Source organism: Elgaria multicarinata, chromosome 21 (assembly GCF_023053635.1).
Source record: "Elgaria multicarinata webbii isolate HBS135686 ecotype San Diego chromosome 21, rElgMul1.1.pri, whole genome shotgun sequence".
Taxonomy (NCBI): Eukaryota; Metazoa; Chordata; class Lepidosauria; order Squamata; family Anguidae; genus Elgaria; species Elgaria multicarinata.
Window position 1 is genome coordinate 5,103,957 of NC_086191.1, and position 65,543 is coordinate 5,169,499.

General features: G+C 48.0%; 3 protein-coding genes across 5 annotated transcripts in view; 1 reads left to right on the forward strand and 2 right to left on the reverse strand.

Moving 5' to 3' along the window:
• BNIPL (BCL2 interacting protein like) overlaps nucleotides 1-27,298 on the reverse strand; it is a 276,141-nt gene extending 248,843 nt beyond the window's left edge. Inside the window, exons 1-10 of one of the 2 annotated variants that reach the window (XM_063145737.1) lie at nucleotides 27,173-27,298; nucleotides 21,465-21,572; nucleotides 20,275-20,336; nucleotides 19,380-19,589; nucleotides 17,920-18,099; nucleotides 15,393-15,495; nucleotides 12,589-12,720; nucleotides 11,838-11,924; nucleotides 10,719-10,817; nucleotides 8,505-8,588 (exon numbers count right to left, since the gene is read on the reverse strand). In XM_063145737.1, coding sequence (XP_063001807.1) covers nucleotides 8,555-8,588; nucleotides 10,719-10,817; nucleotides 11,838-11,924; nucleotides 12,589-12,720; nucleotides 15,393-15,495; nucleotides 17,920-18,099; nucleotides 19,380-19,589; nucleotides 20,275-20,336; nucleotides 21,465-21,572; nucleotides 27,173-27,216 — 1,059 coding nt within the window. In that variant the 5' untranslated portion in view covers nucleotides 27,217-27,298 and the 3' untranslated portion in view covers nucleotides 8,505-8,554. Of the gene's footprint in view, nucleotides 1-8,504; nucleotides 8,589-10,714; nucleotides 10,818-11,837; nucleotides 11,925-12,588; nucleotides 12,721-15,392; nucleotides 15,496-17,919; nucleotides 18,100-19,379; nucleotides 19,590-20,274; nucleotides 20,337-21,464; nucleotides 21,573-27,172 lie in introns of those variants that run through there. The other variant, XM_063145738.1, reaches the window with a different exon arrangement.
• A 6,265-nt stretch (nucleotides 27,299-33,563) lies between these two features.
• PRUNE1 (prune exopolyphosphatase 1) lies at nucleotides 33,564-60,051 on the reverse strand. 2 transcript variants are annotated; one of them, XM_063145727.1, is made up of 9 exons: nucleotides 59,975-60,005; nucleotides 50,139-50,246; nucleotides 49,163-49,267; nucleotides 48,594-48,799; nucleotides 46,773-46,957; nucleotides 45,542-45,700; nucleotides 45,025-45,119; nucleotides 43,205-43,363; nucleotides 33,564-34,209 (listed from the first exon to the last, which is right to left on the reverse strand). In XM_063145727.1, the coding sequence occupies exons 2-9, from the start codon at nucleotides 50,160-50,162 to the stop codon at nucleotides 33,733-33,735; spliced, it is 1,410 nt and encodes a 469-aa protein (XP_063001797.1). In that variant the 5' UTR covers nucleotides 50,163-50,246; nucleotides 59,975-60,005; the 3' UTR covers nucleotides 33,564-33,732. The 2 variants fall into 2 exon arrangements, with proteins under 2 accessions (XP_063001797.1, XP_063001796.1); XM_063145726.1 differs by lacking the exon at nucleotides 50,139-50,246 and having other exon boundaries at nucleotides 59,975-60,051.
• A 5,430-nt stretch (nucleotides 60,052-65,481) lies between these two features.
• MINDY1 (MINDY lysine 48 deubiquitinase 1) overlaps nucleotides 65,482-65,543 on the forward strand; it is a 14,634-nt gene continuing 14,572 nt past the window's right edge. The window contains exon 1 of the mRNA XM_063145693.1: nucleotides 65,482-65,543. This exon is cut by the window's right edge and continues 190 nt beyond it. The gene's annotated coding sequence lies outside the window, so the exon portion shown is untranslated.

Genomic DNA, 65,543 nt, shown 5'->3' on the forward strand with positions numbered 1-65,543 from the left:
AGCTTATTTGTTTATTTACTCATTTTTAAGCCACCTTTCCAGCCAGGAGCCCTCCCTGGGTGGCTTAAAACAATTAAACAAATCGAAACAGTAATAAAACAGCGTGAATTTTATATATATATAAAAAAACCATGGCAATAATGAAAACGTTTTTAGGTAGTACTAAAATCTCACAGCAAAACATAATCAAGGAAGGCCAGAGTAAAACAAGCCAGTTACACAGTGGACTAAAATACTGTAAAAGTGTGTGTGTGTGTTTGTGTGTTAATTACTTGAAGGTGCAATCCTATGTATGTTTAGGGTGACCCTATGAAAAGGAGGACCGGGCTCCTGTATCTTTAACAGTCGCATAGAAAAGGGAATTTCAGCAGGTGTCATTTGTGAATATATGCAGAATCTGGCGAATTTCCTTCATCACAACAGTTAAAGCTGCAGGAGCCCTGCTCTCTTTTGTATCTGGTCAAGAGGGCAGGGCTCCTGCAGCTTTCACTGTTGTGATGAAGAGGGGAATTCACCTGGTGCTGCATGCCTACAAATACTGCTGAAATTCCCTTTTTTATTCAACTGTTAAAGATACAGGAGCCCTGTCTGCCTTTTCATATGGTCACCCAATGTGGGGGGAAAGTCTCACAACTCCCAGCATTCCCAGCTAGTGGAGGTGGGGATGCTGGGAGTTGTAGGACTTTTGTCTGTCTAAACATGCATAGAATTGCAGCTTTAAAAAGATAAAATGCAGAAGGGGGGGTTCAATATGAAAACACTGCAAAGGAAATTGATTTGAAACCCACCCCCCACCCCCGGCCTCTCTCAAGCTGAAGGCTCAACCTTCTTCAAGAATTTCTCAAAAGCGTTTTCCCTGGGACAGAAGAATGGAATTTAGGGGCTTTTTTTGTAGCCTACGAGAGGGAGGCGGATACTTGCTTAGACAAGTTGAAAGGGGGGATTTTGTGGAGGGGTGGCGGAGAAATCAGACACCTCCCACAGTGAGTCTACCTTCTCACCCCCATCCTCACCTGAGGTTGTACATCCTTGCCTAAGGTGAGCCTATGAAAAGGAGGACCGGGCTCCTGTATCTTTAACAGTTGTATTGAAAAGGGAATTTCAGCAGGTGTCCTTTGTATTTATGGAGAACCTGATGAAATTCCCTCTTCATCACAGCAGTTAAAGGTGCAGGAGCTATACCAGAGTGACCAGATTTAAAAGAGGGCAGGGCACCTGCATCTTTAACTGGTGTGATGAAGAGGGAATGTCACCAGGTTCCCCATATATACAAATGACACCTGCTGAAATTTCCTTTTTCAGTACAACTGTTAAAGATACAGGAGCCCTGTCCTTTTTATATGGTCACCCTACCCTTGCCCTAAAAGCTAACCCAACTGTGTTGGATGCATGAAGCAATACCCTAAATCTGTGGAGGTGAATTCTTCAACCTGTCTGTGTAGAAACACAGATACACACACGGGCATAAACTTTATCAAGGCATCTGACAATAAAATCCAGATTAAAACAAAATCTGGATCAAAATATAGGGTTATTTTTTCCCCAAAAAAATCATTTTTTAAAGGATGTCCAGCTTTTCAGGGAGGCCAGAAGTGTGTTTGCACAACTGAGTAGGGTGACCCTATGGAAAGGAGGACAGGGCTCCTGTATCTTTAGCAGTTGCAGAGAAAAGGGCATTTCAGCAGGTGTCCTTTGTATGCATGCAACACCGGGTGAAATCCCCTCTTCATCACAGCAGTTAAAGCTGCAGGAGCCCTGCCCTCTTTTGTATCTGATCACTCTAGTATAGCTCCTGCAGCTTTAACTGTTGTGATGAAGAGGGCATTTCACCTGGTGTTGCATGCACACAAATGACACCTGCTGAAATTCCCTTTTCAATGCAACTGTTAAAGATACAGGAGCCCGGTCCTCCTTCCCATAGGGTCACCCTACAGCTGAGGCTCATGCGCCCCCGTGCCTGTTCCTAGAGGTGTCTCATTGGGCCACGGTCATGCATGCCTTTGCTGTGCTTTATCTGGGCTGCCTTTGAAAACTGTTTAGGAATTTCAGCTGGTCCAGAATGCTGCATCTGGAATGCAACAACCAGAGCCGTTTACAGGGAGCACTGGACACGCATGTTACAATAGTGTCACTGTTTCCAAGTACAATTCAAAATGTCAGCTGTGACCCATAAAGCCCTATACATCTTGGGACCAGACTTATGGAAAGGCCACCTTCTTCCATATGCCTCCGCCTGGGTTCTAAGATTTTGTGGGGAGACACTTTTAGCTATACTACTTCCACCAGGAGCTCATTTCGTCAGGACGTGGGAGAGGGCCTTCACGGGGGCCACTCCCAGGTTCTGGATTTTCCTGCTAAGGGAGGCTACCTTGACCCCCTCTCTGTGGCCTTTTCACCAGCAAGCAAAGACCATTTTTATTCAAGCAACCTTTGGCATGTAAACTGGTCTGTTACTATAGGAGTTTTTATAATTGAGTCTTTTTATTTCTTTTACTGTGTTTGTAACTCTCTATGGATCTGTTTTGATGTTGTGTTTTAACTCAGAATTTTTGAGCTATATTTTGTCATCATTTGCTGCCTTGAATGCCGGTTTGTTTGTTTTGGGGTGGAAAAACAGGATAGAAATTAAATATAACAGCCGCCACAACAAGTCCAAATGGCTGTGAAACACAGAAGACAGCGTTCAGTTACCCACTGGGATGCATCGCGCAAATGTATACAAGATAGAGTACATCAAACTTAAAAGAGAAGGCGTTAATCATGCACTGGATTTGGACTTGATTGTGACTGGGGGTAGTTTTCTCACCCCAGAGTAAGACAGCACAGTTGAGTCCCAATCCTATATGATCGAATTTGCTAAAGAACGTGAGATCAGGACAATTCTTCAACCGCTCCCTTGCCACACAGGGGCAATTCTAATCCAGCCAAGATGAGGTCGTGACAAAGGCTGTGTTGATGAATATCAGGTAGAGTTGCAAGTTGTGATGGAGACCACCAGCTCAGGTGGTTTTAAAATGGGATCAAATAAATGCACAGCTTCCAACAGTAATGGCCAGATGTATCTCCATGTTCAGGGGCAAGTGTATCTCTGACAGTAAAAAGGATGCTACTGAGCTGTGGGCTTTTTATTGGGGTGTCGAGCTGACCACTGTTGGAAACAGAATGTGAGGAAGACGGATCTTTGGTTGGAAGGCAGAAGGAGAGAGAGAAAGAAAGTGGGTCTCTTTCCATCTCTCCTGCTGAGGGTGCGGGCGGGTTTGCAGCGGATGATTACGTAGCGATCCAGGGAAGAGCATTTTGTTTTACTGACTACAGGGGGGAAATCACCAGCTGGCGATATTTTCTCCACTCCCAATGGCTGCTTTCCTTTGCATTTAGTGAGGTTAAGGTTGCAACCTTCTGTTGCTGGACTCCATGGACGTGTAAATGAGGGTAAAACAGTTGTTCGTTCTGTGGAAATGCAGACTCGGGGCTCATCCATTGCCCGTCTCTGCCTAGGAGAAACTAAGAACTGCTGTCTCAGTTTTGCGCTCTCTCTTTTCTTTTTTTCCTCCTCCCTCCCCATTCCGCTTTCCTTTTGTGCCGTGTCTTTTAGATGCCTCCTTATTAAGCTCTGGGAGCTTTTGGGGGCTGCAGAACAGGGCAAAAAAGCGCTGTCCATCCAGAGAGAAAGTTTTCTAGGAGATGGACGCGCACATCTGCTGAGGCCCGGCGTCACGCCTGCTAGGCCGCGTGTTCTGCGCACCCTGCCCACGGGACAGCAGGCTTTCTCCCACACCCAGACACACCTTCTGCTCGGTCGGGAAGGTCTCCTTGATGGTCCGCCAGAGGTTGTTGAGCCCCTCGTGCACCCGGGCCCAGAAATTCCTCCTCTTCCGCTCCTGGTCCTGTTCTATGTCCCTCAAGGCGCACATGTGCATCGGTCCTTTCTCGCAGGTCACCACCAGCCGGTCGCACTGGTGCCCTTCGCTGCTGCACCCGCAGACGGCATAGCTGCACACCTCCCGCTCGAAACGCAGCACGTCGTACTGGACCGGGTCCAGCCGCACGTTGGGCACGGAGTAGGTGATGTCTCGCACCCGGGACATGCTGCCTTCCTCGCAGTTGCAGTGCCAGGGGCTCCAGTCCTGCCACGCGTAGTGGGTGTCGCCCACGATCAGGACGCTCTCGTGGCCCGAGGTCACGGCCTTTTCGGGGGCCACCACCGAGATGGACAGCTGGGCGTGCGCCGTGACCATGGCCGTCGACTCCTCGGTGACACCGCCGGTGTAGCCCGCGGTCACGGTGGCCTTGGCGGCCGCCGGCACCTTTTCCACCAGCTCTGGGGGCGCCGAGATGAGGACCTCTTTGCTGTCCCTGTCTTGGGCCAGGCTGGGCTCCGGGGGCCACCAGCCACACAGACAGAACCACAGGCCCAGCCAGGCGCCCCCTATGGCCATGGGGCAGGAACTGCGCCTCCCCACCACCACCAGCAGCAGCAGCAAGGGCGAAATAGGCGGAGGAATCGCCGCTTCGTCTTCTTCGGCTCAGGATGGCGCGCAGGGCGGGGAGGGGGCGTGGCCGCGCAGCGGTTGGGGGCGGGGCTTCGCTAGGCAACGCGGGGGGAACAAAGGAGGGCGTGGAACGCGGGCGGAGGCGGATAGGATCGCCGCTGCCCTTGCTCGAGAAGGAACGCACACTTCTCCCTCTTGCGCGCCCGCGTTAGGATGCGCTTCGTGTTTGGTTTTATTTTTCGGCAGGAAAACCCCTTCTCTGCTTCCACCGGGCTCCAAGGCTGCGGTGGAAGGCTGACTTCGAAGTAGACACGTTTAGGATCGCTCGCTCTTCGCCGTTCATTCATTTCTATTATTATTATTTGTTCCAGACCATGGTGGCCAGAAAGGAGAGTTGCAAAAGAAAAGGAAAATGAAGAAGAGTTAGAGCCGAGCTCAGATCCGATGCTGAGGCTGCGAAGCCCCATTGAACTCCATGGGGACTGCTTCCGAGGAGTGGTGCAAAAGATCGCGCTGCTATGCGCAATCCTATGCACGTTGAGACAAACAGAGAGAGAGAGAGAAACCCCTACAATTCCCAGCATAGCTGGCTGGAGAATGTAGGACTTTTTTCTGTGTCAACGTAAATATGATTAAATCTGAATATAATCCAAAGATTAATTGATTGATTGCTAAATTTGAGGAGCTTTTTGTGGGCACATTTGACATGCTCAGGAAACGTGCATGTGACAGGAGAACTTTTCTTTCTTTCTTGTAAAGGCTATTCAAAGATACTTCTTAATTTCGTGTAGCATCCAGGCAATAATAAACCATTGATTTTATTTTTTGTTTGTTTGGAGGATTACAGATGTTTTTGCTTTAAAAGTTTATTTGTAGCGTGTTTTCTCTCTTTATAGATAATGTGTACTGCTGTGTGGCAGCCAGGCAGAAATTCCACAGGCTCTGCTGTCCCACAGATGTAACTTTTCCCTAGAGGAAAGGGTAGGGCAGAATAGCAGCTGAGGTTTTGCAAAGCACTGATGCAGCAGCTCAGGTTCTGCAAAGTACTTTCTGGCCTGCAGAGGTGGCGATTATCTTTCATTTGCAAGGAGGTGCATGCAGGCTCCTGAACGAAAGCAACCACTTAATTTATCGTGGAACGCCCTTAGAATCATAGAATCATAGAATAGCAGAGTTGGAAGGGGCCTACAAGGCCATCGAGTCCAACCCCCTGCTCAATGCAGGAATCCACCCTAAAGCATCCCTGACAGATGGTTGTCCAGCTGCCTCTTGAAGGCCTCTAGTGTGGGAGAGCCCACCACCTCCCTAGGTCACTGATTTCATTGTTGTCCTGCTCTAACAGTTGGGAAGTTTTTCCTGATGTTCAGCCGGAATCTGGCTTCCTTTAACTTGAGCCCGTTATTCCGTGTCCTGCACTCTGGGAGGATCGAGAAGAGATCCTGGCCCTCCTCTGTGTGACAACCTTTTAAGTGTTTGAAGAGTGCTATCCTGTCTCCCCTCAATCTTCTCTTCTCCAGGCTAAACATGCCCAGTTCTTTCAGTCTCTCTTCCTAGGGCTTTGTTTCCAGACCCCTGATCATCCTGGTTGCCCTCCTCTGAACACGCTCCAGCTTGTCTGCGTCCTTCTTGAATTGTGGAGCCCGGAACTGGACGCAATACTCTAGATGAGGCCTAACCAGGGCCGAATAGAGAGGAACCAGGACCTCACGTGATTTGGAAGCTATACTTATATTCATGCAGCCCAAAATAGCATTTGCCTTTCTTGCAGCCATATCGCACTGTTGGCTCATATTCAGCTTGTGATCTTGTTTTCAATTCTTTCATTTCTTTTCCTTACATAATGAAAGGTCGAAAAAGTTCAGGATGCGTTTTGACCTTTTTCTCCTTCGGGGATGATTTCGCATTTAGTCTGGTTATTAATATCAACTGTATTTTGTCTTTGGTAAGATTGTGTGTTTTCTTCATAATAATCGTCTTTAAACCCTTGCTTTTTGTACCTGTATTTATAGATTACAATGTGTCGCCCTAATTTTTAAAAAAGATGCACAAACATATTTTGCAGGCTGGGGGCCACCTCAAAGCTGCTGACCTCCTTCTTTATCCACCCTTTCTCCAATCTAACTCATCTGTGAATTTTTAACCAAGGCATTTGCAAATTGACTCCATTTTGCCTCGTGTAATCCTGTGTGCATTATTATTATTAAAATTATTATTATTATAATATTTATATCCTGCCTTTTCCCCAGTACTGGAACTCAAGGCGGTTTACAAGATCAAAACATGTACAATTAAAACATATAAACATAAATTACAAAAGTTAAAATAGAATTAAATGTTCAGAATTAGAATTCTGTAGAATTAGAATTAAACCTTTATGTCTGGCTACAAACATTATGGGAAAACGAGTAACTCGATTTGCCGACTTTTCCTGGCAATTGCAAAAAATAAATAAATCTCGATGACATGGGAGTGTTGCCCCTGAACATGTGCAGAGTTCCTTTCTCCAAAGATGCTGATTTGCTGCTGCTTTACTGGTCATTTGTTCTTTTACATGTTTCTGTGGGTTTTTTTTAATGCTGAGTAAAATGCCTGGCGTTAAATATTTTTAATAAATGCATACGCAAGAAGAATCTAACTTCATTATTACTTGTTTTGGGTTTTTTTTTAATTTCATGTAACAAACAAAACATTATGTAACATCTTAATTTCCCCATAACCCCTTTCCGGTAACTATTTTGCCTCTCCCCACCCCCACCCCCACACTCTGCTAGTTAAAGACATATTTATCTATACAGGAAAGTTAATCTGTTTGCCGGCACTGAAGCGAGGGTCTTGATTGTATTGATCATAAATTTAATCATGGTTTTAACGGCATTGCAAGGAAGTGACGTGCTATAAATAGAAATAAATACAAAGAAGCTTTATTTATTTTTAATTTTTTGCGTGCCTGTCATTTTATTCCGGGGACACGTACTGTTCCCTGCACCCTGATCAACAGAAAGTTTTAGGGTTCAGCATTTTTTACAGACTCGGTTCCAGTGTAAAGAAAACGCTCTGGGGCATGTGGTGTGTTTAATTTGGGAAAGGGGGATATGTGTTTATTTGCAAATGTACACGTTAAATACATTTACACAGGAGCTGGCAAGAGCCTAGAAATATGCGCCGTCTTTCTCCTCCTGGTCCAATCTCTTTTAAACGTTACCTAAACCAGGGGCCCGTTTTGTAGCAGCAAATTTCATCTACGTGTGGACCGTGTGATCTCTGTACTTAACCCTTCAGCATCTAGCTCCTGTCTGCACTTGATAAATACGACATGCTCTTTTATTTACACATTATTTTCCCTGCTAAACAGCCCACTTCACAGCTTCCGTGGCGGCAGCAACTGACAATTTAAAACACTTTTTTAAAAATAAATTAAATTAAATTAAAAAAAACAAAAATTAAAAAACACAACAAACTCAACAGCAAGCTAGTAAAACCAGCCAGGTAAAACTGAGTGGAGTGGAGCTGTTGCTGGACTCCAGCTCCCATGTGCCTGGTTAAGGGATGATGGGAGCTAGGAATCCAGGTGGTGAATGGACATTTGCTGATCAGAACATTGGACTGGTTTCTTGAAATTTCCCAGGATGGGCCTGCTTTTACACAGGAGAGGGTGCCTCCACAGGGAAGTCCCTGCTCATCAATGCCAATCGCCTTATTTCTACAAGATGGTGACTGTGCTCAGAGCAGAGAGATTGCAAGGCAGTGGATAAAATGGTGTCTCTGAGGGCACGCAGAGCGCTTTCCCCTAAATGTCCAAGTTACCATTGCCCAGAATTTCTCCTTAATACTTTCAGACACTGAATAAAACTCTGTTTAAGACTGAGTTTCTTAACATTTCTTTTTACCTTTAATTTAAAAAAAATGAAAGGAAAGGGGTGTGATAAAAGAGGATAAAAATATGAGCTCCCCACCCACCCATCTTTATCAAAAAGGATAGGAGGGCAAGTGTGTTTTTTTTAATCCGTTAAGACAAAAAACTGATAAATCCAAGGAAAAAATCCATCCGGCTTTGCTTCTTGTTAGCTTCTGGAACTAATTCTGGATTGATCGAGTCTGTTAAAGGAGGGAAGGAAACAGAACGATTAGGAAATGGATTTTTTCCCTGCAACGGTATCTTGTTCCCTGTTCTAAGGCAACCTATTTTGGGATGGTTCTCTGAACGGGGAATTAAAACCCATCGCTTCCCAAAAGTCCTGACCCTAGTGGGGACGAAGCGTCATTACACCGGGGGGTGGGGGGAAATCGCGTTCGCTTACTGTCGCTTCTCCGCCCACGCGTTTGTCCCTCATTACTTCCTCTTTTGAAAGAGGACGTAAACAACATGCCCGTGGCCCATTCAGGGGGCCGTTTTGATCCCGCTGTTTCTCCTGCACGCAGCAGGAGAGAGCGGCAACTTCCATCTTTAAAAATAAGTCGAATTTACTGGTGTTTTTCTGGCGCGAAGAAGGCCAGAAGGGGCGGGAGGCAGACAACGGTGTGAGAGGGACCCGCGAAAATCCGTGAGTGCCCAGCAATGAGCGTGCAATAAAACGCTCATCTGATGAAGCTCGAAAACAGCTTAGAACTGTAGTGTCTGCCTGTTTGTTTGTTTGTGTTTTGAAATAATAATAATAATAAAACATTTAAATCAGAAGAACTGGTTTGGTTTGGGTTTTATCAATTCCCACCCTCCCCTCCAGTTTATCGTGATCAGGCGTTTCTAAAACCCAATTTTACAAACCACCGTCAAAGTTACCACTTTGTCCTCAGCTGTATAATCTAAAAGACGCAAAGCGAAAGGAAAAGGGATCCGGAGGGAGGAGGAAAACAGCAAAAATAAAAATAAAAATTGTGAACTGCTCAGAGAGCTTCAGCTATTGAGCGGTATAAAAATGTAATAAATAAATAAGATCACCTTATCCAGAGCTACCTACACCTGCTCCAGAACTGAATAAATACAACCCCGGTTTCTCATGCAACGTCTCTGTTTATAAGCTGCGACTGGACCCAGTATCCTACCGGTTCATCGCTGTGGCTCAACGCAGCCGCCTGAATTTTTGGGACTCTCTGGGGGACGTGGTGATGGGGACAGTGGTGATGACCACCTCCACGTTGATAACACTGCCACGCCATCCCTCCCTAAAACCCACCCATCAGCCAAAGCACTGCACTGTGGGAGATTCGGAGCTGCAGTGGCCGGGTAGCGGCGAGATTTCCCTCAAAATGACAAGCGGGGCCTGCAACGAATTGTTGCAGCGTAAAGGGGCCCCTTTTCAGGGTCCTGTTGCAGCATTCCATTCCTCCTCGTTCCGGGTTTTCTGTCCCCTGCCCCTCAACAGACAGTATGCTGTGCACATTGGGCATGCTGTTCTCTCATGGGGGGGGCTGCTTTTTTATTTTTGCAGGGGGGGCTCTTAGAGCTTCTCCTGCTGAAATATATATATATATATCTGCAAATTTGGGGGATTTCCCAAGTATACTAATATCTCCCTTTCGTTTATCAGTGGCTCCATGTTTATTAACAGGGACTGGCCAACAAGACCACATCACGCCAATCCTTTTCTAACTTCACTGGCTGCCAGTCCAGGTCCAGGCCCAATTCAAAGTGCTGGTATTAAAATTTAAAACCCTAAACAGCTTGGGGCCAGGCTATCTGAAGGAACGCCTCCTCCCATATGTACCCGAATCCTAAGGCCATCCTCAGGGGTCCTTCTCCGTGCGTCCCTGCCAAAGGAAGTGAGGCAGGTGGCTCCCAGGAGCAGGGCCTTCTCTGCTGTGGCACCCCGGCTGTGGAATGCGCTCCCTAAGGAAGTTCGCCTGGCACCTACACCATGCTCTTTTAGACACCTTTTTATTCTCGCAGCCTTTTAACAGTCTATACATGTAATTTTAACTCGGCTGTTTTAAATTTGTATTTTAAATTTGTATTTCTGGACTGCTGCCGATTTTATCCTGGTTGTGCTTTTATATTGTATCATGTTTTTAAACTTCTTTGTTTTATACTTGGAATGGTTTTAATTTTTGTTGAACCGCCCAGGGAGAAAATGCAATATGTTGGCTGCAAATGCTGTCGGCACGTGACGGCCTGCGCTCGTTATTAGCGGGAGGGTGTCTTCACATCCAGGTATCACACAACATCTGTCTTCCGCTGCTTTCTTGGGGACCCAGGTAGGGCCGGAGGGAGCAGGACTGGGCGATACTCACTGGCGGACGGAGTCAGGGATGTGGACCTGATCCAACGGGATCCGCTGCGCAAGCTCTTCCAGACTGTCTACGAACTGCAGTTTCCGGCTGAACTTGGAACTAGAGAGAGAGAGAATCTAAGAGGGTGTATAGATCCCTACAAGAAATCAGTGAGCTGCACTCTTCACATTAGATCAAGCCTTCCCTGACACGGCGCGCTTCAGATAAGTTGGACTACACCTCCCATCGTCCCCATGCAGCCGAATCCCAGAGGCACTTCAAGAAGGGCCATAGCTCAGTGTGATGGAGCTCATGGTCCCAGGCGCAATTCCCGGCGGCTCCAGATAGGACGAGGGAAGAACCCTGCCTGAAAACCCTGGGGAGAAGCTGCTGCCAGTCAGTGCTGACAATATTGGGTTAGATGGTCCAAGAGATTGAGTCAGTAGAAGGTAACTTCTACTGATCTCTTCTCGATCCTCCCAGAGTGCAGGACCACAGACTAATGGGCTCAAGTTACAGGAAGCCAGATTCCGGTTGGACAGCAGGAAAAAAAATCCTGACTGTTAGAGCGGTACGACAAAACATCAGGAAAAAACGTCCTGACTGTTAGAGCAGTACGACAATGGAACCAGTTACCTAGGGAGGTGGTGGGCTCTCCCACACTAGAGGCATTCAGGAGGCAGCTGGACAGTCAGGGATGCTTGAAGGGGGATTCCTGCATTGAGCAGGGGGTTGGACTTGATGGCCTTAGAGTCCCCTTCCAACTCTACTATTCTATGATTCTATCTTGCTGTGTTCATAAGAGGGCTGGATCTGGTCCATGGACCTTCCCTCCTGTTTTAAAGGGTTGAAGGCAAACAAGCATAACCCTGTGTCCCCCCTCCCGATGCAAACTGATTCCATCACCATTTTATTTATATGCCGCTTTGCCACAGTAAAACTATCTCACAGCCACATCAGGAAAACACGCAGCAACGTTTCCCGTTAACTAACAGTTTCGAATCTTCACAAAACTTCAAGAGTCGCAGCAAACAGGCGAAAGATCTCACAGTAAACGTTCATCAAAATGAAAGCATCCGCGAGTTACAAAAGTGAAATACGAAAGAGGAATCAAACTTGTTTGGTGGCGAGGCTACCTACCTGATGAAAGGTCGGAACACGGCCATCAAAGCTCTCACATACCAAGTCGGATGCACGATAATCAACGTCTTCAGGTTCTTCCGGAGCCTGCAACGAAAGCCAAAAAGACTGTAAGGCGGAGTGTACTGGTGGAATACCCTGCTGCAGGATTTTTGCATGGCAGCAACTCCAATGGTGGATGTCCAGTTCTTGGCCAGTGAACTGAACTCGGCTTTGCCTACAGCCTCTTGAATGAAAATGTCAAAACGCAAAGGAGAGGACCAAAAAGAATCATGTTATATTATGAAGTTATTTGAATTTGCAGCTTAGCATGGTGCCAGAAGTGACCAGCTTAACAAATGGTGACAAGTACACTGTGACAATTGGGTCTCTTGGTCAATAGCCCAACCTCCTCTTTTGGCATTTGGCCAGGTTGAGAACAATCTGGGGGGGTGGGGGGTGTTGACCCCATTTGAGCCCCTGGGACCGCCACAATGGGAACACCTTTTATCTCCTTGTTGAAATCCCTGAGCTCTTTTCTACTTTGTTTCCGGTGTGTTTGTCATAGGGAATACATATTTTGTTTCCGGTATGTTACTGTTATAGGGAATAAAACACATTAGAAAAGCAGTGCTAAAAATTCAGTTGGACTAAATATATGTCAAAACAGAGAAAGCGAGAGGGACTTCTCAGAGAGAGTTCCCCCAACTTGGCTGGGGCACCCGTTTCTTTTAACACACACACACACACCACACACAGCTTCGTGACTTACCGTCTGTCAATGGTTTGATAGCACTCTTTGATCCAGGTGAAGGAAGGTAACTTGCTACGAGGGGTGGCGCCGTTTAGACACACCAACATGTAGTTCTCAGCTACCATTAGCTCCAGTGTTCCGATTATGTACCTGGGGCAGGTGGGAGAGAACACCCTCAGCCATCGGTTTTAAATGCCTTAGCCCCTCTCCAGGCCAAATTGTCTCTGTCTCAAAACCACCCCCTGTTGTCGGGACGGTTTGATGATGGCGGAAGAATAGGATAAATTGCGAGCGGCAAACGATGTAACATTTTTACAGCGGCGGGTTCTGCTGTGGGATCCTTTGCGCGTTGTGTGAAAGGGCACCTTTCATTTTCAGGGTTATGTTTTTCTTTTAAAAGAGAGAGAAAGAGACAATACTGCAAGTTTTGGGCAGAAGTCGGCTGTGTACAGCACTGATTGGCTTGTGTCCATGCCGTCGCACCCCCCTCCCCGGATACTTTTATGTTGAGAGGGGAAGCAGGGGCCATTCTACCAGTCCTACTAAATGACCCTCCCCATTCCCATGAAGGCTGTTCATCCCTCAACGGTCACCTCCAGCACAAATTCCAGCAGGCTGCAACAACGAAAGCAGGGCCTAGTTGAAAGACCACTCAGGGTTCCCACGCTCTTTTCCCTTTTCCCTTGCGTGCTGTGCCTTTTTCGATTATAAGCCTGCAGGCAGCCTTTCTCTGAGTACCAGTTGCTGAGGTCTAGGGAGGCAACTTACACGAATTTGCGTACAATTTGCCTATGCTCTCTTATAGCCGTAGATCCACGTATGGTAATTATGATCATAATCTAAATAGAAACACAATCCATCGAACCCTAGCGGGGGAGACAGTGTCCTGGTGCTGGGTTGAAATTCCAGTCATCGTAGGAGCAGAGGAAACTGCCTTTATACGAGGTTAGGTCCTAGATCCATCCAGCCCTGTATCGCCGACACGGACTGGCAGCAGCGGTTCTCTGGAGTTTCAGGAAGCCGTTTTTCCAGCCCTGCCTGGAAATGCCAGGGGTCAAACCTGAGACCTTCTTTATGCCCAGCTGGGTTTTCTACCACTGAGTAGAGAAAATAGAAGGCTGTGGTTGAAATAGCAAAAACTCAACTGGGGTACTGAGCACTCAACACTGTCAATGATGTCAATGATGTTACTGTCAATAACAGTATTGTTATTGACAGTACTTACTGTCAACGATGTCACACTTACTCCGGTCAAGGAAGCTTGTAGTCTTGGCTTTATATTTGAATCCTCGCTCTCCTTTATTCCTCATATTGAGGCAGGAGCTAAATCCTGTCGTTTTTTCCTGTCTAATATTGCCAGGATTCAATCCTTTTTGTCTGTCTCTTCTGCCAAGACTCTTGTTCATGCATTGGTTATTTCTCGGTTGGACTACTGCAACCTTCTTCTCACTGGCCTTCCTTCTTCTCACATCAGTTCGTTTCTGTTCACCGCTCTGCTGCTAAGATCATCTTCTTGGCTCGCCGTTCTGACCATGTTACTCCACTTCTGAAATCTCTTCATTGGCTTCCAGTTCACCTCAGAATCCAATATAAACTTCTCCTGTTGACCTACAAGGCTTTTCACTGTCTAGTTCCTTCCTATCCTTCCTCTCTCATCTCACACTATTGCCCCGCTCGTGCTCTTCGCTCCTCTGATGCCATGTCTCTCACCTGCCCAAGGGTCTCTCCTTCCCTTGCTCGGCTTCGTCCATTTTCTTCCGCCGCCCCTTACGCCTGGAACGCTCTTCCAAAACATTTGCGAACTACAAGTTCAACCGCAGTTTTTAAAGCTCAGCTAAAAACTTTTCTTTTTCCTAAAGCTTTTAAAACTTGATTTTGATCTGACTTTTATACTGTTAGTTTTACTCTACCCTGTGCCTGGTTGGTGCATTCTCTTCCCCTTCTTATTGCTTTATTATGATTCTATTAGAACAGCCTCCCTCAACCTGGGGCACTCCAGATGTGTTGGACTGCATCTCCCAGAATGCCCCAGCCAGCTGGGGCATTCTGGGAGTTGCAGTCCAACACATCTGGAGCGCCCCAGGTTGAGGGAGGTTGTATTAGAATGTAAGCCTATGCGGCAGGGTTTTGCTATTTTATTGTTTTACTCTGTACAGCACCATGTACACTGATGGTGCTATACAAATAAATAATAATAATAATATAATAATAACCACAAAGACTCACTCGTGAAAGATAAGATAGACGCAATCTATTACAAATGTGGGTGATATATACAGAATTCTTACATATACACTTTGTAAAAAGTATCCAAAACACCCCTCCAACGAAATCCAACAATAATAGTGTCCAATGTACCAGCAAGGAGAAAGTGTTTTGTATGCTTTTTACAAACGGTGTATGTAAGAATTCTGTATGTATCGCCCACATTTGTAATAGATTGCGTCAATCTTATCTTTCACGAGTGAGTCTTTGTGGTTGAGTGCTCAGCCCCTCAACAGTGTTTTTTCTACCACTGAGTTAACACCTCTGACCTCTTGCTATCCTGGCTAGAGACATCTGGATGTCCAGATGTCCAGCAACATCTGGACGGACACACGTTCCCCATCCCTGAAAGAAAGGATGCCGTCAAAGAGAGGACTCCCCTCCATAAAGGAGGCTACCCCACGAGCTATGATTGAGGTTGGGCATCACTTTCACATCTTGCTTCCCGGAGGCATCGAGGAACCGGATACTGAGCTTCTGGGACTCTACCAGGATCTGACTGCTGCTTCACCAAATACTTCTCTCCTGCTCTGGTTAGAAGGGGACCTGCCACTCACCTGAAGAGGTTACCCATGACATACGGATAATCTGGGATTGTGCTGTCCGGGAGGTAACACGGAGCAAACATGACGATGGCATTCAGGCCTTCACCGTAATACCCTGCAAAACAAGAGAATACCGGATAGCAAACCCGGCGTAGGGCAACATTTGGGGAGAACTACGACTCGCATTCCTCATTTTATAAACTACTACGCTTTTCTCGCCCTCTCTCTGTTTCCGTTTTCCAGACCAAAAATCCCAAAATGTTGTAGCCCTTTAAAAGAGGAGAGGGGGAAGGATTTGGGGAGGGGGTCTACATTTGAGGAGACAAATCACTAGTCCCTATGTTATGTGCCGGGTGAGTGTGTGCCTTGAGATGCAAGGTTTTCGTTGTATGCGCATGTATGTTTTAATATTTTAATATGGCCTGCCGGAGGAGACACGTCAACTTGACAGCCTCTTAGCATTCAAGAAAGCTATCAAGACTGATTCCTATCCAGTGGAATTTTAAGATGTTTTTAGAATGTTTTTAGGATGTTTTAACAATGCATATTACTGTATTTCTTCGATTCTAAGATGCACTTTTCCCCCCATATAAACATCTCTAAAAACGGGGTGCGTCTTAGAATCACGGGTGCGATTATTATTCTTAGAATCAAAGCTTTTTTTTCTGTTGGTGGTACTGAAATTAGTGTGCGTCTTACAATCGATGGCGTCTTACAATTGAAGATATACGGTATGTTCTTAATTCACTTTTATGTATTTTATATTTACTGTTCTTCCCCGCCTCGATCAAAATGGAGAGGCGGGTAAGAAATAATAATCATAATCATAATCATAATAGGTTTTAGTTGTATGTGCAGGTACGTTTTAACATTTTATAACGTTTTATCTATTCTTCTGTATATGACACGCTTTTATACTCTGTGAATAACTTTTGTGTATGTAATTGGCTAAAAAACCAAGACAGTTAAGGTAATAATGAATTTAGAGTGAAGTTTTCGTATTAAAGTAAAATACAAAAAATATTTTAAATATATATATATATATATATATAAAGAATATAAAGAGCACTCACAATGTTAAATATACAAGAGGTTAAAAATACAACATAAAAGTGCTCCGTAAACTTTGAAGGCCTTGGCCAGGCGCATTTCGACTGGAATTCTTCTTCAATGGCCTATTACACCGCTATTCCACATTCTAGGAACTAGCTTCAAAAATGATGGGGTTGACTAGGGAATTCCCAAAGATAAAGGATTATCTTTGGGATTAAATGCTGTAGTAGTAAGTCAAGGATAACAGCATTTCAACTATAGTGAGCGACAAATTGTAATTGGCGAAAACTTGTATTTGCTTGCCTTCAATAAATTGATTGTTATAGAATCCAATTCCATTTTTCCTCTCTTTATTAATTTATTCTTTATATTCCCTCTTATCGACATTTTCAGATCCGGCTTTTGTAATCAAAGCAACTCCCGCGGATAGCAGACGTCTGCCAGGGATGGATAAGAAATTCGCTCTAGAGGTGTTGCTTTTGCCGGATTTATCTAATTCGCACTACCGTCCCAGGCACTACGAAATCTTCATTTTCCCTAGCTTTCTCATGCAGCTCGTCTCAGGGGGAAACATGGACAAAAACGTGTTTATTTGAGAAAAGTGCCCAATCTAAACTGGAGTGGGAACGTGTCCGGTTAAAAACACGCCCGACCCAAATAATAAACCTTATTGCATATGTTGCCCAAAAATGCGCAGACGAAAAGAATGGATTATCATACGAATTTTTAAAAAGGAAATTCAAAATCAAGACTGTGCAGGAACGGGACGGCACAAGCGTGACCTCATGATATTGACAATGTCGGCGCAACAGAGACGGACGGATCCATCCATCTTTAGTCCAGACCATTGCCAAATCTCTGTTCAGAGGTGGTCTTATCATAGAATCATCGATCATAGAATAGCAGAGTTGGAAGGGGCCTACAAGGCCATCGAGTCCAACCCCCTGCTCAAGGCAGGAATCCACCCTAAAGCATCCCCGGCAGATGACTGTCCAGCTGCCTCTTGAAAGCCTCTAGTGTGGGAGAGCCCACAACCTCCCTAGGTCACTGGTTCCATTGTCGTACTGCTCTAACAGTCAGGAAGTTTTTCCTGATGTCCAGCCGGAATCTGGCTTCCTTTAACTTGAGCCCCTTATTCCGTGTCCTGCACTCTGGGAGGATCGAGAAGAGATCCTGGCCCTCCTCTGTGTGACAACCTTTCAAGTATTTGAAGAGTGCTCTCATGTCTCCCCTCAATCTTCTCTTCTCCAAGCTAAACATGCCCAGTTCTTTCCATCTCTCTTCATAGGGCTTTGTCTCCAGACCCCTGATCATCCTGGTGGCCCTCCTCTGAACACGCTCCAGCTTCTTCCTAATTCAGAGGTGCAGGGGGTTGGACTTGATGGTCTTATAGGCCCCTTCCAACTCTACTGTTCTATGATTCTATGATTCTATGACACTTGCCTCTCGAAGCGCGGTAGCGAAAGCTGAGATCCTCGGTGCTTACCTCCGTGGGAGATTACCTTCTTGTAGGGTTCGATGGCGCCCAGATCCACTTTCTGCTCCCGCTCGTCCGTCAGGAAGATCCGCCACTTCCGTCCGTCCTGACCCTGGACGTCCACCACACGGCCCGTGCAAAATTTCTCCGGGAGGTTGCCGTCCACCCGCCGGGCCCTGGGGAGATCATCTGGGAGGGGACAACACGTGATGGGGGAATGAGACTCAAATTAATGCTGGGCACAGGTGCCTTTTTCCCTTTTCTTGAGATGCCATTGCCCATCTGGGAGAAACTTGAACTCATGCCCTCACCATAGGCATGCGCAAGAGGTGTGCCGGGTGTGTCCAGGCACACCCTAATGTCTCAATCAATGATATCTCTCTGCCGGAAGCCATATTTCGAAGAGGGACCCTGAAGGATACTATTGCCTTGTAAGACCCTCCTCCGGACAGTGTCACCACAAAGCCCTACCGAGGCCGTTGCTAGACGAGGAGTTAGCGCGGTGTGAGGCCCGGTCTCCCTGCTGTGCATCCAGATGACGCACAGGGGATCCCGGGGTCAGGCTGGGCGAAGTCCTCCCTTGACCCGGGATAAGCGGATCCACTTATGGCCCGGCTTTTCCACAGGGTCCGTGGCTTTCCCCAGCTGCTCGCTTACTCGCGAGTAGCCGGAAGAAGCCACACACTGGGCACAGCATTCCACAGGAGCGCTGTGCCCATCGGGCTGGGGGGGGAATCATGGGGGGGGGAGATGGGGGCCAGGGAAAAGAGCGGACCCGGCAGGAGAGAGGTGGGGGGGAAGAAGAATGGGGACGGGCATGGTGGACGGGGACAGGGCATGGCGGACGGCGGGGAGAAGAACGGGGACAGGCATGGCGGACGGGGGACGGGCATGGCGAGGGGGGACGGGCATGGCGAGCAGGGACGGGCATGGCGAGTGGGGACAGGGGACAGGGCATGGCGAGTGGGGGGAGGACGGGCGAGCGAGTGGGCAGGGGGGCATCAGGCATTGTGGGGGAGAAATGAGGGTCAGGGGGAGCGGGGAACCCTTTATTTTTTTTAAAAAAAATACTTACTGTTCTGTTGGTGCGCTCCTGCGCACATGGCCCTTTAAGGAGAAAAAATGGAGGACGCGACGGGGCTTCTCTCGGCCCCGTTGCGTCTTACGTGTGGACGGGGCCTACAGGCCGCGCTACTTTTAGCGCGACCTGGCCCCTCCTCCCACACGGATTATCTGGTAGGTCTAGAATGAGTCTCCTCATTCCTTCCCTCCTCCCCAGAAAGGACATCGCCTGGTCAGGCAAGCTGAACACCAAGTAGGCCATCAGAGCCTACAGTGTTCAATAGATGAATGAATAAAAAGAAAGTCCTTTATGACTGAGTATTCGATACATGTTCGCCTTTGGAAACTAAGTCAATAAATACATTCCCTGGGCGCACCTCCGAATGAAACGTCCGTCGCATGCTCACCTTCCCACTCGAACCCGTGTCCGTTCTCGGATCCCTCCTGCAGCTCGCTGTCAGACGGCGTCTCCAGCTCGTCCACGTTGATATCCAGGCTGCCGTCCGGCGTGCTTTCTGGAAACTCTCCGGATTTCACCGACCCCTCGCCGAGATCGGGGGCCGGGAGGCGTTTCCTCATGTGCCGGCGGCCGCACAGCTCCAGCGTGTTTGGGGCCACTGGCGGGGGGCAGGGGGGGGAACCAAGGGCAAAACGTTGGTAAAAGACATCCTTTGCAAGCAGAAGGCCTCTGGGTCGGCGCCTGGCAGCACCTCCAGTTAAAGTACAGCTGCCATCCGGAGTTCCCCAATTTTAATTTCGGGGGAGATCTTGGGGGACTGGGGCCGAAGGCAAAAGGGGGCGTGGTCCACGGCGAAGGGGGTGTGGCTTAAAGCGCTTCCTGCCAGCAACAAAGCCTCAGGGGAGGCATTTCAACCTGTGACAGGCGGCGAGAAACAGTGCAGAAGACGGGAAACTACCCAGTCATCAACGGTCAGGGGAAACCTGGAAGGTTGGACTGGGACCCCCAGGAAGACTGAATTTGGCCCCCGCTGTTGTGAGATTCTAGTCCAACGTCCCATTTCCCAGAGTCACCAGCAGGGAGTCCATAGGCAGGGCGTGAAGGGAACAACCCGCTCTCAGGCTTGCCCCCCATTGACTGGTATTCCAAGGTAGACTGCCCTGGAATTTGGAGGCTCTGCCGAGCGAGCTTGGCCAAGAGCCGCCGATTAGATCTTCTTGCTCGGCTGGAAAGGCAGGGGAACGGGAGAGGGGAAGGTAAAAGTCCTGACGGGTATATCGGGCGTCTCTCCCCCAGCAAAAGTAGAAGCCTACCACCCCTCTGCGCTCTTTCTCGGGCCGTACCTGGGCTAAGTTCCAAAATGGATTCGTCCAGGTCCTCCTCGGAGATTTCTTCAGGCAGGGGCCTGCGAGGCAAAGAGAGAAAGTGGGCTCCTTGGAGGAAGGAGAAGGAGGAGCTGCCAGGTTTGCTCAAGACCTTTGTGGCTAGAGAGGCAGTACCGCCTAGCGGCTATCACACCAGAAACCTATATGGTGCCTGATTCCTTCTCCGGACGTAAGACGAGACAAGAGTTTTGGTCCCCAGCACTGTGTCCTTCTTATGGGTCCCACGTCTGGCCCAGGGGTCAAATCCAATCGTGATGGACACACTCGCTTGTTTACCCCACCCCAGTCATTTGGTTTCCCCCGGGTTTCTGCCAGTCCCAAAAGCTTGAAATGCCTGTCCTAAGGTTTCCTTGCTGCTTGAAGAAGAACTTTAAGCGAAATCGTGCTGGTATTTGGGGGCCTTTAAGAGGATTTGGGGCCTGGGGTTTTGCTCCCCTGTTTTGTGACCCTGTGAAAAGGAGGACAGGGCTCCTGTATCTTTAGCAGCTGCATAGAAAAAGGGGATTTCAGCAGGTGTCCTTTGTATGCACACAGCACCGGGTGAATTGCCCTCTTCGTCACAACAGTTCAAGCTGCAGGAGCTATACTAGAGTGACCACGTACAAAAGAGGGCAGAGCTCCTGCAGCTTTAACTGTTACGATGAAGAGGGGATTTCATCAGGTGCTGCAGGCATACCAAGGACACCTGCTGCAATTCCCTTTTCTCACCAAGTGTTAAAAGATACAGGAGCCCTGTCCTCCTTTCCATAGGGTCACCCTAGATGTAAGGAGAGCCCAGCTGGGTCAGACCAAATTGTGAGAAAGAGAGGCCTGTTTCCACAGGGGCCATCCAGATACTCTTCCGCAGTGCCCGGCCTCCAGAGCGACAAGCCAGCAAAGGGCCCTTTCCCTAAAAACAAAGTTTCTAGTCCTCGTTGTTTTAAATACAAGGCTGGCTTTAAATAGAAGCTGCCTTATACTGCCCCTGACCCTGGGTCCATCTAGCACGGTACTGCTGACGCGGACTGGCAGCAGGGTTTCAGGTGGGATTCTTTTCCACGCCCTACCAGGAGAAGCCGGGGATCTTCCGCATACTGAGCGCGGGCTCTACCACACGGAGCTCCGGCCCCTCCCTGCCACATCGCTGCCCTTCCCAGACGTGGCCTCACCGGGGGAATTCGTCGTCCTGCCACTCCTCTTTCATCTCCATGTCCTTGATGTTGACGGGCTCGTCTCCCCGCTCAGCGGACGCAGCTTTCTCCGCTTCCTTCTTAAGCCTGCATTGCCCAAGAGACACACCAGTTTTGTCACAGAGGGACCCTTGGAGGGCATCTAGTCCAGCCCCTTGCTCGATGCAGGAAATCCAGAACTGGGCGCTGCCCGGCTTCGATGTGGAGACTCCCAGTGATGGAGAGCCCATAACCAGCCCTCTAGGTCACTGACTTTGTCGTTGTTGTTGTTATTATTATTATTGGTTGTTTTATTATGTTCTTCATGGTTTTAATTTTTGTGAACCTCCCAGAGAGCTTCGGCTATTGGGCGGTATAAAAATGTAATAAATAAATAAATAAATAAATATTATTTATTTATTTATTACTTTTTATACTGTCCAAGTGCCAAGGCTCTCTGGGCAGCTTAAAAATTCCTCTTACCATCAAGACATTCCTCCTAATGTCCAACCGAAATCTACCATCAAGACATTCCTCCTAATGTCCAACCGACATCTATCATCAAGACATTCCTCCTAATGTCCAACCGAAATCTACCCTCCTTTCACGTAAGCCCGTTAAATCCTGTCCTACCTGCTAACAAAGGCTAACAAATCTTTCCCCTCTTCTTCCCATGCAGGGTTTCTCGGAAGTAAATCCCACCTCACTCAGTGGGCTTGCTTCCGAGTAAGCTGGCACAGGAGTAGCCGGTTGATCCCTCTTTTAAGCCCCATCCACCCCATGGAACGCCCTCTGAGCAATGCCACCTGTTCCTCTTGCTCCGAAGCCCTTCTTAAAAAACTCTCCTTTCCATGAAACCTTTGGCAGAATCCCTTCTTCCTGGTCCCCAACTGAAACCAGGCGTAAGTAAAAACTGCTGTCAGCCGTGTGTTGCTGTACTTACCTCCCACCTCCCCATTGCCCTGCCTAAGATTGTAAGCTCCATAGAGTCAAAGGTCTTTCCTTCCTTCCCCAAACATTTATTTATCTTCTTTCCATGAACGTCTAATGTTGTTGTTATATTTATTTGTATCCTGCCTTTTCCCCCAATACTGGGCCGCTGCCTTCTTCTTCTTCTTCTTCTTCTTCTTCTTCTTCTTCTTCTTCTTCTTCTTCTTCTTCTTTTCCTCCTCCTCCTCCTCCTCCTCCTCCTCCTCCTCCTCCTCCTCCTATGTATTTATCTTCCTTCTTTTTTCTCTGCACATCTATCTAGCCCTTCCTTCGTTCCTTGAACATCTATTTCTCTTCCTTCCTTCCTTCCTTCCTTCCTGTCTTTTATTTCCTTTCCCTTTTCTTTGCATATCTTCCTTCCTTCCATATACGTCTGTCTGTCTGGGATCTACGCTCAGTTTTATCCTGGTTGTACTTTTAAATTGCAGTTTCAAGCCTCTATATTTTATATTCTATGCTAAAACCTTGTGGTTTTAATTTTTGTGAACCACCAAAGAGTTTCGGCTACTGGACGGTATAGAAATGAATAAATAAATATCTAGTTTCTATCTTCTGTCCTTTAATGCACACCTATCTGTCACCCTTCCTTCCTTGTTTATCAAAAAAAAAAAGCCGCGTATGAAAGGGGCAATGAGGAGTACACCATCACCAAAACCCCGTAAGAGTGAAAGCAGGACCTGTTGGGTTTCTGCCTGGCCTGGCACCAAGAAGTGGCAACCCCCAGAATCTCTGTCAGGAAAAACACTTCAAGTACTGACAATCTCCTTTAACCAAGCTCAGAAACTGTTTAGATCAAATAGGTCCATAAATGCTTCACGAACTGCAAAGAATTGCACTGAATGCCCCTGTCCGCAAAGGGATAAACTAGCCATTTCATCAACCCATGTAATGATGCTATTCCATATCCCCTCCCAGTTCTACCTCTGCCTTCTATTTTCCTGCTCTGCCTCTGTTGTCTGAGTTTCCTTTGCCAGCCCCTTGGGGCAGAGACCTTGAGCAGAAATGCATATTCTTCTCCTGCCTCCTTTTCCCTGCCCTGCCTCCGTTTGTTTGCCCTGTGCGTTGTATCATATATTGTAAGCTCTGTGGGGCAGAGCCCTTCCCTCTCCGAAGCACCACGTCCATCCCAGGTGCTCTCAGAATCACAAATAAGGATGCAGCCGAAGGCGCGAAGGCAAACCCACCGCTATCGCTGAGTTTCTGGCATTCCAAAGATGCCACCACTCCCTCAAAGCGATCTGGAATTACCTTCCAATCGAGTTTTCCCACTTGGGCTACCGGTCCCCCAACTGGTGCCCCAAAAGAAGGGGGAAGCTGGAGAAAGAGGTCCAGTTTTCACCGGCCGCAAAACATCCAAACTTCAGGTGAGATGAGGTAGGATGGCCTGGAATTAGGGCTGGGTTTGCGGTTGGGCGGCACACCCAGAAAAGAAACCTTAGCAACCCCGCCTCAGCTGGCCAGAGAATTAGTGCTCTTTGTCTCTAAGCATACAACAGCCGATTGAGCTGGGCGTAGTATTTAATTTCTAGAGCGCAAGGTGAGAAGGTGAGACGAACCCTGCAGGATGGGCAAATCTAATCCGGCCATGCACCCCAATGAGTAACCCCAAAGATCCTCCCTTGCTGCCTGCGACTGGCATCTGGGGATAGACTGCTTCGGCTCATGGAGGCTCCTTTCCTAGCTAGCATGGGGACAACTCCGCATTCTTCCAGACACTAGAGGGCAACAGAGAATTCCTCTAGCTTGAGGAGTTCTTGTTTCCTGTTCTCTCCTCTTCCTTCTTCCTCTTGCTTCTACAACAAGCACCACGCGGCCTCTTTGTGAAGGAAGCAAGTCACCATATCTCACGCTTTTGTTCACTCAAACTCACGCGCTGTAGCGAAACAGTGTTAGATAGCCCCCCTCGGACGATGTGTATAAAAGCACGAATAAAGCAAGTTGATTTGAACTTCTTTCTCTCGGAAGCTAAGCAGGGTCAGGCCTGGTTAGTACCTGGATGGGAGACCGCCTGGGAATACCGGGTGCTGTAGGCTTAAAAAAGATTTGAACTTCTTTCAAACCGGCGATAGCCTGCATTTATTGCCTCCGGTGCTAATTGCGGTGTTGCCACGCTTCCTCTGCGCAATGCAACTCTGCTGTAAGTCGCACCAGACTTCCCAGCAGGGGGAAAAAACTGGACAAAAGCTAGCAACACCACATGATCGGTGGTTGGGGTGAAAGGGTGGAGCCTGGGAAGGGCATGGCCTTCTGGGGGTGTCACCACCAAGGGAGCCCTGGCAGAGAAATCTGAACAGGTGAGCTGTGTGCCTGCACATAGACAAAGGTCCTACTACTCTCTGCATTCCCTAGCCAGCATTTCCCAGCCAGCCTACGTTGTAGGACGTTGTTCTGTCTAAACATGTGTAGGATTGCGTCCTTAGATGGTTATATAAGGGGCATAGACAAACACTGAAGGAAGACTAGTAACAGGGACTGGCCAGCGAGACCACATCACGCCAGTCCTTTTACAACTTCATTGGCTGCCAGTCCAGGTCCGGGCCCGATTCAAAGTGCTGGTACTAACATACAAAGCCCTAAACAGCTTGGGGCCAGGTTATTTGAAGGAACGCCTCCTCCCATATGTGCCTGCCCGCACCTTAAGATCATCCACAGGGGTCCTTCTCCGTGAGCCCCTGCCAAAGGAAGTCAGGCAGGTGGCTACTAGGAGCAGGGCCTTCTCTGCTGTGGCACCCCGGCTGTGGAACGAGCTCTCCAGAGAGGTCCACCTGGCACCTACACTGTATTCCTTCCGTCGCCAGCTGAAGACCTTTTTATTTTCTCAGTATTTTAACACCTATTAAATTTTAAACTTTGCTGTTTTAATTCCATATTCTAACCTATATCAATCTCTGCTGTGTGGTTTTATCCTGGTTGTGCTTTTTATATTGTACTTTGCAGTTGTGTTTTTAGATTGTTGGTTGTTTTTATGGTCTTCATGAGTTTAATTTTTGTGAACGCCCAGAGAGCTTCGGCTATTTGGGCAGTATAAAAATGTAATAAATAAAAGAAAGAAAGAAAGAAAATAAATAAGAAGAGCCAGGTGATATCTAAATGGAACCTCCAGGATCAGCAGCAGTCCACCTCAAGATTCCACACGTTGGGGACAAAGAACTTGTGGCTCTCTGAGAGGCATCTCTGGTCGCCCCTTGTCGGAAACTGGCGTTCAAACTTGCTGGGACCTGATCCACCAGCCGGGAAGTGCCTACGTCCTCCCTTTCTTCCTGGTTTGCTGGATAAATGCCCCTTATACGAAGGCAGATGTTTTTGCTGCAAGGCCACATTCCAGCGCGGTGATCCGCGTCTTTCGCACTCGACCCAGACATGAATCACGCAGGTCTCTGGTTTCCCCGGCCAGCTGAGCAAGTCCTTTCACATCCAGGCATTGAAAAAGTGGGGGTGCGTTGACTCATGTCATGTTCAGAGGAACAGGAGCAGCCATGGAGACAAAAAGGACTGTTTATTTATAACGTCCAGAGGGGTTGGGCCACTTTTATCCATCACAGCACAAATAATCGAGAGTCAATTTCCATAACTAGCAGAAGAGTTTTCATAGACTAAAGATCACTTACTAGGGATTTCTTCAATGAGAAGCAGTATATAAATATTGCTTATTACCGTATTTCTTCGATTGTAAGACGCCATCGATTGTAAGACGCACACTAATTTCAGTACCTAACCAACAGAAAAAAAAGCTTTGATTCTAAGAAATAATAAACTCACCCGCGATTCTAAGACACGCCCTGTTTTTAGAGATGTTTATATGGGAGGAGAAGTGCGTCTTAGAATCGAAGAAATATGGTAGTATTATTACTATTAATGCACAAAATGCAATCCTCAGTTGGCAAGTATATATTCTTATTTATTGCATTTCTTATAGTACAAGCCTAGGCAGGTCTACTCAGACGTAAGCCGCACTGATCTCAATGGGGCTTACACGCCAGAAAGTGCATAGAAGACTGTAGCTGTAGATGCCTTTCTTAGAAAAGCCTCAAGGTGCCCTCCAGCAAAAATTAAAACACACCCCAATTTAAAGGAGTAATATATATGCAATTAAATACCACAACCCCATGAAATAACTAAATGAAGAAGCCCATCATAGGCAGATAGATAGATTTGTGTCATAGAAGGAAAACGAAGTCATAAACAGGAAAGTCAAGTCACAATGACTGCCCCAAATAAGTATAATCAATGACAATTCAAATAAAAGTAAAATGCATGCCAAAATAAACACAGTGGGTGAAAAAACACAATCAACCTAGCGCTGCTGACTTAATTCACTCAGTCAGACAGGAAAACCATTATCTGTATTCATGCCCAAACAGCTAGAATCAAACTTCTGTTAAGTTCCACTTTGCCAATTTCATGCCGGAGTCTTGATTTAAAGTTCGTTGTAGATGTTTAGGTCGGCCATGCAAGTATAAAACAATGTACCTGCCGTGAAATGGGTTCTACTGCGTTTTGCTCGTCAAATCTCCTTTATTTTATCATCGGTACTGGTAAATAAATGCATGCAAACCAGAGGCAGAGTTGATCTGAGCCATTCTTTGAAGCGTAAAAGAATTCAAATCTTCCGTTTGTGATCCAGATATCAGACGGAAAGAGGATTCCCCCCCCCCCCCCGTGTGAACGGGAACCGTTCCGGATTGATAACCCGCCCCTTCCCAAATCAAACGACTCACCTTTCAGGTTGGAGGGCGGCATTATCTCCTACGTAGGACCCCATCTGGGGCTGAAAAATCCAGAATCTGCTGTGTCTCTACTCAGCTCCTTTTAGAAGCCCAAAAGACCAATGGAAATACTGGGATGTCCCGCAACGCCAGCGCAAGGCCTAAACTTGTCCCAAACTGGTTTTTCAGGATGAATGCCTCAGGAGGACCAGCAAAGGACTCCTGGGTCCTAACGCCACGATAGGCGGTAAAAAATAATATAAAACAGCCCGATGTCAGAGGCGGGCGCATCGGGGAATTCAAATCAAATGAAATCTGAAAAGCCAAAATAAATAAATAGAAAGTTTAAGGGTCTTCCCCCTCCCTCATTCTCCTGCCTGTCTCCTTCCAGCCTTTATTAGAGGGGTGTTGAGGGCCTAAAACATCGGCATTTTTTGAGCTTCAGGCACTTCCTGCCAGTAATAGCTTTAGCAGAGGCGTTTCAACATTTTAAGGCACAATGCTATCAATAATCGTGAGCCCTTAAAGTTGGAAGCTTCTGATCATCCTAAGAAGGGCAGGAGGAACGCCACAGGTGAACTTGGCCTAATATCCTCCTATCCTGCATTTATTGCTAGATGGGTTTTTTTTTTTTTTTGCCCATTTAGCAACAGTGTTTTGGGGGGAAGGGAAGGAGGCTGGCAAAAACTCAGGATGCCTCTCCTGTCTGTTCACCTCCTCGCCCACTGAAATGGCTCCCTTCCTCTCCTCCCCAAGGTCAAGGTCCTGATCTTTGAGGTCAGCAGGTACAGTCCTTTCCAAGCTGGCTGGGAGGGAGAGGCAGGCTCAGGTCTCTGATTTGGAGCATTGTCTCGGACCTCGAGGGGGATGCCAAACAATCCTAGGTCAAGGGGGGGCACAGGATTCCTCCCTTAGAATGGGGGGAGGGAGCGTGAGAAAGTCAGGAAACTACCAAAGAGCCAGAGGGTGGGGGAAAGATGGTGGCACCAAGGGAAGGAGCACAATGACACAAAATTGGGTGGGATAGCTGACACCCTGGAAGACAGAAACAAACTTCAAAGTGATCTTGATGGGCTGGAGCACTGGGCTGAAAACAACAGAATGAAATTTAATAGGGATAAATGCTCAAGTTCTCCACCTAGGAAATAGAAACCAAATGCACAGTTACAAGATGGGGGATACTTGGATCAGCAATACTACAAATGAGAAGGATCTTGGAATTGTTGTAGATCGCAAGCTGAATATGAGCCAACAGTGCGATATGGCTGCAAGAAAGGCAAATGCTATTTTGGGCTGCATTAATAGAAGTATAGCTTCCAAATTACGTGAGGTACTGGTTCCTCTCTATTCGGCCCTGGTTAGGCCTCATCTAGAGTATTGCGTCCAGTTCCGGGCTCCACAACTCAAGAAGGACGCAGACAAGCTGGAGCATGTTCAGAGGAGGGCAACCAGGATGATCAGGGCTCTGGAAACAAAGCCCTATGAGGAGAGACTGAAAGAACTGGGCATGTTTAGCCTGGAGAAGAGAAGATTGAGGGGAGACATGATAGCATTCTTCAAACACTTAAAAAGTTGTCACACAGAGGAGGGCCAGGATCTCTTCTCGATCCTCCCAGAGTGCAGGACACGAAATCATGGGCTCAAGTTAAAGGAAGCCAGATTCCAGCTGGACATCAGGAAAAACTTCCTGACTGTTAGAGCAGTACAACAATGGAATCAGTTACCTAGGGAGGTTGTGGGCTCTCCCACACTAGAGTCCTTCAGGAGGCAGCTGGACAACCATTTGTCAGGGATGCTTTAGGGTGGATTCCTGCATTGAGCAGGAGGTTGGACTGGATAGCCTTAGAGGCCCCTTCCAAACTCTGCTATTCTGTGATTCTATGATTCTGGGAAATTGGCCCACAGCCCCAAAGGTTCTGCATTCCTAATTGCCGCTGTCAAAATCTTACACTGTGTAACTTCCTTGGGGCAGAGGCCATTCTTTGTGTATGCTACGCTAATAATACACTGACGACGGTGATATCTACATATATCAATCAGAGGTAAGAATGCCTTCCACCATTTCAGAAAACAGGTTGTAAAATTGGTGATGGTGATTGTAAAATACGTTTGGATTTTGTGTGTGGAACGAAAACCCGACAAACCAGAGGCTTAATATCCAAAGTGAGGCCTGTGTAGAACTTCGTTAGAACTGAAGTCTCATTCACTTCAATGGCTCTACTCTAAAGTAGGACTAACATTGGATTCTACCCCAGGACACACGTAGTGGCTTGGTACACACACCCTTGAAAAGCCATTGGAGGTGGTCCTGATCCCGGAGGCAACTACATAAAAGAAAGTCCCATTGAGAACAACTGGTATGGTGCAGTGGATAGTGTAGGGTTATTGCCTTTCTTGTGTCTTGTTGGGGAAGCTGGGATGGAATAGAATATCCTGGAAGAGGGTCTGGCTGGCTAGAACCCTGAGTAGGGGCACTCCATGCCGCAACTATTTGTTGCAGTTCTCACATGTACATATATAATGCACCAAATCAATTCCTAAGATTTGCTAAGTAGGGATGGGAAATGGAATGGGGTATTTTGGAAAGGGGCATGGCTGGCTGAAACCCTGAACGGAAGGTCTCCACCCTGCTTAGTAATATTATTTGTATAATTGGACTAGATGTATTATACCCAATTAGGGGGTTGGATGACCCTTGCTGGACGGGGGGGGGGGGAAGGCCTACAACTCCCAGCATGCCCCAGGCAGCCATGTTAGCTGGGGCATGCTAAGAACTGCAGACATTTTTCCTGTCTAAACTAAGGCTGTGCACAGCTTCGGATCAGAATCCTGAATCTGAAGCAAATCGGGGTGATTTGGACCTCCCCCTAAAACAGATCTGAAGCAAATCGGGGGAGGTCCAAATCGCTCCGAAGCGAATCAGGACGACGACGACGTGTGCAACCCTAGTCTAAACCTACATAGGATTCCATCTTAAAAGTGTTTAAAACAATTAAAAAGGGTCACAGCAGAGGTTTACAGAATTATGTGTGCAGTCCAGAAACTGCACAGAGATGGGTTTTTCCTTCTTCCATTATACTACAATTCAGATCAACCCATGTAATTGATTGGCAGATTATTATTATTATTATTATTATTATTATTATTATTATTATTAATCAACTGCCAATCAATTTCAATCTATTATTATTATTATTGGTGATAACTGATTAATATATATCAATAATAATATCTGATTATGATGTTATTAATCTTATATTCTCACATTTCGCACCAACTCTGCCCTCTAGTAGCTGTTTGTGGAACAACAGCACCACAACATGCAAAACGGTTTTAATCATCGTTAAATAAACTCGCTTATCCGATTTTTGAAATATATTTAGGGGCAAGTACTCATACCAGAAATGTTGATGGTGATATGTAATGTTTCAGGTGCCTATAACTAGGACGAGGAGGGGCAGATGGCAGCCACTCCAGAGACAAACAAAAATATATATTTAACAAAATTTACTTTAAGGTTTAGGGAATAAATAGCATGAAGAAAACAATTAACACAACTATGAATCTTTGTAAACCGCCCAGAGCTTCGATTATGGGGCAGTATATAAATGATGATGATGATGATGATGATGATGATAATAATAATAATAATAATAATATATTCAACTCCCTTTTTAACCCACAGTTCTCTGTGAAGAGCAGTGTTAGTTTTACTGGATCAACAATTGGTTGTTAGGACCTCGATACTTGATGGAACGCTGCTCCCTATATATGCCTGCCTGAGATTTCAGATCTTTTGGAGGAGCTCTTCTCCGCATCCCACCAGTGCAACACGTACCCTATGGTGGGACACGGGACAGGGCCTTCTCTGCCGTGGCACCCCGGCTGTGGTATGCCCTCCCCTTGGAGGCCCGACGCCATGTAAAGACACGGCCATCGATGGCTAAATTCACCAAGCGTGCACCTTGTTTCAACGGTTTTAATTGGTTTTTACTGCTTTAAAATCCTATACTGGTGTTAGCTTGATTAATGGGTTGGTTGGTTTTTAACTGCGTATATTTGTTTTATATCGCTGTGTAATTTGATCTGCATGCCGCCCTGAGATCGCAGTGATATAGGGCGGGATACAAATGTTTTAATAAATAAATGAAAATAAATCCGTTCTTTAGACCTTGGTGGCCTGTCTCTCTGTTTGCGTGTGGAGATGCACTCTTCATTCAACTGCAGACCGCCTCCTTCTCACGACGCTGCCGGTTCCTCTTTCCTTTCTTCCGTTCGCCTCCTCTTCTTCCTCCTCCTCTCTTCTCCATCTCAATGCCTCTCTGCAACCAACGTTTTGCTCGGCCCTCACTCCGTGCCCTGCAGTCCAAGACCTTCAGAGGTCTTGTATGAGACAGCGTCCACCCTCGGATGGATTGCGGCAAAGATAATGCAGCGCTAACAGCCTCAACTTTTATTTTTTGTGGATTGGGCAGAAGCATCATGTTGCAGAGTTGAACCTTGTACCAGGCTGCTGCACGCCAGGCAGGAATTCAACAGGTACAGTCGCCCCCAGCCCCATATTTCAGGGCCAGTCAAAAACAGCCGCTGGGGTAACATTTCTCTCATGCGCACCTGTTGAAGGGAATGGAACCCTTCCATCAGAATGGTGGAGGGGGGCAGCTTTATCCAACATTTATAAAGAACAAGGGCCTCTGAGCATGTACCAAGCGCCCTTCCCCAAGCACATCTAGGATGACGTAGGGCAAAGTGGAGACCTCATTTGATAAGTTAACCTGATATTCTGTATGTGTGGTGGGCATGGGGGCCTTTTTCTTTTTCTTAGCTGTGCAAAATCAAATGTTTAATTTCCCACCTGACAATTCCAGGGACTGGAATAAACACGTGCATGTTATGGGGTGGAAGAGATTTTTTTTTTAAAAGAACACAGTATTTCTACAGCAGGAAGGCCAAGAAAAGCACACCTCCGGTCTCCTGCGGAAGAAACCGGAGCCGCGAACTGACGTAGAAATAAATTTCAAACCTTCTCAGTAAAACCGTATATATTCGGGTCACACGGTGCGTGTGTTCTTTATTCGCTCAAAGTGTAGTAAGTCACTTTCAAACGACTCTCTCTCACTCTGTCTACCGTCATGCGAGGGATACACACAAGCACCAGAATTAGACGGTGCGGCTCATATTTTAACTGCTTCGAAACAAAAATTGCAATCTGAAGGTGCCGGAAAGGTGCCGTGAGGTTTATTTCCTACCCTGCAAAATAAAGCTCTTTTTTCATTGCTCCGTGTCGGTCTCCACAAATACATTTCTGCCGGCAAACCTCCGAAATGAATCGTGAACAGAGACCACTCCAGTTCCGCAACCAGCCTCGGGTAGGTCTTCTCTCAGCACCCCTTGCAGAAGGGCCATGATCACGTGGGTGGAGTTTGTGGCATCAAAGAACAACATTTTGGGATCAAGGGCCATGTGGGTTTGAAGTCCGGAGGTATGGTTTTTAAAAGGGACGGAGGATGCGGTCTCTAAGGAGGAGGATTCACAGCAGTCGCTTTCCAATCCGGCGGCCGTCTAGATGTGTGATGGAGCGGATCGCTCTGCCTTAGGGAAGCAGGCGCCTTTTCGCCCATCATCGCTGGAGCGATTCACACGCAGCCGCACGTGAACGCAAGACGCTTCGGGCGCCATCCGTGCGATGGGAAGGAGAACGCGTGCGAAACCTCGTGAAGTCAGAGCAACGAACAAACCGGGGTTCTTTCCCCCAGGAAAACCGTCTGCCCCAAAGTCGCCCGAACTAAATGTGTTTGCGCTGGGACCTTGACTCCCCTTCCCCCCCCCGCCACACCATCCCACAAATTACCCCCTCTTTTTTTTTCACACTGTGCCACAGGAGTGGCTCTTGTGCATGGATTCATACCATGGCACCGTTTAAAGGCCTGAAGACCCAGGCCCCCCTGGTGTGGGGCTGGCAGTACGGACATTTCGACCCGTCTTTCCTCCTCCTTCTCCATCCTCATCCTAGGCCCAAGGTCCAGGTTCCACAGCCGAGAAGACCCATGAGGCTGTGTGCCTCTAAACATGACGGCTGGGCCACAAGAACACAGATCTCTCTACTTCGGATGGCGTAGCTCAAGAGACAAGATTAGGACACACACTGGGATATCAGTAGCCCCACAGCAGCGCGATTGAAATTCCTCCCTTCGCTGCCGCTGAAGACAAAACAGTGCTCCCCCCACTCACCCCCAGAGACTTGAAGAAGGATTGCTGCCGCTGATTGGCCCACACAACCTATTTTTGCCTCTAGTCAAACAGGTTCGGTAGGGTCTTGTTTTTTCCCGCGTGCGTCAAGCCACCTTCGGCGTGGAAACTGCTCCTCATTCCTGTCAGGTGCAACTTCGTGACATACGCAACCGGGCAGACAAATGTGTGTTTAATTCTTCCAAGTAGCGGGGTGTTCCTACCCTTACACGCACACATCCACACACACGCGCACACACACGCAACGGCGCCCCCTCGCCGGCGAGTTTCCATGAATCCGAGGAGTCCACTCGGCGCTTTGGATCACTTCTTCTCGCTCCGGATCACTTCTTCTCGGGGCTCTCGTCCGCGGAGGAGCGGGCCGCTGCAATGCGGTTGAACTTCTCGAAGACGGCCTCTGCGGACAGTTTCGGGAGACCCCGGTCCAGGGGGCACTCATCCACCAGGCTGTTCATTGGCGTGGGGGGAAGGGGGGTCTCGTCGTCCGCCAAGTCGTCCCCCAAGCGGTGAGAGGGCTTGGCGGGGTCCTTCGGTGCCCCAGGGCGCTCCGCCTCACAGCCCGCCACACTTCTCGGCTCCAATCTCGACTTGGGGTTCCGGCCCGGGGCCTCCGGCTGCATGGCGGCGCAGGTGGGGTGGCACAGGTCCCGCTCCTGCAGGAAGCGTTTGACAACGGGAAGGACTTTCTTGCGCGAGGCTGTGGCGTTACCCTGGTTGTAGGCCGCAACGGTGGCGTACGGGCTCTCAAGCGGAGACAGGCCGAGGGGAGGGTCGCTAGAGCGCTCCAAGGTTTGGCACACCTAAAAGAAATCGGAACAGGAAAAAACCAAGGGTATTACGGCATCTGGAGAAACAAAAAGACCCCCTTGGGTAACTAGGGGTGAGCATATTACCCCAACATTAAAATCATTCCACTGGCTGCCAATTAGTTTCCGGGCAAAGTACAAAGTGTTGGTCGTCGCCTTTCAAGCCCTACATGGTTTGGGTCCAGGTTACCTGCGGGACCACCTGCTCCCATACAGTCTGCCCCGCACACTCAGGTCCTCTGGGGTGAACTAACTTCAGTCAGCCAAGACTAGGCTGACATCAGTTTCCCAGAGGACCTTTTCTTCTGTCGCCCCTGGATTGTGGAACGGCCTGCGGGACGAGATTCGTAAAATTAACTCTCTCTGTGATTTTAAGGCAGCTTTGAAGACTAGCCTTTTCCGGCAGGCCGACCCAGATCAATGTAAAATCAAGAGGTTTTTTTAAGATGTGTTGATTCCTGTACTAATGTTGTTCCCCGCCTCGATCCAAAGGGAAAGGCGGGTAAGAAATTTATTATTGTTGTTGTTGTTATTATTATTACGGTACTCCAATTAATGGGCATAGATCCCCCTGCAAACAAGGTGCATTTTGTTAATGCAAGTACTAATAGAAACTGCAGGCAAGTCCTGAAAGAGGTATTGCTTCTCCTTGGAATGCCTCTCCTTAGAAGAGGCATACCCGTCCATTGCTCTTATTCCTAATTGGTAAGAAATACAGGGAGAAATCGTTATTTCTTACAACGTATTGATAAAAACTTCAGCTGGCAAACATCGCTGTGGAAGAGGCATTATTCCACTTGCTATCTCACGTGGGGGGGGGAGAGAGAATGCTTCTCCTATTATGATCTCCTCCTCCTCCTCCTCCGTGTTCCCCATCGCTCTCACGGAGATGCCTCCTCTAAGACGTCTCCTGCCGTGACGCATTTGGACGGGATCTAAAAACCGAGGGCCGCTTTTCCCCGCAGAGCTATGGGTTTTGCTCATGCGCAAAGTGCAATTGGTAAAATTAAAAAATAATCCATCGACCAGCTAAGGAGTCTACAACTGAGGGTTCATAGAATCATAGAATAGCAGAGTTGGAAGGGGCCTACAAGGCCATCGAGTCCAACCCCCTGCTCAATGCAGGAATCCACCCTAAAGCATCCCTGACAGATGGTTGTCCAGCTGTTGTCCAGCTGACAGATGGTTGTCCAGAGCCCCGAGAGAGATGGCTACTGCTCTTGCAGCCACTTTTCCAGAGGTGTGGGAGTACGAAAGGTTCAAGAAGAGACTGGAAGAACGTTTAGCACGTTTAGCCTGGAGAAGAGGACATTGAGGGGAGACATGATAGCATTCTTCAAATACTTAAAAGGTTGTCACACAGAGGAGGGCCAGGATCTCTTCTCGATCCTCCCAGAGTGCAGGACACGGAATCATGGGCTCAAGTTGAAGGAAGCCAGATTCCAGCTGGACATCAGGAAAAACTTCCTGACTCTTAGAGCAGGACGACAATGGAACCAGTAATCTAGGGAAGCGGTGGGCTCTCCCACACTCGAGGCCTTCAAGAGGCAGCTGGACAACCATCTGTCAGGGATGCTTTAGGGGAGATTCCTGCATTGAGCAGGGGGTTGGACTTGATGGCCTTAAAGGCCCCTTCCAACTCTACTATTCTATGATTCTATAAAATCAAGAAGGCCCCAGGCCGGCCTGCCAAGACACCTCCTTTGCTGTTCCCCCATGGCGCCTGCCCCAGCCCTAGCCCTCTGGATTGTGCCACCTATCGAGGCAGGAGGGAAGGGTCTCTCTTCTGTACCCCTTGTCCCAGCCGGCCACTCCCTACCACCACCACCACACACCTGGACTGGAGTGGTGCCGGCCGCCTCCAACCGACACAGACCACGAAGAATTATGGAGAGGCGACGAGGTGCCAGGTTCCCTTCCGCACCACCGGCTCCGCAGTTTCCAGAGCTGCTGCTGCTGCTGCATGGGCTTTTTTTAGCCTGCTCAGAAACGCGGCAGTCAGCTGAGGACGGGGCGGCTCTCGGCTGCCCCCAAACGATGATTCACCCCGGCCCTCGTGAGCTGCCCACGAGCCCTTCAGAGAAGCGGCAAAAAGTCGTTTTGAAGCGTGCCGCCCGACTTTAGCATGACCTGGCTTACGCTGCCAGGCAGAGGGAAGTTCCTTTGACCGTCAGATTCGCCTTCCCCAGAAAAGGCTTGCAAGGAGAGGGCGCTACAAACGGACCACGCGCAAAGCAAGGGAGGCCCGAATCTGCTGCTCTACAATAACACGTCCACCTTAAAGGGATTAAAACCGGTTTCTCTTGCGTTGCAACCACTTTGTGTGCGGCTGCAGACAACTGCCCCCAAGGGAGGCTGAAAGGCCTCCTCTCCGCAGAGAGGGGTCCTCCCAGAGTGCAGGACACAGACAAATGGGCTCAAGTGACAGGAAGCCAGATTCCGGCTGGACATCAGGAAAAAAATCCTGGCTGTTAGAGCAGTACGACAAAACATCAGGAAAAACGTCCTGACTGTTAGAGCAGTATGACAATGGGACCCATGACCTAGGGAGGTGGTGGGCTCTCCCACACTAGAGGCAACTGGACAGCCGTCTGTCAGGGATGCTTTAAGGTGGATTCCTGCCTTGAGCAGGGGGTTGGACTTGATGGCCTTAGAGGCCCCTTCCAACTCTACTATTCTATGATTCTAGGGAGGCGTTGCGATCGCCGCCTCGTGCAGCACGCTTCAAGGACGTGCCAGCAGAAAGCGATCCCTAGATCTTCTCGGGAAGAAACGATGAGTGACACGGGTGGAGCCAAGATGGCCTCCACCGAGCCGCCTGCCGCTGGATAGATGGGAGGGGTGAGCAGCAAAGCTGTTGGAATGTTGACGGTCCAGCTTTCTGGGAGGGAAGGGGCAATTGTCGGTTTGGCTGGTAGAGGGGGCCGGCCAAGCAAGTGGGACATAGGGGAGGGAAGGGCTGGGGAGCCCCAGGGCAAGGTGGCTGGAGGATGGGGGCAGGAGAGGGGCCTGAAGAGCCAGCAGTGAAGGAAGACGGTTAAGATGAAGGGCGTTGGAAACGGGGAATTTAGGAGCTTCATCCCACGTACCTGCTTCCCTCGGATTATCCCCATAGCACTAAGCTTTCGCGGTTGTTGTTGTTTTTGCTACCAGGCGGCAGCGATCCTTTGCATACCAGGAAGTGAGTTTAAGGGGGGGAAATGTAAAAAATCATTAAAAAATCAACGGATGACCCAATTCAATTCAAATCTGGTATGCTTAAAGCTCTCCCTAATAACTATTACTGTGCCAATTTTGGTGCCTTTATCTTTAAAGCTTACGCAGATGTAAGCATTTCTTTAAAATCCTGCTCCTGCACCCCAGCGGCGGCTCGGAAGATACGCTCAAAAAGTAGGGGCTGAATACGGCAAATCTTTTTGCGTTATTGCGCAATTAAGGCAGGATGGATGGGAGTCCTTCACAATCAAAGTAGATTATAAGGTGGAAAACTTCAGAGTCCTTTGCATGCAGTTCTCAGTGATTGCACAGTATAACGCTGGTGTGATAAAGCTCTAGGTGAGGGTGGGCAAATGAGAGGTGGGCCTCTAAAAATTTTCACCGGACAGGAAGGCCTGTTTCCTACAGAGATGAAAAGGCAGGTTGGTGAACGCAGACAGCGGCTTGAAAAATGGGTGGTGGATCCATCCTATTCACAGAGGGTCAGGGAGGGAGGCCGATGAAGGGCTTTTCATCCTGGGGGCTAAATGGAACCCTGGAATTTGGACGCAGTCTACCTGCAAATGGCAGATCAGGGATGTCAAATGGGCCTTCATGACCACCTCGGGCTGAAAGCGTTTCGACGCCCGGGCTTTGGCGATAGGCTTCCACTTCAGTTTTAAAACACCAAAGACCATATCGAAGGCTGCCTCTGAATTCTAAGCACCCGGGGGATCTCTCCCTGGGCAGCTGGTGCCAATGCCATGGTGCCACCCCCGAGAAGGCCCCGTCCTGACCCCGGAAAACATTCCAACATGCAAGGAAGGAAGCCAGAGCGATCTCACAGAACCAGGAAAGGCACGCGTTGCGACCAGCCCTCAAATCGCAACCGGGCCCGACAAAGCGCCGAGAGGCGGCCAGCGAGCGCATGACCGGCTCAGTCACCCCCAAACGTTGCAGCTGTCCCAGCCTGTAAAGGGCTTTTTACTAGAGGCGAAAGTCAGAGCACTTCCTGCTCAGCTCCAGCGCAGCTAAAAATAAGCGAAAAGAAATGTCCTCATTTGTATTCAATGAGGAAACTCGGGCAGGGAGCGAGATCTTTTCAGCTGCCCTATAAACGGCGACACTCCGTTTACTGGGAGGAAAGCAGGCAGGGGCCGCGAAGCCTGTAGAGAGGAGCTGGTTTTGCGCTGAATATTCTCCTTGGTGATTCCAAACCCCGTTATTAGAGTGTTACTTTTATTAGGAGCATTGACCTAAATACAGATTTTGGGAAATCGATTTCGTGACCTCGTCCTACCTTCTCGTGCAAGACACATGGCAGACAGTACAGAGGGAGGAGAGAAGGGAAGACCAAGCCATTCCCCTGCCCTCCTGGAAGACCATTCATATTTTTTCCTCTTCCCTTCCCGTACCTTCTTCCTTGAGTGTTGCATCCTTTTTTAGATTGTAAGCCTGCTTTAAGCCGCTCCAGGAGCCTTTTCGGCTACGGAACAGGATATTAATACTTTGAGTCAATAAATACAACAGACCGAAACGTTTCTAACAAAACAAACGTTTGGGCTCCTTGTTATTTTTAAGCTGCCATCTGGATATTTCATCCCACCTTACCTGGAAGGATTGCGGCTGGTTGGAAAAACCGGGGGGGGGGGGTATTACAAAATCTCATTATCAATCAGCACAGACGACGTCCTGGGAGAGTTTGAGACGCTTTTGGTTCGATGGGTGTCGTCTCTGTGCGTACGGTCTGTTGTGTGTTTTCTATGTTTTTAAATTTTGCAAATTTATTTTATTTTATTTATTTATTTATTACATTTATATCCTGCCTTTTTTCCTCCAAGGAACCCCAGGCGGCGTACATAATCCTCCTCTCCATGTTTATCCCCACAACAACATCCCTGTGAGGTAGGTTGGGCCGAGGGTCTGTGACTGGCCCAAAGACACCCAGTGGGTTTCCACGGCCGAGTGGGGACTAGAACCCGGATCTCCCGACTCCCAGTCCAACACCTTAGCCACTACACCACACTGGCTCTTTGATTGTCTTTAATGCTTGTAAACGACCCAGAGAGCTTTGGGTACGGGACGGTATCACCACCCTGCCCGGTCACTGAGATCGTCAGAGGACATGGTCCCGGTGATTCCACATGGACCTATGGCCCGACTGGCGTCCACCAGGAGCAGAGCCTTGAGTGTGGTGGCCCCTTCTCTGTGGAACTCCCTGCCCCTGGAGGTCAGGCAGGCACCAACACTGCGTTGTTTCCGGCGCCTCCTGAAAATAGCCTTATTCTGGGAAGCCTTCCTTAACTGACAGCCACAGTTTTTATTGGCATTCGGGGGGTTTTTGTTTTGTTTTTAAAGTATAATAATGGTGTTTGTTTTAATTCTCATGCTCACCGCTCCGGAATCTGTTTCAGGTATGGGGCGGTATACCATTTTTGTAAATAAATAAACAGATCATCTCAGGGCCAAAGCAGATGTGACGGGGTGGGCCCTAAACATGGAACTGCCCCAAGCAGGTAGGAAGAGGCGGTGGGGCGGTGTACGGGTAAGGGGTACTCCACAATAGTGTAGTAGTCAAAGCTCTGAGGTTTTTTATTCACGGGGGCTCCTAACAACATTTGCACCCACCTTCCCCCTCAGATTTCCCTGTTCACTCTGCGCTTAGCTGCAAACTTTTCAGTAGCTGGGAGTGGGGTGGGCAGGAGGGAGGGAGGGAGAGATTTCCCCAGCAACAATATATTGTTGGATTCTAAATGTTTGGGCACGAATAGAGACAATGGTTTCCTGTCCCACAAAGTGAGCGGACTTAAGAACATAAGGACATAAGACGAGCCCTGCTGGATCAGACCGAGGGTCCATCTAGTCCAGCACTCTGTTCACAGCTGTCGACCAGGGACCAACAAAGCAGGACACGGGTGCAACAGCACCCTCCCGCCCATGTTCCCCAGCAACTGGTGCACACAGGCTTACTGCCTCGGATACTGGAGGTAGCACACAACCATCAGGGCTAGTGGCCATGGATAGCCCTCTCCTCCAGGAATTTATCCAACCCCCTTTTGAAGCCATCCAGATTGGTGGCCATCACTACATCTTGTGGCAGTGAGTTCCATAGTTTAACTCTGCGCTGTGTGAAGAAGTCCTTCCTTTCATCTGTCCTGAATCTCCCACTAATCAGCTTCATGGGATGCCCCCACTGGGTTCTAGTACTATGAGAGGGAGAGAAAAATGTGTCCCAATCCACATTCTCCACACCAGGCATCTCTTTGTACACCTCTATCCTCTCTCCCCTCAGCCTCCTTTTTCCCAAGCTAAACAATCCCTGAGGTCTTGTTAATCGGACGACAGCCCTACAATACTTAGCAAATTTGTTTTTTTAAAAAGACTTTGAAAAAAATCACGGCAGAAGCTTCTTTTCCACGTCACGAACTCCAAACACCACGTCCTCCTCCTCCAAACCCAAACGTCTTCCCCCAAAAAACATTTTAAGACCAGCAGCAATTGATTAAGACACTACTGATAACAGCAATAAACAGGATCAGAAAAGAAAAAGAATGGTCCTAGATTGGATTAGAACGGAACAAAACTTAACTTGAAAAGCAGGTAAAACACGTGAGGGGAAAGTGTCAAGTACAAGAGAAGCTTCTAACAACTCAGTTTCATTCCTCCACCTTTCACAGGATTGCAGCTTTCATAAAACAGCATTCCACCCCTCCGTAAATTCTACATCCTAAACTTTGCTTATTTTGGAGCGTTATCGGCAGAGACTTGTAATAAATAAATAAATTTAAGCCACCTCCAAACAATGAGGACTGGAAGCTTGATTTTTTTAAAAAAAAAAAAAATAGAAAAGATGCGGGGCTTCCAGTCACACCCAGTTAATAAACGAACAAACCAGTGGTGTGTGAGAGAAAGAAGACGGTGGTTTCAAACGGATGCACACTAAGCCTAAAGCCCTATTGGACATAATGGCATTTGCGACCGAGCGGACGCGTTGAAGATCGCACACGCCGGCATGAAAAAGATGAGCGCGTTTGATTAACGCCGGGCAAAATTACGAGCTCAAAATTGGAAACGGGGAAAGGAGAAAATGGACTCTTGGAAATGGACTCTGATTCTCCGGTCTGCGCATCCAATTTGCAGGGCGAGAACGCTCCTGAAAGACAGGGGAGCTGTGGAGGGCGGAGGGGGGAGGGAGGGAAAGAAAAATGAGCCCCCGTCCCAAAGATGTTACCTACCTCCCATCAGCCAGGCCGAAGACACTGTTGTCGGGCGAGAGTTACCATGACTGTGATCTCTGACCCCTCCCCTCCCTAGGCTGCGGACACGAAGCCGCACGCTTCGTTAGCTGGCGATTGTGGAAACCTTTGACCGTGGTTAATGAGTGACGGTTGCTTCGGCAGCAGGCGCCTGCGTAAACATTCCTAGCTTTTCCAATCAGCGTGCAACGGTCCTCCCTGGGCGCGTGGATGCGGTGCTACCTCCCCCATGGCACAGCGGACACTACACCCCCTCCAGCTGTAGCACCCGGGAAGATCCGGGAAGAAGCAGGACAAGTGTGTGTGTGTGTGTGTGTGTGGAGGGGAGGCGGAAGGTAGCACCAAGTCTATAGGAGGGGGGGAAGAGGGAGAAAGGGAGCAAATGGCCAATGCTTTGACACAGCACGCCCCAGAAAGGCAGAGAAAGACAATACTTGGGCGTTGTTGTCTGGGGGGGGGGGAGCACCGCAGATTCGCTCCACAGAACCGTGCGTAGAGAAAATATTCTTAGCGACTGGAAGACCACCCAAGTCCGAATTTTGGCTCTTCCACGAATCCATGCAGCCAGGAGCAGATTTTCCTGGAAATGTTTTTGTTTTTTTGGGGGGGGGTTCTGATGGCCTAAATCAAAGGTGGACAACTTCAGGGGTCTCTCATTTTTCACGCTGCCGAGTTTTGCCACGGACGTTCAGCGGGAAACCACGACAGAGATTCAAAAGGGCCGTATTTAGCTTGAAAACCAGCTAAATTTGATGCTTCTGAGACTCCATTTGCCGCTGATTTTTCCCCCCGTCGGGAGCCGTGCGAGCCGTACCTGAGGCCATGGGGGGCTGCACGTTGCCCACCCCGGCATAAATTTATTGGGATCCCGCTGAGTATGCAGTTGTGACTTTCATTTAGTAAACAGTGCTTTGGGGAGAAAGCACTCTGGGTTAATTTCACACGCGGTTTAAATCTCTCAAAAACAATTCAAATGCCTTCCTAAAATGGAGCTTTCGAGTAGTCCCTGGCTACCACACCACCGTGGCTGCAACGGAGATACAAAATGGCCGCAACTTTGAATGCGCAAATACCCGCCGGAAGAGGGTAAAACAAGACTCAAGGAAACGCAAGCGTTGAACTGGTTTGGACGATCGCATCTTGGCTTATTAAGCCGAGGTCTGTGCACAGCGTTTTCCCAGACCCACAACCACCTTCCCACAAGCCATGATTAATACAGGAAGCCTTTAATTAAATGTACGTTTCCCATATCATCCAGACCGGGACATCTATCTGGTTCATATCAGGAGAGGCGCTCTATCTGGTATTGCGGTCCTGAGCTGCATAAGGCGCTATAACTCAAAAGCAGGGGGAAATATAGGCAGCCAGTACCAGCAGGCCGGAATCAGGATGATGGGAGTTGTAGTCCCAAAACTCTGGAGGGTGTCACTTCAGGGCAGGCTGGCCGAAAATATTCAAGTTTAAATCACGACTGAACAAGCGGATGGAGAAAAGGGAAACGCTCACGATTTCTCACGTCTCGCCGCAAATGAACTCACCGCCGCCCGGAGTTCCGCACGCTGGCTGTACACAGCGAGCTGCCGGAATGGCTCGTTGCGTTCGTTGAAGGAGATGGCCATGGCCAGCAGCGCGTCGTATCTCCTTTCTCGGCAGAAGGCGCTCAGTTCCTGCTCTAAGCCAGGGCGCTGCAAGAAGGTCTGAACGGAGAGCGGAACGTGAGATGTAATTCAGAATAACCAACACGCACACAGAGTGTAAATGCTGAATTAGAACTCGTAAAAAAAGTTCGATGTTATCCATTTCGGGCATGAATAGAGACAAAGGTTTCCTTTCTATTACAGACATTAACCCTAGCAAGACTCTAACGATGTGTGTTATCACCCTTTACAGCTATTCTGAAGGGTCATTTTGCGGATTTTCAATTGTCACAAGCTGTGCTCCAGCCTCCCTCAACCTGGGGTTCGGCGGAAGTGTCGGGCTGCAATGCTGGCTGAGAATGATGGCTGTTGTAGTCCAACCCCTTTGGAGGAGGGTACCAGGCTGGCAAAGGCTGCCGTGCTTTATACATTTCGGTGCCGTTTGATCCCAGCGTTTGCAATTTCTTTCTCTACAATGGGGGTGCAGAACCTCTTTCACCCTGAGGGCCGGATTCGATTTCAGGGAAGGTCTTAGGAGCACAATCCTGTGACGAGTGGGAGTAAAGGGAATCGGGGCCAAAAGAACAAAGAACCAGCATTTTTTAACTTAAAGGTCTTCCTGCCGGTAACTACACTTCAGGAGTGGCGTTTCGATATCTCCTTAAAATGGGGGGGGGGGGCGCGAAACAGCACAAAAGCCAGGAAATCTCAGTGTGCACGGGGAAGAGGTGTGGCCCAGGAAAGGGGCATGTGGCTATACAGGCTGGATTGGGACCCAAGGAGATTCCCCACCTACACCACACACACATGCACACACACACACACAAATACATACACAGAGCTGCCAACTTAAAAAAAAATATCACAAAACTCTGGTCCACAAAACCTTCTGCCGTAATAAATCTGTTAGTCTTTAAGGTGGCCCAAGAGACTCCATTCATTTTACACACACATAAAGGACAGAGGAGAATCCCTGCAGCACATTATTATCGCTTGATATTAGGGTGACCCTATGGAAAGGAGGATGGGGCTCCTGTATCTTTAACAGTTGCATAGAAAAGGGAATTTCAGCAGGTGTCTTTCCTATGCAGCAGCACCTAGTGAAATTTCCTCTTCATCACAACAGTGAAAGCTGCAGGAGCCCTGCCCCCTTTCGTATCTGGTCACTTTGCAAAAGAATGTCACCAGGTGCTGCATGCATACAACTGACACTTGCTGAAATTCCTTTTTCTATGCAACTGTTAAAGATACAGAAGCCCAGTCCTCGTTTCCACAGGGTCACCCTACTTGATACGAGCCATCCCTCCATCTTGGTTGCTGAAGTCACACAGAGGAGGGCCAGGATCTCTTCTCGATCCTCCCAGAGTGCAGGACACGGAATAACGGGCTCAAGTTACAGGAAGCCAGATTCCGGCTGGACGTCAGGAAAAACTTCCTGTTAGAGCAGTACGACAACAGAACCAGCGACCTAGGGAGGTTGTGAACTCTCCCACCCTAGAGGCCGTCAAGAGGCAGCTGGACAACCATCTGTCAGGTATGCTTTAAGGTGGATTCCTGCATTGAGCGGGGGTTGGACTCAATGGGCTTGTAGGCCCCTTCCAACTCTACTATTCTATGATTCTATAAATTGAGTTGTACAAATGTAAACCCAAACTTGTAAAAATGTAAACTCAAGTGAGAATTTGGCATCTGGAGGGAGTTTCCCTGCATTTCATACTCACCTGAAGATCCACGTATACGGCGCTGAGGGCGACGGTGGCTTCTTTACCCGAGAGGACCTTGAGGTCTTTCCGCAACATCTGGTCCGTGGTGAGGCCTGCGAGGGAAGGGGCAGGCCAAATTGGAGAGATGTTTGCCAGGCTGAGGATTACATTCCTGCCCGCAAAACCCGCAAGGACACCCCTACTTGAAGCGGCGAATCCGAGCACGCGTTCGCCGAAAATATTCGCCAATCATCGAATACGAGCTTGTGTTCGTCTCGTTCCTGATTCCCATTTCAATTTGCGCAAATTCCCTCCCCCCCCCCCGGACTGGATCAGCCACGCTTTAGTCTACGGAGGAAAGCTGTACAAATTTGGGGAAAGACGCGCAAATCACACATTTGATTTGCCCGAGTTTGTCTTCCGCGCAGAGCGAGCGGCGTTCACAAACGCGGATGGGGATCAGGCATGGGAAGAGTGTTGAGGCGCTGTTTGGAGAATTCCGGCAATCTCAAGCATCGCTCGTTCGCCCACGTACCTGAAACGTCAAACTTGGCTTTCTGTAGGGCCTCAAATATGACACTTCGTGGAGGTAGATCGGGGAACTTTGCTTCCAAAAGGGAAGCATAATGCTTGTCCTTCGGAGTCACTTTGCCCGCTTCGGGAGCCATGTTCACACAGTCAAGAACAATCGTGCCTGTAAAAGGAGTCAACTAAGAACCAGCTCAGACATAAACAAGGCCCATCTACGTGGCTTGCAGCTTCAAAGTTTAGATTGCCTTTCTAATCCCAAACACAGAGAGTTGGAGAGAAGATTTATGGCAGGTTCGGAGGATACCTTTCTGGGGAACAAATCCTCCTGACTGGCTCGCAAGTTTCCAGGTTGCAAAGGATGCCTCTTTTAAAAAGAGTCCTGTGCACCTCCGAAGCTTGCTGCCATAACCACGCCAACTGAAAAGGTGCACACGAAACTTGTTCTAGCAAATCCCACAGCCCCACAGATCTCTTCTCTAGCTTTCTGCCCCATTGGGAAGCCCCGCCAATCTTCCGAAGAAGGAGCCCATCCACCTTTCTACTCCTCATGCTGTCTCAAGGGTGGCCCAAACCCAAAGATACATCTGTGCCAGCCAGAACCCCACATGTTACTGCCCTCCAGAAACACAGCTTGCCCGGGGCCCCAACTCCCTCCCTCCAGGGTTCCTTCCAGAAACCATTCCTAACCTGGTGCCTCCCAAATGTCTTGGACTACATCTCCTATCATCCATGACCATGGGTGCTTCTGTGTTTTGAGCCTCTCGGTTTTAATGTGCTATTCTTTTATAATTTGGGATGTTATGTGATTTTTAAACGTATTTATTATAGCACTTTTATCCTGCCCTTTAGCCAAAAAAAAAAGGCTCTGGAGGCGGCTTACAAAAATATTTTTTAAGACAGTCCCTGCCCACAGGCTTACAATCTTTTTTTTAAAAAATGACACAAAAGGAAAGGGGATTGGGAGGGAGGAGGAAAAAAAGAAGCAAATTCACACAAAAGTGGTCATAGACCATATAAATATTACATATATTGTCCTTTTAGATTACCCTGAGGAAGGGCCTAAAGGTCTGAAATGTATTGGATGTGTTTTGTCGCATTAAAGACATCCTTTCTTCAACCCTGTTGTCTTTTTGTGTGTGTGGCATTACTAACGAAGCCACGTGGCATGGCCCAGCTGAGTGAAAAGAAAACCTGCCACCTCTTTCCTTCGGGGTGTCTCAAGCCGCTGGACTCACCGTGCAGCAACGCCGCCGTCAGCCTGTCCAAAACCTGCACCGGCCCCTGCAGGATCCTCTCCGTCACGAGAGTGGCGCACGAGCCCACCGGCTCTGCCGTCACTCTGCACGGGGGGCGCCTCTCCCGCTCCAGGGGACGATGGTCGATCACTTCCACAACCGCCTCCTCCAGCACCACGTCCCTGCTGCAGAAGCACAGTGGCGCACGGTGATCAGAATACCCGCTGGTATCTTGGGGTTAGTTCATTTAGGGTGACCCTGTGAAAAGGAGGACCGGGCTCCTGTATCTTTAACAGTTGTGTTGAAAAGGGAATTTCAGCAGGTCTCTTTTGTATATATGGGGAACCTGGTGAAAATTTCCTCTTCATCACAACAGTTAAAGCTGCAGGTGCCCTGCCCTGGTCACTCTGATATAGCTCCTGCAGCTTTAACTGTTGTGATGAAGAGGGAATTTCACCAGGTTCCCCATATATACAAAGGACACCTGCTGAAATTCCCTTTTCAACACAACTGTTAAAGATTCAGGAGCCCGGTCCTCCTTTTCATATGGGCACCCTAGTAAAGTCTTTGCGGGTTCTCTTTAAAATCTTGTAGTCTGGTGAAGCTGAGGCCATTGAACACAGTTTACTCTGATGCCCTCTGTACGAGTCCTCAAGCTAAAAATTTCTCCATCATATCCTCAACCTTTTGTCAAACAGACCTTTCCTGGATCGGATTTGTACACTGATTGCAGACAATGATGTACATATTATGACCCGAGTTGCAAAATTTGCCCTGGCTGCCAGAAAATTAAAAGCTGGGCACCGTACTCTACCCTCGTATTAATATATGGAGAGGGACTGCGTTTTTCTTTTGTTAGGGTGGTTCTAGAGGGGAAGTGTGATTTTAACGTGCTATTTTCATTATTGTTCGTGCATTATTACTTTTAATTGGCCTGAATTTTTAGTGTATTCTGCTATTTCTGTTCATATGGGATTGTGGTGGCCTATGGCTTTGAACGAGATAAACTTAAAATCTTGGGGTTCAGTTTGGGGATGTCGCAGGCCCACAGGGGCAATCACACAGACTTTACTAACCCCAAAATACCAGGTTCTTTGGGGATCCAAAGGAGAGCTGTCGCAAAGGCCGGGAGATGTTTCGGCTTCTCTCTCTCTCTCTCTCTCACACACACACACACCACCCGACTTACGGCTGCTGCTGAAAGCCAGGGGAACAGGATATCCAGCCAGGGCAGGACTACCAAACCTCTTTCAGCCGAAGGGCCGAATTCAATTTCAGAGAAGCAGCTCTCACAGGTCGCATTCCGATGGTGAATGAGGCCAAAAATACCAATGTATGATAGCTTGAACCCCTCCGGGCCAGTAACAAAGCTTTAAGACAGGCATTTCAAGCTTCTAGAATGGAGGAGGAGGAGGAACCGTGCCAAAGCAGGGGAAACACCCCATGATTGGTGGTTGAAGGGAAGGGGGTGGGCCCAGGGGGCGTGGCCATCTGGGAAAGCTCAACGGGCCAGATTTGGACCCCGAGTCTATGGATGCACACCCCAGCATTCTATCATAGTTTAGCTTTACTTCTAAACGTGGCCACAGTGTTATTGAAGGAAAATTTAGGTGGCTTGGTGCCGAACGGTGAAAGTGTAGGTGCCAAACAGGCCTCTCTGGGAAGAGCTTGCCAAAGATCGGGGGCACCACAGAAAAGGCCCTGTACCCCATCCTTCTAACATTTGATGAGGCAGCAGGGGCTCAGGTGATGACTGGATCTGTGTGGCTCCCACAGACTGCTCCACTGTTGTCTTTCCTTCGTGTTTCCTCTCCTTCGTACCTCGGCAGGACGTGATGGTCGACCAGCGACAGGGCAAGGAGGCCCGCTCGGTGCAGGGAGAGGAGGTCTATCTCGTCGCGGAAGACGAGGGAGCTCTCGGGGAGCTGCTGTTGCTTGAGGAGGAAGGTGCTCTCCGTCCGCAGTGGGAAGTCCAAACGGGGGATGTTAAGGACCGGAACGAAGGTCGCCTTGGACTCTGGGAATGACTGTGGGGTCATGAGAAACGAGGTTATGGGAAGAAAAGAACTTGCATTGCCCGGTCAATGAGTACGAAAGGTAAACTGAGGCACCACACAAGCACAGGGGGTATAAGAAAAGGGGGCTGGGCCCATCTGGGAAAGCCTGAGGATGCACACCCCAGCACTGAACTATGGTTCAGCTTTTCATCCCAACGTGGCCGCAAAGGGAAAGCTTAGGAAAATTCGCCCTTTTAGAATGGGCGAGTAACTGGATTGGGACCTCAGGAGAGTTGGCTTCCGCACCCCTGCTTTAAGGGCCGCTCGGGGCTGCGGTAAGACAAGAGCGCGGGAAAGGCGAACGCCCCCACGGGGCAGAGCAGAAAGGCTGACCTTTGCAAAGAAGTACGCCAGGGCCAGGGCGGACACCATGGAGTCGAGGTCACAAGCTTCGTTCCCCAGCACTACATGGACTTCCTGGTTGCTCCGGACAGATTCCTAGCAAGCATGAGGCGCAGGGGAAAGGGGGGGGGGGGGAGAGAAAGAACGAGAGGTTGACGTTTCCCAGCTCCGTGCGCAGTCAGACCTTGGATCTGTGCAGGCAGCGTGTCTGTAAGCCCTTCTGGGCGTTGCACCTCTGCGCCTTTTCCAACAGTGCTGCCTTGTTTTGAACAGCGCATGCTTAGTAAGGAGGCTATTATTAGTAGTAGTAGTATTAGTAGTAGTATTAGTATCCTGCCTTTTGCCCAATCCTGGGCTTCAAGGCGGCCTTACAAAATTTAAAAACATATAGGTTTTAAAACCTAGGTAAAGAAAAGAAATATTACAATCTTAAAACATCAATCATTTTAAATACACGACAATTCTACAAGTCCTTAACATAGATGGAGGCCCAGATTATTCGCCAAAGGCCTGGCAGAACAAAGACGTTTTTGCCTGCTTCCGAAAGCCCAGCAAGGAGGGAGCCAGTCTAGCTTCCCCGGGAAGAGAGTTCCAGAGCACCGGAGCAGCCACCGAGAAGGCCCTGGCACTGGAGCCAAGACAACTGTAGCCCCGGGGAAACCGGGCAGGGGAGAGACGGTAGCTTGGTAGCGAGAGCAGACTTAAAAGAAGTTGGGATGGGATGGTGCTGAGCTGCCCATGTCCTCTTTAAACACAAGGGAAAGTGTGGGGTTAGAGATATTTTAATAAAATACTCAAGGGAGGATTTCTGCAAATGCGGCCTGCCCTGCAACCGCGCTGGGAAAAACCTGCACCGGCTAAAATTCTCCCTTCTGTATTGCTGTCAAAAGCAGAGGACCCCCACCACAGATCAAGTGCAGAAAACAGAGCCCGGACTCCATCTTCTGCTGATTGCCGCTCTACTTACGCCTAGAGGAGTGTGGCCAGCCATGGGCCCGCTTCGTGGAGGGAACGCGCATTCCGGAGTTGGGGAGCGTCTAGGATTTCTGGGGCAAAGGGGGATGATCTTGGTGACCTACAACAAAAGTTGTAGGCTTTCAGCCCTTGCGTGTCAGGATGATGGCCAGTCTCTGCCCTGAGACGGCTGGATTCTAATCTAGGCTCAGTCATTAAAACTCAGCAATTAAGTCTCTCTCTCTCTCTCTCCTTGTGCCTCTATCTTCCCCCGCTGTCTGTATAAGGAGTGCCATACCAAACTTTCCAGCGAGACTTTTGGGGGAGGCTGGGTGCTATTACGAAGACAAAACCGTTTGCTAATCGATTAAATTACTTAGCTTTCATAGACCAGTTTTTCCCAAGCCGACATCCTCCAGATGTGTAGTCTGACATGTCTGGAGGGCATGAGGTTGGGGAAAGATAATCTAGATCCATCCATAGAGGTTACCACTGAAAACGAGAGGGCCTTTTCAGTGGTAGCCCCCCAATTGAAGAATGCTCTCCCCAGTGAAGTCTGCCTGGTGCCAACGTTGTCATCTTTTCAACAGCAGGTTAAGATTTTCTTCGACGCCCAGGCATCTGATACCCTATAACAGGGTTTCTTTGTCTGGGTCTTTTACTGGGAACCAAGCCCCGGTAAAAACCATTTTTAATTGTTCTGAACCGTTTTCAACCTTGGATTTGCTCGTTTTTAACCTTTGCTGTATGGCGCCGACTTTTTATCACACCAGCTAATAAATGAAACGAAAACGTACACGGTGTTTTCAAAACGTACCAATAAAGTTTAAACGCGTCAAGTAGGGAAGGGAGATAAACGGAGCAAAGGTTTTTTAAGTCACTTCGAGACTTCAGTCCTTTGCTCACAGTTGTTTCGTGCACCTTGTTTTGCCTTTTGAGAAGACTGTACCATATCGCTGGACTATACCATATGCTTTTCTGAATGCATGGCTCGGCTCTGATGACAGGGCGAGCTTTCGACGACCACAAAGACACAGATAACTTGGGGGGGGGGGGGGAGGGCTTGCTGAGAAGCAGAGAGCCATATTGGCTGCACTTCCCAATGTAAACCCATTTTGCTGGCCGCATGGGAGACATAAAAAGCTTTCCCTCCCTCCTCCTCCTCCTCCTCCCCGCTTTCTGCTCCTTCGCAAACATTGGCACTAAGAGGTACAACCCCGTTTCCTGGCTACTGCAAAATGTCAGGACCCATTTGCCAAAGTGCCCGATAAGAAAAGCCAGTCCCAGATAAACTGAATTTACAGAAGCCGGTCGAAAGCATGGGAGGACGTACAAACAACGGCAGATGGCCCAGAGGCGAAAGGGGGGAATTAAAATTGGGAGGGATGGTTAAAAAAACAAACAAAAAAATCAAACAGAGAGACAAGCGTAAGCCATTTGTGCTAAAAGCACTCAAGGGCCTGAGAGAAACAACCTTCCCTTTTCGAAGTAGCTTCCATTAGCAATAGCTGGAGAAAGCTATTTTTTTTTCCTCTCAGAATGCATCAGCCCAGTGTTATTAAAGGCCGTTCCTATCGAGATTCCACACGCCTCAAGTCCGTCTCTCCTGGCTTCGGAAGGGATCGCCTCAGTTTCCCTGTCTGTAAAGGAGGCACAATCACCGCTGAACTCACGAGGCCTATCTTGGAACGAAATGGCAATGGCTAGAGTTCCTACGGGGAACGGCAGAAGCAGGACATCTCCTCATTCCAACCCCATTCAGATGTCATTTGTGTTCATTGACCCCTGAGAACTTTGCACGCGTAAGATCCCCAGTCCATCGATTCCTGAAGCTTTGGCATTGCAGGCGTAAAATCCCCAGTGCGCCGGTATTTAACCCATCTTCCCCAAAGCTGCTGCCTTCCGGATGTTTTGGACTACAACTCCCATCATGCCAAACATTGCCCATGCTGACTGCGGCTGATGGGAAATTGAGTGCAACATCTGAAGGGCCACAATTCCTCACTCTTGGCTCAAAGGATTTCAGACAGTAGTGGAAGAGGCAACCCAATTTGTATTTCCTTCCGGAGAGAAGTGACCTGTCCAGTTGAAATTAGGACATTGGTGTCATATCTCCAAGCCCATATGAGACAAAAAAGAGGTCTGCCAAGTAATCCACAAAGCTTTATTCAGTAAATAAACATCTCTTCGCACCTGAAGAGAGGTTAAACACTAAGAACTTTCCTCTAGGCTAAACTTGGCTAACTAAGAGAGATGATTGTCCTTTCAACAAAAGGGAATGTTTTTTTCCCTAAGTCCCTTTCACTTCAAGGAGGATTCCTTTGAAGAAGCCTGCGGCGGACTCTGGGATCAGCCAACTCCGAAGTCCCTTTCCCCCTCTGAGGATTCCTGAGTTCCCACAGACTCCGAGTTGTTAACGTTTTCACTGATAATGTGATGTGAAGATTCATCCCTAGTGGATGAACTGCCTGGGAGAATCACCTCCCCCACTTCCTCTGTAAGGTGGGAGGCTTCAAGTCCTGTTTCTTCAGCTTCAGAATCTGATTTCTTCAGCTTCAGAATCTGATTGTTAGCCTGAAACTCCTTTCCCCACACAGGCCTGATCATGACAGTCGGAGAAATCTATGGCCTTAGCTAGACCTAAGGTTTATCCCGCGATCGTCCCGGGGTCATCCCTGTTCACGTAAATGACACACAGGATATCCCGGGAGCAGGCAGGAATGACCCCAGGACAATCCCAGGATAATCCTTAGGTCGAGCTAAGGCCTAAGAATCTGCCCCGTGTATTCCGCAGCAGCCCGGCTTTTCCCGAATTGCAGATTCTGTAGACTTATGGACAGCCGTTGTTGCTTTTTACTTTCCAGAATTTTAAGCAACTTCAGTTGGAAAAAAATACTGACAATAAAAGAAACACCAGCCCAAAATGTGCATTTCCCCCATAGGCTAAAGCATGAAAATGAACATTAGGGGAGAATTGCATGAATGCAAATTTGTGCAAATTTGGGATACTGGAAAAAATCGGATTCTGCCTATGAACAGCCGATGGAGTGAAAAGCATCCGACAATCCACGGAATGCAGATGGAATGTATTTGACAAAATCTAGTTGAGGCACAGGGGTGGGTCCGTGAAAGCAGACAATCTGGAGCGTGTTCAGAGGAGGGTAACCAGGATGATCAGGGGTCTGGAAACAAAGCCCTATGAAGAGAGACTGAAAGAACTGGGCATGTTTAGCCTGGAGAAGAGAAGATTCAGGGGAGACATGATAGCACTCTTCAAAGACTTAAAAGGTTGTCACACAGAGGAGGGCCAGGATCTCTTCTCGATCCTCCCAGAGTGCAGGACACGGAATAACGGGCTCAAGTTAAAGGAAGCCAGATTCCAGCTGGACATCAGGAAAAACGTCCTGACTGTTAGAGCAGTACGACAATGGAATCAGTTGCCTGGTGAGGTTGTGGCTTTTCCCACACTAGAGGCCTTCAAGAGGCAGCTGGACAACCATCTGTCAGGGATGCTTTAGGGTGGATTCCTGCATTGAGCAGGGGGTTGGACTAGATGGCCTTGTAGGCCCCTTCCAACTCTGCTATTCTATGATTCTATGATTCTATGTTTCTACCACCAACCCTTTTATTAAGAGTGACTTCTGCAAAAGGAGATAGAAAAGAAGCAAAGGGTGAATCACGACGGCGATGAATGGGTCTGCTGATGGGGCAGGAAAGGGAGTCTTCTGATTCATAATCCATCAGGAGGACACAAGACTGTTTATCATGCTCACACAATGTCCATCTATGGGTTTCAAAACGTTGTGGTAAGCGGGAGAGGGGGAACACCAAGTCATCTGTAAATCCAGACCGCATTTCCTCAAGATGAAGAGAGAAAGGAACTTTGCCATAAAGCCAATCCCTCTAGTAACTCCAAATCCAATCTATGTTCATCATTAACTAGAGATACAAACTGGGGGACGTGTGTCATGGCAGGCACCTATGGGCGCCAGCTTGCTGTGTGGCAAGGGTTGTTTGAGGATTATTTGAGAGTTGTCTGCTGCCTGGGTTCACAAGCCACAACAAGCCATGGGCAGCTAGGCAGCTATGGCTGCCATGTAAAAATGGTGTCCGTGGTTGCTGGGAACAACGTGAGATCCCCACAGGTAAATTAACCTATGGTGGGCTGTGGTGTCATGCGAACAGGCTCTTTCTTGCGCAGCCTGAAACACAGTTCGGTCATGGCAGAGATCTACTGCAAGAACTACGATAATAACTGCCTTAAACAGGGGCAGTATGGTGCTGAATTAACGCTGGGAGTTCCAGGTTGGAGGGAGGTGTCTCCCCTGGGACATTTGGTGAGTTGGGTGGGAACGCACGCATCGCAAAAAAAGAGGAAATGCATCACCAAAAGAAGTGGGGAAAGTGGGCGAAGAGGGTGTGGCTGTTTCAGTCCTCCAGGGCATAAAGAGAGAAGGCTAGAGTGCCATATTCCAAAGGGAGAACCAGAAATTATGTTTTTGTTTGACTCAACAGAAGGGGATGCCAGGCGGCCACGGTCCTCTCTGGCTTAGCGGAGGATTCAGAGCAAAGAGAGATGGCTGCAGTTCAATCCCCACTAAACCAGCCATTGTGCCATCTTGAAGTTGAATCCGTAACCTGGCTTTCTCTCCCTTTCTGCATCCAAGCAAACCCTTTGCCTTGTTCTCATCCAGAAAGCTCTCTGCTGCCTTGTTCCATCTTCTTCTTTGCCCCGATGTCCCCTTATACCATGACCCGCCTTTTGGTGCACCAACTTGACTCCACCGTCTCCTGCTCTCTGTAACAATTCTACCCATATCCCACTTTACGCCTGGAAACCCTTCCCAAAACAGCTATGAGGGGCTCTGGATTTTAACAAGTGCACCCCACATCCCGTGTGGGGCTCGGTGTTCCTAATAACGGCTCAGCCAGCCGTCGGTGCCTCATCGTCACCTAGATCGAACCGCCCAGAGAGCTTCAGCTATTGGGCGATATAGAAATGTAATCAATCTATCTATCAGCCTCAGTCTCCGTGCGACCAAAGGCCACGATGTGCTGTGCGAACTGGCAAAAGTTGGCTTCATTGCCGCTGCATCTTGCAAGCGATGCACGGTCACGACACCATGATTTTTAAAAAGGAGAAAACAACCCAAACACGACAATTGTAAACGCAGATGCTTTCTGGCTTTGACAACGTGCCCAGCGCAGATGGCTTTTCTTACACAAACCAGAAAAGGAATATATATATATATATATATATATATATATATATATATATATTTGGGTACTGCAAAGAAAACAGCAATTGTGAAGAGTAAACAAAGCCTACACAAATACACACACATCGCCTTGGATTCCACCCACGACCTGAGCTTAAAGCAATTATTTTGCCCTTTTTTAATTATTATGTCTATTGCATCACGGGCATAAACATTGCAGGGAGAGTAACATAAATCAAAGGCAGATATTCCTTGCCCTAGTATGGCTGAAAGTCTAACTTTGGAGACAGGAGTAGAGAAGGGATCGCAAGGGAGAAATACAAACAACGGTATTTACTTCTTTCTTTTTTTCTTTTTTAATTTATAAGAGAAGATTTATCGCCCACTTTTCTGCTGTTCAGCACCCAAGGAAACTCACGGGAAAATTAAAAACAGATTAAAAACCATCTAACCAATTAAGCAACATAACCTAATCCAATTCAAAACAACAACAATGACAAAACAAGCAATTAAATGAAGACGGAGGCAGCAGAAAAACAACCGAAAATAACCCCAACAGCAAATAATCAGCTAATTGTACTTGAGTTAGGCCAAGGATACCCAAGCTAGTGCCCTCCAGATGTGGACTACAATTCCCATAATCCCTTGCCTCTCCTTCCTCTGTTTCCCCGGTGCAAAACTATGTCACCCGCTGTGGGCTTACTTTTTCTTGTACCCTATGCTGTTGTGCGCTGCAAATCATCATTCACACTGATGGCGTTGTAATAACAACAACCAATATTTTAATGGCAGCCAGCCAAACTAAAATGTGCTGGAACTGATTGCTCTGGGTTCAAATCCCGACCGCAGCCTTATTTCACCAAGGGATGTCATTCTCCCTCACCCTTAGTTTTCCCCACGGGTAAAATGGACATAAGAGTTTCAGCTTGCCCAAGGCAAGGAGCACAGAGCAGAGGCAGAAATACTTTTATGGGACTAGCCAAGGTTCAAGGTTCTGGGAGCGGGTTTTTTAATTAAGTGGCAGGCTCTTTATTCATGCATTTGATGCAGGTGTTCAGAGCCCCCCCCCCAAAAAAAACACCAAGATGAAATAAGCAAGGAAAGCCAGACATCACACAATCCAATTAACTGTTGCTGTTTTTAAAAGGCCACAAGAATATTTAAACCAGAGATTGGTAACTGGATTGCAAATCATCTGGCCTTTGACACACCAGGCTCACGAACAGCCGTTCAGCTGGGGTGTTTTCAAACGGGGCTGTTATTGTGGAATCACACTGCTTCATTCATGGAATATTACGGAAAGTCTAGACGCCACCGCCTTCCACTTCTCCTTTGTATTCCCACCGCTTCTTTCAGGGTTCGGTGTAACTCAAAAGCTCGCTTCCTGAACTTTGAACACTGGTCTGTAACTGCGAGAACCCAAGAATAGCCCTGTTGAATCAGGGCAGGAACAGGCAACTTGCAGCCCTCCAGATCATAGAATCATAGAATAGCAGAGTTGGAAGGGGCCCACAAGGCCATCGAGTCCAACCCCCTGCTCAATGCAGGAATCCACCCTAAAGCATCCCTGACCGATGGTTGTCCAGCTGCCTCTTGAAGGCCTCTAGGGTGGGAGAGGCCACAACCTCCCTAGGTAACTGGTTCCATTGTCGCACTGCTCTAACAGTCAAGAGGTTTTTCCTGATGTCCAGCTGGAATCTGGCTTCCTTTAACTTGAGCCCGTTATTCCGTGTCCTGCACTCTGGGAGGATCGAGAAGAGATCCTGGCCCTCCTCTGTGTGACAATCTTTTAAGTATTTGAAGTATTTGAAGTATTTGTTTTGGCCTTCAGCTTTCTTACAGCTGGCTAGTGCTGACGGGAGTTGTAGGCCAAAACATCTGGAGGGACACAAATTGTCCACCCCTGGATTAGGGCCATTGTCCATCTAAACCAACGTCTTATTTCCTGGTAGCCAACCAACTGCGTCAGGCCCACTTTAGGGTGAAATCCTGTGCGTATTTAGGCAGAAAAGGGCCCTATGATTCCCAGAATGGCTGACTGGGGCATGCTGGGAGTTGTAGGACTAAATGTTTTCTGTCTAAAACTCCATAGGGTTGCACCCCAACCCCCTTTTAAAGACATCTAATCCACACCCATCAAGCCACTTCTAGCATTGCCTTCATTTATGACATGTTGCATGAGGAATGGTTTTCTAATCCATTTGGCTTAGGGACTTGCATTGAAGAGGATAGCAGAAAAGTTGAGGGTGGGATTAAATTTATTTAGGGGGAGGTTATGGGGGGATTATAAAGTGAGGGTAGAATATGTAGGAGAGGAAGGTTGTGGAAGTAAGGCAAATTAAATTTGCAGCAAAAGGAAGATGCAACTACTCTGAATAAATACATACCAAATGGAATAGGAGAGGTTATGTGAGAAGCACAGAATTAAGTGGGAATAATTAGGTGGAGAAAAGAGCAATTGGGGGTCTATATAGAAGATACAATATAGAGTTATAGAGAGGAAGGAATCATAGGAGAGGAAGGTGGGAGGAGAGGTTAAAACCTGCTGGAGAAGCACAATATAAATATTTTGAATAAACAAACCACAAAGGAGGAAGTTATGGGGAAAACATAGAATTAAATGGAAAGCAGAATAATTGAATAGCAGGCAGGGAGGTATTTCTCCCAGGCATTTAGCAATATGTAATTAGCCTGGGTTTGTTTTTGCATGTTTTTGTGGTTTTAAATTGCATGTTTTTGTGATTTAAAATTTTTGGTATATTGTTTTCAAGTGTTTTTTATCCTACATAAACCGCCCAGAGAGCCTCGGCTATGGGGCGGTGTACAAATGTTAATAATAATAATAATAATAATAATAATAATAATAATAATATAAAATGATCTATGAGTCACCTTTCGTACCCCAAGTCTCTCCAAAAAATTAACACAATAGCATAACAATGGAATTAAGAGAGAGAGAGAGAGAGAAACTTTTAAAAACAAGAACCAGAGAGTGGAATTAATTACATTTAAAACTATTCGAAGGCCTGCCTAAAACTGAGCAAAGGCAGTAAGCCTGCGTGCACCCGTTGCTGGGGAACATGGGTGGGAGAGTGCTGTTGCACCATGTCCTGCTTGTTCATCCCTGGCCGATGGCTGGTCGGCCTCTGTGTGAACAGAGTGCTGGACTAGATGGACCCTTGGTCTGATCCAGCATCAGGGCTCTTCTTAGGTTCTTATGAAGAATTTGGGGTTCTATGTTCGGTGATACCACCGAAAAGCCCCCCTGGACAAACCTACGGAAATGCAATACGATAAAATTCCAGGTGTGTTGGCTCACAGCTCCCATCTTCCCCAACCAGCGTAGCCATTAAGGATGATGGACTTTATGGTCCAAATCATCTGGACTATATAGCTGTGTGTTTATACGTGTAGTCTACAAAACTGTGTGTATATAGATGTGTACGTATACACAAATGCACATGTATCAGGCCTATCCAGATCAATGTAAAATCAAGAATTTTTAAGATGTGTTGATTCCTGTTCTAACGTTGTTCCCTGTCTCAATCCAAAAGGAGAGGCGGGTAAGAAATAAATATATTATTATTTATTATTTTATATTTCCTTCAGCTGGCGGAAGGCAATTGTATAAAACTCTCTCTGTGTGTGTGTGTGTGTGTGTAGATATGCTTATGTATATGTAGATTTGCGTGTGCACACACGTGTATGTATACAGGGAGGGGGGGTTGTATGCGTCATTGGGTTCCTCGGAGGAAAAAAGGCATGATATAAATGTAATACTGTATGCACACACGTGTGTGTGTGTACATGTATTATATAATTCCCCCTCAGCCGGTGTGTGTGTGTGTGTTTGTGTAGGGGCATTGTGCGTGTGGCATATAAAATTGTGTGCGCAGGGTGCATATATATACATATATGTACATGTGTGTGTCTTTGTGTGTGTGTGTGTACATATATGTGTATTATATAATTCCCCCCTCAGCCGGTGTGTGTGTGTGGGGGAGTGGCGTTGTGCGTGTGGCATATAAAATTGTGTTTGCGGGGTGCATATATGTACATGTATGTGTGTACCTATATGTGTATTACATAATTCCCCCCCAGCTGGTGTGTGTGTGTGTGTGTGTGGAGAGGGGCATTGTGCGTGTGGCATACAAAATTGTGTGTGCAGGGTGCATATATGTATATGTATGTACACGTGTGTGTGTGTGTGTGTGTGTGTGTGTACATACATGTGTATTATATCATTCCCCCCTCAGTGTGTGTGTGTGGGGGGGAGTGGTGTTGTGCGTGTGGCATATAAAATTGTGTGTGCAGGGTGCATATATGTATATGTATGTACACGTGTGTGTGTGTGTGTGTGTACATATATGTGTATTATATAATTCCCCCCTCAGCCGGTGTATGGGGGGGGAGTGGCGTTGTGCGTGTGGCATATCAAATTGTGTGCACGGGGGTGCATCTATGTACATGTATGTACACGTGTGTGTGTGTGTGTGTGCCTCCCCTCCCTCCTCCTCCTCCCGGCCCTTTTCTTCCTCCCTACGTTGGTCCGTGTTGCGTGTAAATACCCAAACGTGTGCGTCTGTCAACACAGCTGGAAACGGCGCTTCCTCTCCCGCCCCGGGTATACCTGAAGGGCGGCCTTGCAGCCTCGCAGGAAGCGCTCCATGGCCGGGCCGAAGCGGGCGACGGAGGCCGCCTGCCTGGGGGAGCAAAGGGAGGGACGGTCCCCGCCGGCCTCCTCCTCCTCCTCCTCCTCCTGCTTCCCCTCACGCGACCCACACGCGGCCGCCCAGCCCCACAGGCGGCGTGAGGTGTCGGGCCAGGGGGCGGGAGTCGCGTGGTGCTTGTGCTTACGGCGGGGGCCGCCACGGCCTCCTTCCCCGCCTCACGACCTCGGCAGCCGCCATTTTGTTTTATTGGCACCGACGCCGCTGAGGGGGGGGGGAACCGTTGCGAGAAGGGGGGGAGGGGTAAGACGTCGCACGTCGTGCGCGCTTGCGTCATGGTTGAGGAAAGGCGTGCTGAGGGCAGTCAGCCCACCGCGCACGCGCAGAGCCCGCCCTCTTCTGCCGCTGACAAGGTGCGAGAGATTCTCCCCCCCCCCCCGCCCCACGGCGCCACCTCCCTGCCAGCGTGGCGATGGCAGGGCTGGCCACGGGTTCGAATCCCGCCCTCCCCTGTCAGCTAGTCGGAAGCTCATTGGGCCACCTTGCGCTCAGACGCGATCCTTTGGAAGCCAGTCCCGTTGCTTTCAAAGGGATTTGCGTCTAGCCTACCTCAAAGGGTGGTTGTGAGGGTGGGGAAGGTAGTGCAAAGGCAATCAGGGGACCAGTAACCTCTGTTGCACAAAACAGAAAAGCCATGTGGACTAGTAACCTCTGTTCCAAAACACAGAAAATTCATGTGGACTATTAACCACCGTTCCAAAACACGGGAAAACCATGTGGACTAGTAACCTCTGTTCCAAAACACGGAAAAGCCATGTGGACTAGTAACCTCCCTTCCAAAACACGGAAAAGCCATGTGGACTAGTAACCTCCCTTCCAAAACACGGAAAAGCCATGTGGACTAGTAACCTCTGTTCCAAAACACGGGAAAACCATGTGGACTAGTAACCTCTGTTCCAAAACACGGAAAAGCCATGTGGACTAGTAACCTCCCTTCCAAAACACGGAAAAGCCATGTGGACTAGTAACCTCCGTTCCAAAACACGGGAAAACCATGTGGACTAGTAACCTCTGTTCCAAAACACGGAAAAGCCATGTGGACTAGTAACCTCCCTTCCAAAACACGGAAAAGCCATGTGGACTAGTAACCTCCCTTCCAAAACACGGAAAAGCCATGTGGACTAGTAACCTCTGTTCCAAAACATGGAAAGTCCATGTGGACTAGTAACCTCCATTCCAAAACACAGAAAATCCATGTGGACTAGTAACCTCCGTTCCAAAACAAGGAAAAGCCATGTGGCCTAGTAACCTCCCTTCCAAAACACGGAAAAGCCATGTGGACTAGTAACCTCTGTTCCAAAACAAGGAAAAGCCATGTGGACTAGTAACCTCTGTTCCAAAACACGGAAAAGCCATGTGGACTAGTAACCTCCGTTCCAAAACACGGAAAAGCCATGTGGACTAGTAACCTCTGTTCCAAAACACAGAAAAGCCATGTGGACTAGTAACCTCTGTTCCAAAACACGGAAAAGCCATGTGGACTAGTAACCTCTGTTCCAAAACACAGAAAAGCCATGTGGACTAGTAACCTCTGTTCCAAAACAAGGAAAATCCATGTGGACTAGTAACCTCTGTTCCAAAACACAGAAAATTCATGTGGACTATTAACCACCGTTCCAAAACACGGGAAAACCATGTGGACTAGTAACCTCTGTTCCAAAACACGGAAAAGCCATGTGGACTAGTAACCTCCCTTCCAAAACACGGAAAAGCCATGTGGACTAGTAACCTCCCTTCCAAAACACGGAAAAGCCATGTGGACTAGTAACCTCTGTTCCAAAACATGGAAAGTCCATGTGGACTAGTAACCTCCATTCCAAAACACAGAAAATCCATGTGGACTAGTAACCTCCGTTCCAAAACAAGGAAAAGCCATGTGGCCTAGTAACCTCCCTTCCAAAACACGGAAAAGCCATGTGGACTAGTAACCTCTGTTCCAAAACACGGAAAAGCCATGTGGACTAGTAACCTCCCTTCCAAAACACGGAAAAGCCATGTGGACTAGTAACCTCCCTTCCAAAACACGGAAAAGCCATGTGGACTAGTAACCTCTGTTCCAAAACACGGGAAAACCATGTGGACTAGTAACCTCTGTTCCAAAACACGGAAAAGCCATGTGGACTAGTAACCTCCCTTCCAAAACACGGAAAAGCCATGTGGACTAGTAACCTCCGTTCCAAAACACGGGAAAACCATGTGGACTAGTAACCTCTGTTCCAAAACACGGAAAAGCCATGTGGCCTAGTAACCTCCCTTCCAAAACACGGAAAAGCCATGTGGACTAGTAACCTCTGTTCCAAAACAAGGAAAAGCCATGTGGACTAGTAACCTCTGTTCCAAAACACGGAAAAGCCATGTGGACTAGTAACCTCCGTTCCAAAACACGGAAAAGCCATGTGGACTAGTAACCTCTGTTCCAAAACACAGAAAAGCCATGTGGACTAGTAACCTCTGTTCCAAAACACGGAAAAGCCATGTGGACTAGTAACCTCTGTTCCAAAACACAGAAAAGCCATGTGGACTAGTAACCTCTGTTCCAAAACAAGGAAAATCCATGTGGACTAGTAACCTCTGTTCCAAAACACAGAAAATTCATGTGGACTATTAACCACCGTTCCAAAACACGGGAAAACCATGTGGACTAGTAACCTCTGTTCCAAAACACGGAAAAGCCATGTGGACTAGTAACCTCCCTTCCAAAACACGGAAAAGCCATGTGGACTAGTAACCTCCCTTCCAAAACACGGAAAAGCCATGTGGACTAGTAACCTCTGTTCCAAAACATGGAAAGTCCATGTGGACTAGTAACCTCCATTCCAAAACACAGAAAATCCATGTGGACTAGTAACCTCCGTTCCAAAACAAGGAAAAGCCATGTGGCCTAGTAACCTCCCTTCCAAAACACGGAAAAGCCATGTGGACTAGTAACCTCTGTTCCAAAACAAGGAAAAGCCATGTGGACTAGTAACCTCTGTTCCAAAACACGGAAAAGCCATGTGGACTAGTAACCTCCGTTCCAAAACACGGAAAAGCCATGTGGACTAGTAACCTCTGTTCCAAAACACAGAAAAGCCATGTGGACTAGTAACCTCTGTTCCAAAACACGGAAAAGCCATGTGGACTAGTAACCTCTGTTCCAAAACACAGAAAAGCCATGTGGACTAGTAACCTCTGTTCCAAAACAAGGAAAATCCATGTGGACTAGTAACCTCTGTTCCAAAACACAGAAAATTCATGTGGACTATTAACCACCGTTCCAAAACACGGGAAAACCATGTGGACTAGTAACCTCTGTTCCAAAACACGGAAAAGCCATGTGGACTAGTAACCTCCCTTCCAAAACACGGAAAAGCCATGTGGACTAGTAACCTCCCTTCCAAAACACGGAAAAGCCATGTGGACTAGTAACCTCTGTTCCAAAACATGGAAAGTCCATGTGGACTAGTAACCTCCATTCCAAAACACAGAAAATCCATGTGGACTAGTAACCTCCGTTCCAAAACAAGGAAAAGCCATGTGGCCTAGTAACCTCCCTTCCAAAACACGGAAAAGCCATGTGGACTAGTAACCTCTGTTCCAAAACAAGGAAAAGCCATGTGGACTAGTAACCTCTGTTCCAAAACACGGAAAAGCCATGTGGACTAGTAACCTCCGTTCCAAAACACGGAAAAGCCATGTGGACTAGTAACCTCTGTTCCAAAACACAGAAAAGCCATGTGGACTAGTAACCTCCATTCCAAAACACAGAAAATCCATGTGGACTAGTAACCTCCCTTCCAAAACACGGAAAAGCCATGTGGACTAGTAACCTCTGTTCCAAAACACGGAAAAGCCATGTGGACTAGTAACCTCTGTTCCAAAACACGGAAAAGCCATGTGGACTAGTAACCTCCGTTCCAAAACACGAAAAAGCCATGTGGACTAGTAACCTCTGTTCCAAAACACAGAAAAGCCATGTGGACTAGTAACCTCTGTTCCAAAACACGGAAAAGCCATGTGGACTAGTAACCTCCGTTCCAAAACACGGAAAAGCCATGTGGACTAGTAACCTCCGTTCCAAAACACGGAAAAGCCATGTGGACTAGTAACCTCTGTTCCAAAACACGGAAAAGCCATGTGGACTAGTAACCTCTGTTCCAAAACACGGAAAAGCCATGTGAACTAGTAACCTCTGTTCCAAAACACGGAAAAGCCATGTGAACTAGTAACCTCTGTTCCAAAACACGGAAAAGCCATGTGGACTAGTAACCTCCGTTCCAAAACACGGAAAGTCCATGTGGACTAGTAACCTGAGAATCTCAGCACTTTGGAGAGGAAAGCTACAATTCTATGCTCACTTAGTGGGGCTTATTCTTTCAAGACATACATATATTGTATCTGTTTGGAGGACGGCAACAAGACAGAGGGCTTTTCTTAGTGGTGTCCACCCCCCTACCCCACCCCGCAAAACTGTAGGTCTGCCAGGTGCCCACATTGAATTCTTTTCAGGACCAGGTGAAGATTTTCCTTTACTTCTAGGGTTTTGAAGGCATATGGTGAGACTAGTTATGTATCAGTTGTTTAGGTTATGGTTCGTCTGATGTTTTAGTTTTCTTGACATGTTTTGGTATTTGAAAGAAAATTGCTGTGAGCTGTATTATTGTATGTTTTTAATCATTTTGACATAAGATGCGATTGGATCTGCTTTAAAAGAAAGGTGAAATCAGAATGATGATGAAGATGATGATGATGATGATGATGATAATAATAATAGAATCATATACAGGTTTAGACAGAAAAAATGCCCTACAATTTCCAGCATGCCCCAGCCAGTATGGATGACTGGGTCATGCTGGAGTTGTAGGAGTGCATTTTTTTTCCTGTGTAAGCAAATATGCGTAGGATTGCACCCTATTTCACACTGTCAGAGCAAACCATTTTTGTTTCCAGTTGTGAGAGCAAAAATAAAGGCTTTGGGAAAAGATTCAGAAAATTAATTCAGAAAATAAGCGCTATCAGACTTTTCTCTTTTTTAAAAAACTAAGTAGCTATCAGCAACTCCTAGAAAATTCTGGCCCGCCTGCGTTTTGACCCACAGGCGACTGGGGGTTGGCTTCTCTTTAGTTCACATGTGTTTTATTTATTACATTTATATCTCGCTTTTTTTCCTCCAAGGAACCCAAGGCGGTGTACATAATCCTCCTCCTCTCCACGTTATCCTCACAACAACCCTGCGAGGTAGGTTGGGCTGAGAGTGTGACTGGCCCAGAGTCACCCAGTGGGTTTCCATGGCCGAGTGGGGACTTGAACCCAGACCTCCCGACTCCCAGTCCAACACTTCAGCCACTACACCCCACTGGTTTTATTCTGGAATCCAGGCTGCACCTTTGCTTCACAGTGTCATAAACCCTCCGTCCCCATAGATGTCCCTGTGGGAAGGCGAAGCGAACATTGAAAACAAACCGCTGCGAAGTGTGTTTTCTTCCTCCG

Excerpts from the sequence above, each read along its gene's own strand:
- PRUNE1 (XM_063145726.1), bottom strand. The coding sequence starts at position 60,013 with ATGGAGCGCTTCCTGCGAGGCTGCAAGGCCGCCCTTCAG. Across the intron at positions 48,800-49,162 it reads TGGCGTACTTCTTTGCAAAG|TCATTCCCAGAGTCCAAGGC; the intron begins GTCAGCCTTTCT and ends ATGACCCCACAG. Across the intron at positions 45,701-46,772 it reads GACGGCGGCGTTGCTGCACG|GCACGATTGTTCTTGACTGT; the intron begins GTGAGTCCAGCG and ends CTCCTTTTACAG.